Source organism: Quercus robur, chromosome 12 (genome assembly GCF_932294415.1).
Source record: "Quercus robur chromosome 12, dhQueRobu3.1, whole genome shotgun sequence".
NCBI classification, from domain to species: Eukaryota; Viridiplantae; Streptophyta; class Magnoliopsida; order Fagales; family Fagaceae; genus Quercus; species Quercus robur.
Window position 1 is genome coordinate 16093736 of NC_065545.1, and position 71742 is coordinate 16165477.

A 71742-nucleotide genomic window follows, 5' to 3' on the forward strand; every position below is an offset into this window, starting at 1 on the left:
AGAGATATAAAAACCACGAAGAACACATTGATCTCACCACAAGTCTCTCTCTTGAAAAGTTTCTGAGTTTTGGGTGTTTTGATTCGCGTTATGTTATGTTTTGGTGTTAAGAGGTGTTTTTGTAACGGCTGGGCTTGAGGTGGGTTACGGAGATTGACGGAAACATACCACAGGTGGGTTAAGTGATACTTTTCAAACCACGGGTAGGTAAAGTGATTTTCGCCCTAACCACAGGTGGGTTATGTGTAATTATCCCTAAAATAATTTAAATCCTTCCCATCCCCTTAGCTTTTACTAGTCCCACTAAATAATTTCTCTTAATCTTCCCGCCTGTAATGCAGGGATGTTGCCAATGTTCTTCCCTGACTCATAGCAGTTAAAGTGAAAAACTAAAATTTGCTGTAGCTTATATTAGCCACCATCTATTCTCAATTATCTAATCAAAAGCACTAAAACTACAGCAAAATGCATCCAAAATACAAAAAAAAAAGGGTAGGCAATAGAGAATCAATACAAGAATATATATATATATATATATATATATAAATCAATGGATAAAAGCATTGTGAGACTTCCATGGCATAGGGTAAAATAATTGAGCATAGGAACAACTTGGAAGGAAGATTTACAAAAGTACAATGTCATACATACCATAAATTTTTATACTTACAATACAAAAATTGGTACATGAAGTTGTACCATTATAATACAAATGATCTCCAATTTTCAAAATACAAGTCTAGCTTATTACACACATAACCAACTCATCCAGGCAAATACATTTGCCTGCTTCTAACATCCCCAAACCTAGTAGACAAAATAAGCAGTACTCCAAACATCACCCATGATATTACTAGAGCTATTTTGAACTTCTTCGCTTTCTCTTCGAAAATCTTGTGTGCAACCATGGCTCTTTCAGCCTTTCGTTTTACAGCTTCTCCCATTGCACGTGCTTGCTTCAACTCTTCATTAGCAAGTTCCACCTCGTGCTCCAATTGTCGGAATTTTGCCAACACAATAGGAGCTGTTGTTGCGCCACGCGTGCAAGTGTTGGTGTCCAACCATTTGAAGAACTTACATCCACGGTCATCACCCTGTACAGTCAAATAAACCAATTAAATAACGTTTCAACAAATTGGTGACTTAATGCACATAATCAATGTTTTACTAATTCTAGATGTGGTACTTACTGGTGACTAGTAGCGACAGTCATAAAACCTCCTACCAAAAGTATGAAGTTTCAAGGACGTCCTAAGGGTGCATTGGTCTAGGTCACACAGATGCCCACTGGTACTGGAGTAATAATTACTTGTTTCCGACATTGGTAAGAACCTGCCTCTATATCAATCACCAATACAAGAATACTTGAAACATTCTATACAAATATTCTATACAATCAGTCTATAAAATCAATGACCAATACAATCTATACAAACATTCTATACAAGCATGAGTAAAGCAATCCAAATCCACAATAATAGGTTCTCTAAGTAGTTTATGTAAATCAAAAGAGAATGGGAGTTTGGGCTTAAGGAGGATAAAATATGTTAATAAAGTAGTGTTAGCAAAATTAGGCCGGGCAATACCATCAAGACAAGATAAAATTTGGGTTCATTTGTTGAAATCAAAATACTTGAGAGGGAAAAAGTATTCAAAAGCTAATAGGAGGAATCAATCATCCTGGTTTATGGAAGGAATTTAGAAAGTAGGGCTCTAGTGACTAAAAGTGCTTGTTATGATGTTAAGTATGGAGGTCAATATTTGGGAGGATTGTTGGATCTTGTCATTACCAAACTTTATCCTTACCCTTTCTGCCCAAAAAAAAAAAAAAAAGATTAAAAAAAAGCAATATCCCTGTCCCTCTAGGAACAGTCCCAAATGAAACTTGTTGAGTTTTTTCAATTAAAATCCTAACTTGATTCAACCTAAGATACTCTCCACTCTTTTTCTTATGAATCCAAAAGACAATGTATATCCAAAATCACCACTCCATCCTCCTCCTCACCTCTCAAAATTCCTTTGGACAAAAAAACAAGCTTGGGAACTTTACTGTCAAGTCTTCTTTCCATTTAGATCAATCCCTTAGATTCCAATACCTAGGACCTCGAATCAAAATGGAATATATGGAAGCTTCTTTGAAAACTCAAAATAAATAGATGGAATATATGGAAGCTTCTCATACAATTATTGTCACATGGCCACTTAGTCCCAATTGAAAAGGGATGAAACCATCCACTTTAAAAGATGCCACAGCTAACAACAGAGATGTTAAAGTGTATACAATCTAGAAGAACAAAATAAATGTAATCCTTGAAAACCCAAATTGCAATTTAAACCTCCAATCCAAACCTCCCAGTACCCTCAACCATGCCATTGTCAAACCCAATCACATTTGACCTACTAGTACACAAAATCCCATAACTAATCCAAGCAAATAATTTTGATAAAAACAAGATACAACAAACAAAAACTCAAAATGTAGCTTCAGTAACCAATTAGGAGATTTGGACACAAAACAAAAAATGGAGATTTTGACATATGAGGTCTGGATCGTTTGCCTATGGGCTACACCTAGTGGATTTATGCATGTAAGAGATGAGATCCTTTGGATTACAAGTTCACCAAGTGAAAAAACCAAAAACAATCTTTCAAAAATTGACAAAAGCAAGAGACGAAAAAACAGATCGAGACAGAGCGAGGGAGACAGAGAGACGGAGCGAAGAGTGTTAGAGAAAATACCTGCTTTGTTGTCGGTGTGCGTCGATGTGGGAGGCGAGAGGCGAGAGGCAGAACACGGTAACTCTTTCAGTCTGGAGAAGTAAAGAAGAAGAAGTGGGAGAAGTAAAGCAGAACTGAGAAAAAGTGGAAGAAGTGGGTTTTTCATTAATGAGACACGGGTAGCAACAGACGCAACACTGGGTAGTGACAGTGGTGGGGTCCATGGTTTTGGGGAAAAGTTGTAGAGATATGTAACTGAGAATTGAGTCCAAACATGTGTTTTGCAATTTTTGAGTGAAGGTGAGGTTTGAGAATTGAGTTATGAGTTTTGGGTTTAAGTTATGGGTTTTGAAAACTGAGATATGAAAATTGAGTTAGCTCTAAACCAAACGGGCCCTTAGTTGTTTTCTATATGAATTCTGTGAACCAATTTTCATCAAAGAAACCTCCTTGTCCCATGACTACTGGCTTGACGTCAAAACTAGCATAAATATTTTGCATAGTGTCTTGGAGAGTGTTTATGTCAGATGCATATTAATCTGCCGAAACTCTTGCTCCAATTCTATTCCCACTCAGTTCATTTCCTGACAAGTAACAAGAATTTTACGTAGAGATTATGGAAACCTTTGACAATAAATATAGAAGGAAAACAAAATTGCGCTATGATGTTTATTAAAACTTCTGATATTCTTTAGAAAACTAAAAAAATGATTACCTTAGTCAATGGATGAAAAAGTACTATTTAGTAAGTTAATCTTTTCTTGAACTAATCCTGGACTTGGATATACTTTTATGAGGCTTTTACGATTTTTTTCACTATTAGTTTAGGGTTTAGTCTACTATATATACACATGTTATGGTTCATTGTAACACAAGATTTATATTACACTCTAATATATTATTGATGTAACCCTTTAGGGTTTTCTCCATGGATGTAGGCTATTGGCTGAACCACGTAACCCTCGTGTGTTATTGTGTTCTATAATTTATGCTTTCGCTTCCGCATCCATACTAGCATATTCAACATGGTGTATCAATGCTAATATTTAACTAGTATGAGGTAAGAAAGCAACCTCAAGAAAGAATGCTTAATAGCAAAACATGTCTGCTTGAGTTGCTTTATGTTATATGAAGTTACTGTTGGATAATTGGGAAAGCGATATTAATGAGGAGTGAAGGCTGAGGTTGCAAGTAAAATATTTCAATTTAATCAGAATGTATCTTAAAATGCCTACATTGTCACATTAAGTATCCAGTTCATAACTTGGTTTTCTTGTCGGTGTTAAGTATTCAGCTCATATTAGTTGGAGTTATGCAAAGCATAACTCTTTTACACTTCCACCATTATGATTTATTAAAAAAAAAAAAAAAAAAAAGACCATCAAGAGCTAAAGCAAACTGTTTCCAAACTAGATGTACCTTTCAAATTTATGCACAAGATTTCTTACCAAGCTCCCAACCATGAACTTGAAGCTATAATTATATATTTTTCATTTTTCATTTCGTAATAGGTCTATTTAATTAGGAAAATTAGTTTGGCGATGCATTCCATCATCACTAAAGTGATGTTGAATTTTGTAAATTACAAATTTTGTTCCAAATCTCATTACTTATATTGTATTGTTTTTTTTTTAATTATATATATTGAATCTGACAAATTGTTTGATATATTGTATGTGTCTTTTGATTGTAATCAGTTTCCTTGCAATAGTTAGTGAATTAAGTTTGTGAGTTTGATGTGTTTTTTAGTGGGATTGACTTTAGTACTTCAAATTAACTGTTTCATTCTATATTATGATATTAGTTTGGCATAACTACTGTATGTATTCGGCTAGTAATCACTTAATGGGCCATTAATCACCTTTAATTTATGCCAGATATGGACCCACATCTAGCAGGACCCTCTGTGAGTACTGTCTTGGCGAGGCAGGTTAAGCATCGTTCAAGTTTGCTTTGGGATGGTCCTTCGAAAGGCAAGGTATGCACTTGTCCAAAATTGTACTTAGGGATGGCAATTTTGCCTCACCCCACTTAACTTGCCCCTCCCCGCTTTGCCCCTCCCCGCTTTGCCCCACGCGGGTTTTCCCCGCCTCGCAAAGGTGGTGGGGTGGGGATGGGGCAAGATTTTAGCCCCGCACCACAGGGCGGGGCGGAGATGGGTTTAGACTTTTTAGACCTACCCCTGTCCTCGCCCTGCCCTGCGTTGCTAAGGGTTATAATTATAAATTTTGCATACCCTAAAACCCTACTATTTAAACAAACATATCAATATTAGCTTATTTTATTCTACCTAATGTGGTTCTCTGCCTTTATTTTGTTATGTGTTATACTATGAGATTTTATTATTATTTTTTATTTGTGATTGTCTTGTTAAACGCTTGGATATATTATTCAATGTTTTCTAAAAATTAATTTGATTTGATGGGATAAATTTAGTTGTAATTTCAAGTATATTTTTATCAATGAAATATGTTTCATTAAAAAAATTGTACCTAGTTGTAAGACAAATTAACAAAAAGTAGAGTTTTATGGGGTGGGGCTTCGCGGGACCCCAAGGGGTGGGGATGGGGTGAGAAATTTTTCCCCGTCATGCGGAGCAGGGCGGGGATGGGGCAAGATAAAACCATGCGGGGCGGAGACAAATACCCCATCCTTTGGCCCCACCCCACCCTATTGCCATCCCTTTCGTACTCAATAGATGTACTACAATTTTTTTTTTTTTTTAATATGAACTTGACCCTAGCATTAGCATTTAAATTTCAAGTGTAATTATTATGTGCTTATTGAATGCTATATTAATACAATGCTGCTTCGTTTGTAAGAATTGCCAGGTGTACTAACTTGTCGTCATCAATTTAGTGGTGTGCCTGAAGGTGGGTGTTGAGGTCTAAAAAGTCACAATGTTGCACTAAGGCCCAAAATGACACAGAGAATTGAACTCCATAAAAAATAAAATACTTGAGCCTGCAATAAAGAAAAAAGATGGTAGGTCCAAATCCATTAAGGGTCTTAAGGAGGAACCCAAACCCACAAGTGGGTAAGCCTTAAAACTCATGAAATGAAGGGAAGAAGAAAGCCCAGCCCGCCAAGGTCAGAAAATCGCTGGGGAGCCTAGTGGTAAGAGTTGGGCCGGGATACCTGGGGACTGCTAGGAGCCTGGGATCCTTGGGACGTGCAGCAAAGCCAGGGTTGGATTAAGACACTTCAAGGGGGGTGCCAAGAAACACAAGGAACGAAAACAGATAAGTCCTTATCAGCCACCTAATGATGCAGAAAAAGAATCAGAAAGCTTGGGAACCAACAATTCATGTACAAGGGGCTGGTACCTCGGGGAACCCAGAAAGAAGAACCATGAAGGAAGGTGGCTAGGAAACTTTCAACCTAGCAAGAAGGAATCAGCTCATTTGGAAAAATGACAAAGGGAAAAACAACCAGAAGTTGAGTCTAAAAATGTGGGATCTAGAAGCCTTGAAAGAAGAAGAACCAAAGGATAGCTCTTTAAGGACACCCTAGAACGGAAAGTCAGCAAGAGGCTTTTGAGGAAGAAACCCCAAAAGAAGAAAATAATGAGGAATGAGGAATGGACCAACCACCAATGTTGCTGGCATAACATTGGTTCTGGTACCTAGGGGAGCAAATGGGGGGAATCAGTGGTACTCTAGGAACCTTAGGATGACACTATAAAAGGGGAAGCAGCTAACAATGAAAGGCATTCAGCAACAATGAATTAGAGTAAAATCATTGAGAAAACTCTATCAGAATTCAAAAAAAAAAAAAAAGAGGGAAATACTGCTTGGTATCCTCAAATAGCCATTAGAGAACACACTCGGATTCAAAGAGATTCAAACTTTGCAAGTCTTAGAGGCCTGAGGAGCCATCTAAGTTTGTGATTTTTGAACTTATTTGAACCTTGTAACACGTCTTAGTGAGCATAGTGTATTACACAATTAAGAAAGTAATGGAATATTTTATAAATATTTTACATTGTTTTAAGGATCCTTAACGCTTTATTTTTGTTTCTTTCTTTACCATTTCGTTCCTTTGCTGTTTCTTGTTGTTCAATGCATATATTTCTTGTTTGTTAGCATATTTGTGTTGTAGGATTTGTGCCCTGTGCACCATCTGGTTCGAAATCAGCCAATTTAGCTACGGTGAACTAAGCACAATCCCTTAAAACAAGAAGTAAAGGGACCAGGATCATTGTTTTTACTCAAGCCTGGGTACTATCCAAAAAAGGACCCACACAGTGGGTTAGATCCACGAGTTGCCACTTATATTACAGATGTGGGGTTAGGTGGGCTACTTCGGGTCCGAGATATAGAGCTCGACCATGCGCTAATCATAGCGTTGGTGGAGAGATGGCAGTCAGAGATGCACTCATTCCACTTGCCCCACGGTGAGATGACCATCATTAAGAGTCCATTTCACAATTAAGATTTGATTTCTTGTATGATGTGGCACTAACTACACTTTTAGATTTATAATATTTAATCCAAACTATGAAACTGATCAATTTGAAAAGAATAAGATTTTTTTCCCTATGTGAGTGTGTTGGATATATGGACATCACATGGACATTGGTATTTTCTCAGGCATTTGATATGAATTATATGAGAATTGAGAAAACATTATGTTATGGCAACATTACTGTATTTAGTAGATTTTGCAGTTAATGAAACTGGCATAAACAGAACATTAGATTGTAGTAGATATATTTAGTTGGGACATGGGATTAAAGGTCAGCAGGAGTCTAGATTCCGTGTGATAGTTTGTAGGCCAGTAGTTTGGAATAATAAAATCTTAAATTTTCTACTTCTGTAGAAAAAATTGAAATCAGATGGTGGAAGGTACAAGTAAGACATAAATGATTCCCGTTCGTGTTTTTATTTATTTATTTAAGGAAGCAATGTATCTTGCCATCTGTTCCAAATTTGGTTTATGAGCATGTATACTATTTCAAACCAAATATAACGGAGGGTTTATAAAGAGTTTTATGCTTAACTAAATTATGTTTTTTTGGATGTCCTCAGGGAAATTGCAAAATATCTCTCTCCCACCCAGTAAAGCTGCACTGCAGCATGCTTGCTGAGAATGCCATCAAGGCTGTTGTTAAAGATTATGAAGCTAAACGTGCCAAATCAAATGGTAGTGCAACAACAGCACTTGCAGCGAAGGCCGCTGAGGTTTGAAGATGTTTGTGGATAAGGCCTCCGGTGCATGGGATTCTTGTTTATGTACATTAATGGCAAAAATTTCCGACAGTGGATTTCTACAAAATGATTATCTAGTAGTAATGTAATAATGGAATGTAAGAATAGCTCCAGAACACACGTCTTGGATTTTAAGTTGTACCCTTTGAGTAAATTGGATATTAAAAAGTGTGTTCCTTCCAATCCACCCACCCCCCTTCTTTTTGTTGGGGATGTGAAGGAGGTTTAATTTTGTTATATTGTGTGACCACATATGGATGCTTGCTAACTCATATCAAATGTTTTTGATCTATTTTATAGTATGAGATTAAGGGTCCGTTTGGATACAGCTGAAAACTGAAAACTGAAACTGAAAACTGAAAAATACTGTAGTAAAATAATTTTTAAATACAGTTCTCCTCGTCCCTGCTCTCAGAGGAGTTTGCCCTCTTACTCCTCTGTCCCTTTGTAGCCTTTTGCTGCTTAGTAGGTCGGGTAACCAGCTCACCCTTCTCAGGGATGTCAGCCTGCCTCTTCTTTTTCAGGTCGGGGATAGCCTTGAGGCCAGGATCAGTAGGGACCTGAGGGGCGATTTGAGGTGGGTCCTGGGTTTGCGCTTTGGCAGGCGCCTTCGAGGACTGACCCTTGCCTCGGCTGGACATCAACTCTCGTAGAGACTTTCCCATATCACCTCCTTCTCCGTCCGAGGAGTCGTCCGAGCAGGTTATTATGATTGGACCACCAGCCACGGAGTTGCGGTCCTGCTCTCCTTCAGGATCAGAAAGCTCAACCACGGGGTCTTGCTGAACTTCCTCCTCAAAATAAAACTCGTCTATTTCTTCCTCAAGGGAAAGACGAGATGATTCGGTTTGCCCTTCAACTGGAACAGCAACACCAGGCTCTTCTGGCGGAGGTAGTTGCTCTGCTATATAGGGATGCCGAACGCCGGGTAGTACGACTGGTGGAAGATCACGTTGAGCTAGGAACCCGGTCTTGGACACGTCAATCCTAGCCAACCTCGGACTGCCAGCCCTTATGGCGTGACCAATAGCTTGGAAAGAGCGGCTTAGAGGTTGATAGCCCAGAACCAGATAAGCCGCGCGTAGCTGTCCGACCTCAGCAACGTAAATTTCCGACCTCAGAAGATAGTTCAGCGCCGGCACATTCACGAAGTTTAGCCGAGGAGCGACGTGAACTTTATCTGCAAACATCCGAGAAAAGTGGGATTAGTACATGAAATTCTCCAAGTGTAAGGAAAGCAAGAAAAATAACCCCCCAATGCTAAACCCTTTCCCCAAAAGGATTGGCCCTAAAGACGCCACACTTGGGATTCCTGCCCGGGTCGGACAATGAATACCATCAAACCACTCCCCCGAAGCAATAAGAAAATCATTCTTCACGGTCTTATTGGATATTGGAAGACAAGAGATCAATCTAACAACCTCGGATCGGGATTTAAGATAATACCCTCCACTCTCGAGGCGGTGACACTCATACAGATAAGCCACGTCGTGCCAAGTAAGGCCTAGATTCATCCACTCGTCTAAGACATCTACACAGCCTAGTATCTTGAACATATTTGGGGCACACTGATGCGGCGTCAACCTATGGTTGAACAGGTACTCCCCTGTAATCCTACGCATGGGAAGTGTCATCCCTCCCTCTATGAAAGCAATCATGGGGATAACAACCTCTCCCTCGCCTCTATCTGTCAATACTCCTTCAAGAGGACAGTACTGCAGCCCCACCCCCGGGGGAATGTGGTATTTTGCCCTAAAGGCCTCCATAGTGGCCGGAGTATTTACTAATTTTTCGAATCTACCCATCTGAGCTGTACTGGAAGAATGAAAATAAAGACCGAGAGGAAAAACAAAGTCCGAGGAGGAAATCGAAGCGACAAAGCGAACGGAACTTACAGGCGTCTTCTCAAATGACCGATGAGGTGATCGGAAAGCTCTTCTATGGAGGGTGCTTCGCAGGAATGACTATGAAGATCTGAAGAAAGGATGTGCTCAAGGATTTCTGGGCGCTGGAGTTCTCTAGAGGTCTCTATTCTGATGTGCGGATAAAAAAAGAAAAAGGGAGCCTGCGTGACGTCTTTTATAGCCGAGAGGAAAGAGAAAAGATCGACCTCGCCTAAAAAGTCAAGAAATAATGATGGCCGTTTGATCCACGTCTCACCGTTGGATGAAGCCGACAAGAAACCTCCGAAAGTAAATGGCCGCGCCTCGTAAATTGTATCGCGTCCAAAAGTAACTGCCCGCACGCGCGCCCCAAGCCTTCCTTACTTCCATCCTCTCACTGACATCAAAACCCCGCTTTTCTCCTCGGAAAGAGATAAAAACCGGAGTTTTTAGGGGCTATTGTGGGGCCCGGTCCAAAATAATGGGCTAGTTAAATACAGGCCCATCCGAGAAGTATCGTGTCCGAGGAGAAGTCATAGCCAAAACATTATTCAAGCCCAACTGCGGTAAAAGAAACCTGTCCGAAACCTGTCCGAGGAGTAACACCTCCTCGGACACCACGAAGTCCAGACCAAAAGCTCGCCCCGACCACTGCAGCTCATCCTCCAAGCATATAAAAAAGAATAAAACCCAAAATATCTCATGGAAAGCTGCTACCACCACATTAAATGTGTCACAACCACCCTCTTGGCCGCATTAATGAGGAAAAGACCCCTGAACAGTACTACCTTAGCCACTGCAACTCACAAAGGAGTAATAAAGGTGCTTGATAGGACAGTTGCTCAAGTGGGGGCTTAGATGATCAACAAGTGTAAGGTTCAGATAAGAATGGGAGAGCTATATAATGTAATAGAGTCCTTCAAAGAAAGGGGACGGAAAAACTATATTCAGCACTCAGGAAATAAAATCTTCTGTGGAGTATCCATTCTGGTGTTTTTATACCTGCAACAACATTCTCCATACCTCAGGCCGACTAGGTTCACTGAGGCTAAGTTCTTTGACCCATCCTCTACAAGTATTTATTGTGTGTTGCGCCTTGGGCCAAGGCCTGATCAAAAGGGTTTGGGCCAGGAAAATCGTGCAACTACATTATTTATTTAACATAAACTTTAGGCACATTAAACACTTGAAATTCCTTAATAATTATTCATTAGATTTTTCTTGTCTAAAATCTATTAAATCATAAAACTAGTTTCACAAAACTAATCCTATTATTGTTATTACTAAATAATTTGACTAAGATCATCCTTAGTGTGAATTTTAGTTGATTTATAAAATATAATTGTTATAACTCTTATTAGATGTGTTGTGTGTGAATCCCTTAATTGTCATGCCCTAAACTTCAGTGGCGGCGCCACATTGAAGGCAGGGGTTCAAATGAATTCCCTAACTTGAAGAAAATGAAAAAATTAAATATAATATTTAAAAATATTCTTTTGAACCCTCTAAAATAAAAATTTGACCGCTCTAACACAAAAAACTGATAAAAAAGGATGGAAAGATCCAACAATAAATTAAAAGATGCATAGCTACATGATAAGAGGAGAAAAACAAGAAGAGGAGGTAAAAGATAACAAAAATTCACAAGTGGGGTAGAGGAAGCTTGAGTCTGAAATTTTATTCTTCAGCGTCTACACCTAAAACTTTGAGAAGGGAAACTGAAAAGTGAGATAGCTTATAAGATTTGGAAATAAAAAATAGTAGTAATAAATGTGATATTCCATGAGTAGGTGGTAGGAGTGGAGTTTAAGGGGTTTTTTTTTTCTTAATAAGGAGTGGAGTTTAAGGTTTAAAGGAAGCTTTCTTGAAGTTTCATAACTTACAAATATCCCTACATGTTTTTTTATTTAAAGAAAATACCAGATTTGATATTTTTTTTTTTGGAATAACCAATTTAATCCTTTTATATTATTATGAATTTTATTTAAAAAATTAAGTGAAGTTCACTAATTTTATTTAAAAATAATAGCTTAATAATAAAGATATAAGTAGTAATATTTATATTTTGAGAAAGGAAAACAAATTTTTTCTTTTTTTTGATACAAGGCAAATGATAATGGGGTATGATATGGTAAAGAACAAATACATGTTATTTTTGATTGAATTGTTGAGTTGAATCCTTAATAGTCTAATGCCATAGACCCCCCCAAAAAAATTCTTTTTAATAGTTAATGCTATATTAAAAAACTTCAATAATTAGAAAAATTACAAAAACCAATAAGTTGTTAAAATTGACCCCCCCTAAAATAATTTTTTGGAGCTGCCACTGCTAAACCTAGTTAGACTTGAGAACATGAGGCAACAAACTATCTCACCTATCTTCTTAAACCAAAGAAAATCGATGAAAATTAATTCAACAAAATATTTCACATATTAGAAAGGGCACTGCTTAGGAATAAATTCAATATTTTCATTCTTATGGGAGATTTCTTGATTTTTTTGGATGATAACCCATATTTTTCCCAAAAATCCATTTTACTTAGAATAATTGAGAAACTCCTTCAAACCCCCAGACTTACTCGGCTCACGAGACTTTGCAATCTTAGCCCAAGAAACAAAGCCCTTTTTGGATTATTTGGATCATATCCCTATCATGTAAAAGCACATGAACAACCACCACGATTGGTACTCGATCCTCTAGCTCAATTGTCAACCCAATGGCTAGGAACCCATCAAGAAACAATGTTGTCAACTGAGTTTGATATCTAGGGATTGTGAACTAGATTGAAGGACTTACTTAGAGCATCTACAACAGTGGAGCTAAATTTTTAGCTTTTTAGCTATACAAAAAGTCACTTTATCTATTTTACTTTCTCACATCCTACAGTGAAACCATTTTAGCTTTTAACACGATAAAATAATATAAACACTACAATAAAATAATATTTCATTCAACCACTAACACACAACCACAACCACCATCAAACCCATAAAAATCACTACACAACCACAATCCCGCTATGCCCATCAAAACTAGTGAAGAAGAACAAAAAAAGAAGGGTCTGTGGAAGAGAATCGTATAAATTTAGTGCACAATTACATTAAGGCACAATTACATCCCATAAAATCCTCTACAAAATTAAAGCTAAATTCACACTAAAAAAAAAAATTCTAGTTCAAAATTTTAAAAATGAAATCTGGAAGAAAATCTGAAGTAGTAAATTCTGAAATAATTTGGGTTGTGCTCCCTCCATCATCTGGATTTGGTGGACACGCAACATTTGAATTGATGCTCCTTGGAATGACTTGGTAGAGTTTGCCTTGTGATGTGCTCCGATGGGTCTAAGATACTGACATGTATTGATAATCTGGTGATAAAATGATTTGTAATTTTGGGGTTGTGGAGGAAGAAAGAATGTGTGGGGGTGAAAGGCCCAGGAGTACATATCTACATATGTATTGGGTCAGGGGCCCAATCCGAGGACGTTAAGTAGTCTGAGGATGAGCAAGCACTATCATAAGAATCTGTGTTAGCAGGTAAAAGGTAAGATCTGGTCATGTTTGCCTAGGAAGGGGTCTGAGGAGGAAAGTCACCTCGGCTGAGCACATCTAAGGTCGGAAGATGTAGTCTGCCATCAAAGCCAACATTCTGAATCGTTCCATAGATAAGGATAAGAATCAAGAAGGAACAGAATAGAGGAAAGCTACAAATATCTAAAGAAAAGCTGCTACCATCGCATTGAATGTTCTGCAGCTAACTCTCCGGCCGCATTAATGAGGAAGTGATACCTGAATAGTAATTTTCGGCCTTCCAGCTACTACCCAAGGACTTCAAGAAGGTGCTGATGGGACAGGAACCAACACCAACAATCTGATCTGCACGTGGAGGGTAGGGATGAAAGGGGAAGATAATATAAAATAGAAGAGAAACCTTAAGTAAAAGAGATCGGAGAATTGAGAGAGAAAGCACTGTAACAATCAAAATTGTATCTATAGCCATTTTCAATTGATATATACAAGAATTGATATTCTCGGATTGTGCCGAGGACGAATTACTTAGATAAATCCAGTCTGCTTTTGCTTGATTGTCTTCTAAATCCATTCTAACTGTTATCCAACTCATTAGAACCTAGTTTTCCAACCCACACTCTACAAATTCATTGTATTGGGCTTATTGGGCCAAGATCCATTTACACTTTGGGCTTGGGTTCCAAATCATGTCCTTACAGAAGGGTCTGTGGAGGAAGAAAGAAGAGATGGAGAGGCAGTGAGGAGAGAGACACGGAGAAAGGAGAATGAAAGCAAGAAAGAATAAAAAATAAAAAAGTAGTGTGAACGCAAAATAAAAAATTATTACTTTTTTAGCTTTCAGCTACTGTAGCAATGAAGGTAAAAATTTTACCTTTAACTCCACTGCTGTAGTGTGGATTTTTGTATTTTAGTATAGCTAAAATAGTTATATAACTATTTAGTTACACTGCTATAAGTGCACTTACACGTTCATTTGATTTCTTCATGTCATCGGGGGGTAAAGACATTTTTTTTGGAAAGAAAAGAAAAGAAAAGAAAATTTTAAATTTAGAAAATTTTATTTCATTGCATGCGTGCAATCTATTGAAATTACTTAAAAATTAGAGGCTGTAATAGGGTATAATTTACAATTCAACCAAAAAAAAAAATGTTTTTGAAAAATGTTTTGGGCCAAAGCAACCAAGAATAATGTAAAAGAAAAAGTAATGAGAATCTGTCCCCGAACGCACGTGAGAGCCATGTGCGAAAAAAACAAAAAAGTTGACCACAAATGGGCCCTCAATCCAGAAAGCCATCAAGATCCATCAAACGAGAAGTGGACGCCCAAACAATACAATACAATACAATACAAAGCCACTACCCATGCACAGAGAAGAGAACCACGATCCCTGACGAAGCGCGAATCACAGAAACCAATGAAAAACTCCATTCCCTCCATCCCTGTCAAGATTCTCCTATTTTGAAGCTTTATCTATAAATCTATACAAGTCTCATCAGATTTTGTGAAAGACTGTTTTGTTGCAGATATTACACATAGAAAGAAGCGGCAAATACATATTGCGGCGGCGAAAGGTGAAAACCATTGATTTGGGGTTTGTGAATGGTGAGCTTGGAAGTTGCACAAGTGATGGAGAATCGAACCAAGAAAAGAACTCGCTCCGCGTGGGACATCACACCAGCTCAACCACAGGTCGGTCGGTCCGTTTGTTTTCTTTCTTTTTTAATTTTTTTTTTCCGATCTTGAATCCAAATTAGGGTTAGGGTTATGGTTTTGATAATCTGACAGTAGGTGGTGGTTTTGAATTTGATTTTAGGCGAAACGGGGAGAGGTGGTGAGTAGTAATGAAGTGATAAGTAGAAGAAGACAAGCGTCGCCGCCGAGAAGGGACGACGATCGTGAAGGCCATTACGTCTTCAATCTCGGCGAGAATCTCACTCCTAGATGTCAGTTTTCCTTTTTTTTTTTTTTCTTTTTTTCTTTTTTTATAATTTATAATTTGTTTTTGTTGGATTGCATGTGAATTTGGGAGTAATTTATAAAGTAATGATCTTTTTAAACAAGATTTGGAATTGGGAGATTTTTTGATATGTTCAAGTAATTGATCTGAACTAATTTACATTTTAAATGGGTGTCAATGATAATATTAGCTATTGGTTTGAGCATGCTGTGTTGGCATATTCAAATTTTTGTTCTCATTGGGCTCAATGCTTGTAACAACTTATTTATCTTTGTTGTTGTTGTTGCCACTTCTTAATTGTTCATGTTGATGTGGCATGAAGTGTGGCTTGAATTTTGCAACAAGCCCAATCCTGGGGTGCTATTTGCACAACAGATCATATTGTAGTTCTCGTTTTTATGTGCTATGATAGCTTCTCCTGGTCATGAGCATAAACCCCTCTGCCCATCAGGGGTGAATGCCTTTGGATTACTTGGCAACTGGGTTTTGGTAGGTGGGTTCATTTGCGCATAGGTTTTAATGGCTAAAGGTTAGTCAAAAGGGCTCTTCTTTAGAAAGATTCCCTACGTTATCCAAATAAAAAATAAAAAAGAGAGACATTGTCCAGCATTTGTTTCATGGTGGGTTTTAATGGATAAAGGCGAGTCAAAAGGGCTCTTCTTGAGAAAAAAGGTTCCCTACATTATTTATTTATTTATTTTTAAAAAGTCACTGTCCAGTATTTGTTTCATAATGGATGCTACTTATATGTATTTGAGATTTTCTAAAACTGATTTTCATCAATGGCTTGCATATTATGCCCTGTATTCCCCTAATTTTGTTCTTTAAGCAAGATTTTCCCCTTGCACCTTTGTTTGAAATTTGTTGTAAATTTACTTTTTAGCGAATTCGGTGTGTGTTTTCTTTTAGTAATTGATTTATGTAGCATAATTAACTTGGAATTTTTTTTCTTCGGCAGATAAGATACTCAGCAAGATGGGTGAAGGTTAGCTGTCAAGTGCCCTGATGTCTACAAGATTTTGTATTTTTTGTCATTCTGCTTGCGTCATTCAGCATCTTGCTAGTGCTGTAGGCACATTTGGTCGAGTTTTGGAATGTTGGGACCGTCAAACACGAGAGTATGTGGCAATCAAGGTAGTTCGAAGCATACGCAAATACCGCAATGCAGCGATGATTGAGGTTGATGTACTTCAACATCTTGCCAAGAATGATAAAGGCGACTCCCAGTATGTACCTTCTAACTTTCAGCTTATAGAATTACTAGTTCATTTTGTGACATAATCTAACTTTATGCATCTTAATCTTTTTGCAGTTGCGTTCAAATTCGGAGCTGGTTTGATTACCGCAACCACATATGTATTGTAAGTATTCCTATTACTGTTTTTATTGGCTCATATTCTATCGTATCCTTGTTCTTTTACTGTATACTGTGATAGTTATTTGTCCTGGATTGGATTTTGTAATGAGGTCACTTTTATATGGATTTGTGATGGATCGACTTCTTGCTCACTATGAGACTAACTCTCCTATTTTTCTTGGATCAATGATTCTTTATTTTTATTTATTAAAAATGTAGTCTTGCTGTTGTTGCTTTGTTAATATGCATCTTTGACTTGTCTTTAGCCTGTTGTGTTTCCATTCTCATGGTTTACATGGATGATTTATATTTTTATTACAAATGAATAGACTATTTTTGATCAATCGCAATACTGCTGTATCAATTTTTCCATTTGGACTTTATCCATGCAACTGGGAACTAAACCGGAACCTTCCTTTGAATGCATTTTAATGGTGTTATCAGGTGTTTGAGAAGCTTGGACCAAGCTTATTTGATTTTCTAAAGAGAAATAAATACTGCCCATTCCCTGTGGATCTTGTTCGGGAATTTGGACGACAGCTTTTGGAATCTGTAGCATGTGTGTGGATAGTTCATAGCCTTTGGCTTATCTCTCTCATTCTCTTTTTCTTATCATTCCTAACCAATCACTCAAATCTGTATCTTGGCCTGTTTTTTTGTCCAGGGGTGAACAGTTTGTTATGATTGTGTCCTTTTTCTTTAACTTGTTTATTTGCTTTATCATATCCGGCAGATATGCATGATTTACGCTTAATTCACACTGACCTGAAGCCAGAAAATATACTTCTTGTGTCTTCTGACTATGTAAGGCTCCCTGGTTATAAGGTATTTGGCCTTTTATGATTCAAAAATCATACCATTTCATATACGGGTATAGACTCAGTAATGATATATTTTAAAAAAAAAATGTTTGGAATGATACAGAAGGTTTCTTCAGATGAAATGCTATCCAGGTGCTTGCCCAAGTCTAGTGCCATTAAGCTGATTGATTTTGGTAGTGCTGCTTTTGATAATCAGAATCATAGCTCCATTGTTTCAACAAGGCATTACAGAGCCCCTGAGGTTATTTTAGGTAAATAGTTATGGTGTTGGCAAGTGAAAATTTGTTCCTTTCGGTTTACATGTATTATGTTCCAACTCCAACCATAAAACAATTTGTTAGTTGAGAAGAGTTTTAAAATCATTTTTAACTGAAGCAACTCACTCTTACATAAAGATTATACATTTGAAAGGAGAATTTCTAGTAAGAATGTTAAAGATAACAAAGTAATGGCATATGCCGCAAGAGTGAAGTTTAGTCGTGAAAATAGAATTTTGGGTTCTATGGAATCAGAGTTTGTGTTTCAAAATGTTCAATTAGAACCCTGCAAATTAACAACCCGCACTGATGTTTTACGTAATGGAATATGCAACAATTCCTTTCAGTTTATGGGCATGAAACCGCTATATATTGTAATTCCATAACTTAATAGTCTGTAAGATGGTTGACTTCACCCACAGAATGAAGTTTGTTTTATTGTTGGGGGGGTTGGGGAGGGGGGTGGTGTTTGTTTCATAGAGATGAAAGTTATTGTTATTGTCTGATTTCTCTCATTTAGGTCTGCATGTTTTGTCGTTGGGATTGCTTTCTTCTTTTGTAATGAATTTATTTACTTGTCAACAACAAAAAAAGGTCTGCATGTTTTGTGTGTAGTTTGCTCCTATCCTTTCTTTTCTGTAATAACATAGTTGCTCTTGATGACAAAAAATAACAATTTCTCTTCTTTTTCTGTCTCTCTGATGGCATTGTATACGCATTTTTTCAGGTTTAGGATGGAGTTATCCATGTGATTTGTGGAGCGTTGGCTGTATACTTGTTGAACTCTGCTCGGTGAGTTTTATTTTATTTTATTTAGTTCTATGAAAGCTTGATTTGGGTATGTAACCAGTGGTAAAAGATTCTTAAGATGTGAACTTTTGTCAGGGTGAAGCATTATTTCAGACCCATGAGAATTTAGAGCATTTGGCAATGATGGAGAGGGTGTTCGGACCTCTGCCAGAGCATATGATTCGAAGGGCTGAGTAAGTAGTCAAATTTTATATCACTTGTCTCCTTGATGAATGTTGCATGTACAATTTGACATGTTTTGTACCTACAAGCACTTTTTGATGATTTATTAATGCATATCCACGAAGGTCCCCTGCACTGATTGAGAAATAGTTATGTATCAATGCTATTTTGTATCTACAAGCCCTATTTGATGATTTATAAATGCATTCCCACTAAGGTCCCTTTCACTGACTGAGAAATAGTTTGTATCAGTGCGTTGAAGAATGTAATTTAGATTTTTATATCATGTATTTACATGTTTTGCTTGCTTTATGATCATATGTAGCAAAGGTGCTGAAAAATATTTCAGGCGAGGATTGCGCCTAAATTGGCCAGAAGGAGCTGTTTCAAGGGAGAGTATTAGAGCTGTCAACAAGCTCCATCGTCTACAGGTTACTTTTCCTCTTTTTTTTTCTTTTTTTTTTTTTTTGGTGTGTTGTGGGATATCAAGCAAATTTTTATGGGGTGACGAGTAATGCTGCTTCATGCAGGATCTGGTATCTCAACATGTAGAGTCCTCAAGATTCTCTCTCACCGATTTGTTGAATGGTTTACTAATGTATGAGCCATCCGAACGACTCACGGCTCGACAGGCTTTGAATCATCCCTTCTTTAATAATTTAACTTGAGAAAACAGCATCATAAAAGATAATTTGTAGTGTACAATGCTAGTATAGATACGTGGCTAGATCCCCATCTTGCCCCAAAAAGAGAGGACGATTAATAGCTGATCTGGCCCCGGAAGTCTTTGCTTGTATTTGTACAATTTTGTTTGATTGAATGTGGATTAGGTTTTGTAAATGATTTTCTTTTTCCTAGTTAGAATCAATCTTGGTGATATTAAATAACTATTGAAGGCAAATGGCTTGGAGACATTTACGTGCCCAACTGGTCATAGATCGTAGGCAAATCCTATCCATACCTTTATTAGGGATGCCTATCTATCTAATCTTTTGTTTTTATTAGTTATTGATTAGTGCTTCACTATGAGTCTAATAATAATATTGTTAAGAGTTCATTCTAAATCCCCCAATCTTTTGGGGAAGAGGTTAGTTAAAGATGTGGCATATCAAGGAGTCTCAATTCGGGAAAGAGGTTAGTTACAAAAGTTGCATATCAAAGAGTGTATGATCCACGTTCGTTCAATATTTCTTAGGCAACAAGAAAAGTAATTCATTTGTTTTGTTTGCGTAATTTATTACATTTAGATATATTATACTTTTTTTTTATTAGTATTTAGACATATTATACTTAGAAACACTTATCCTATCTTTGGCTTTTATAATAGAAGAGGGGACTTGACTATGGCATTAACCTACAAGGCTCTTAACCAATTTATCTATATTTGACTGCATTTCAATCATCTATATTTTTATTTATTTTCATTATATTATTTCAATAAATCTTATAATGGTTTAAAAATTGAAACCGTGGTTGTAAAGCCTAGTTTTCATATATATATATATATATATATATATATATATATTTTAAGTAAATCCTGGTAAGCCAAATAGCACCCATTTTGAAATATTAGCACGTTTTAGAAATACTAAAATTGAGTTCTAATATAATCCGGTTGAGATCACGGTGTTATCATTAATTGCATTCTACCTTCCAAGTTTTAACCAAAAAAAATTGAACTAATGTTTGGGAGTAGTGCCTTACAAAGGGTAGAATAAAATAGTCTTGAAAAGATTGAGACTCCACTTTATCATATAAATATTTTTTAAAAATAAATAAAACTTTACAAGGAGTAGGGTAAAATGGTCATATAAATATTGAGACTCCACTTTATCTTATAATCATATAAATGTTGGGATAAAATTTAGTTTCAAAATTGGTCAAGTTTAGTTATAAAATTGGTCGTAGTTTTATACTATGACCTTACTTAATATATTTTTATTGGAGGTAAATTTTGATAAATTTATCATTGGATTACATCTTCTTCTTATATCCCCATGTTTGCAAAATTTCTAAAAAATTAAAGATTAATAGCTGTATTATCAATAAATTGTTTAAATTGTAAGTTTTTGTAATTTAAAATTATTCATAAAATATAAACTTATAGATCATGTAGTAAATAATATCTGATTGACACAAAATTTAACATGAATATTAAGAGTGTAGAAAACATGCAATTCAACGGTTAGATTTTTAAAATATGTAGTAGTGTTTATTTTATTAAGTAAGGTTATAACTTTAAGTTACAACTAATTTTGTAATTAAAATTTGTCCTAAATGTTTTTTTTTAAATAAATAAAACTTACTTATAGTAAGTAAATTAAGAGTCTATTTGGCATAAGCTTTTAGTTTTTAGTTTTTAGTTTTTATGTACAACTTTTTAAAACTTTACTTTTTCCCGCATTTTCTCACATTTTCAAATATATTTTAGTGCATTTTCAATAAAAAGCTAAATAAGTTGTTCCTAAATAAATTTCCCGTTTGAATTGATTCTAAAAAAAAAAAAAAAAAATTGTTTCTCAATTAAATTCAAACACTTTGTTGAGTAACTTGATGTAAAACACTATATTTTTTCCCCTTATTTAAGAAAAGGACTATATCTTAGCTTTACCCAAAAAATAAAAAATAAATTTGAAGCCACATTTGCTTTAATTACAAGTTTGCCACCGATTGAATTGAATTACACAGTAGTATAGAAGAACAACGTTGGTATGTTTATGTGGCTTTGCTTTTTCACGTGGGAAGTGACATGGGTGATTGGCAAAAAAGTTGAAATTACTTGCGGTAAAATCTGACATTATCAGTCCTCCAAAAATAAAAAATGCAGCCCACAAATCTGACATTTTCTGTTCTTATAGAACCAAAAATGCAGTGATTGTGCAATTACTATATAGTATATAGATCTCTTCTTCTGGTAACACCACAAAAGATACTAGTATCCCACCTGGTAAGATAGTAATTAGCAAATGACTATCTCAGCACCACTGTTAATGTATAAACATAAGCAGAAAAATATTAACCATAACTAATTTGGCTCACTACCTAGATTCTCTAATAAAATGACCATCTTTATTAACAAATAGATCATACTCAACGCACAAAAGTCAAAACTCTCAATTTTGCAGGGTCTGGAGAAGTCATTGTAAGAACAAGAGAACTAGACTACGATAAAATACAATTCAAGGTGAGTAAACTGTGTCATGTGGGAGCACAAACCATCCTCAAACTTGTGAAAACTATTTGCATCTCTCTCAATGAATACCACCTTCAAAACTTTGTCAAACTTTAAATGAATGTATGACAATCCCCACAAACTCTCAAGTTCTTGAAAATCCTAATCACCCTCCTCACTTCATTTCCCAACCCACCACAAACCAATGCCAACTTCTCACCATGAACTCTCAAGCTCTCCTCCTTTGATTCTTCTTCCACATCATACGGTGCAAACCACACCCCATGAACACAACCCACCTCTTCTTTAATCTTCTTCTCCATTTCCTTCAAGACTTCATGTATTTTCTCTGTAAGTGGGTGTGTGTCCTCTCCATTGTAGAAAAAGTGAACCTCCTTGTCAATCTCTACCAACTGAGTGCTGCCTCTTTCTTTAACCCCTTTATCCTCACTGTTTCCCTTATTTTCTCACACTCTTTCCAATAGCCTGCATCAGCAAAAATATTTGAGACCATCACATAATTGACTGGATTGTTGCCATCCATTCTCAGAAGTATGTCTCCTACTTCCCTCCCCATATCCAGGTCTCCATGCACTCTACAAGCACTAATAAGTGTCTGCCATATACCTACATTTGGTTTTAGTGGCATGCTCTCAATAAGATTCTTAGCTTCTTTTAAGCGTCCAGCTCGGCCAAGGAGATCAACCATACAAGCATAGTGCTCTACTCTTGGTTTAATCCGCCGGTCACTACACAATCTTGAGAAGTATTCTTGACATTCATCAATGAGTCCAGAATGGCTGCAGGCTGAGAGCACAGCCAAATAAGTCACATCATCAGGCTCAATATTATCCAACTGCATTTTGTTGAAAAGACGAATTGCTTCTTTTCCCAGACCATGCTTTCCATAGCCAGTGATCATAACTGTCCAAGAAATCACGTTTCTCACCGGCATTTCACTGAAAAGTCTTTCTGCCTCTTCTGTTAGCCCACATTTGAGATACATGTCCACCATTGAATTGGCCACTAATATGTCTAAACCAGATGGGACTTTGATGTTGTAAGCATGCATTTGCTTGCCTTGCTCTACAAGGGCAAAATCAGCAAAAACACCCATCAGGCCCGAGAGAATAAATCCATCTACATGATATTGGTTTTCCCTGAGCTGCCTAAACAAGTCCATTGCCTCTGGTAAATTGCCTTGTTGAGCATAACCAAGAATTAGTGCACTCCAAGATATCACATTCTTCAGTTCAATTTGATCAAATACTCTGTGAGCTTTGAACAAGTTCCTACACTTGGCATACATATCAACGAGAGCACCTGCAATAGTTGTTTGAATTGAGCAGGGGAATCCTCTTGTGATCAATGAAGCATGCATTTGGCTCCCTTCCCTCATGGCTCCAAGACCACTGCAAGCCTTTAACGTGCTGGTATACGTGAATTCATCGGGGACTTCCCCCTGTTCTTGCATTTTCCGAAACAAAAGTAGAGCTCTGTCACCAGTTCCTTCAAGTGCGTATCCAGCTATCATCGCATTCCAACTGATAAGATCCCTAACTGGCATAATGTTAAACAATCGTGCCGCCTCACTGATTCTTCCGCATTTTGAATACATGTCAATAATAGAATTGGCCACCGCTGGCACCCATTCAAACCCAGTTTTAGCACAAACACCATGAATCTGCATTCCATTCTTAATAATGCCCAAAATCCCAGATGCTTTAAGATTAGTCGAAAGTGTGAACTCATTTGGCTTAATTTCAGAAGATCCCATTTTGCGGAAAAGCAATAATGACTTGATGGCGTTACCACTTTGTAAGTAGCCACACATTAGAGATGTCCAAGAAACCACGTTTCTTTCAAGCATTCCATCAAACACAGCACAAGCAAGGTCCATTCTACCACATTTTCCATACATATCTATAAGATCATTGTTTAACATCAAATCAAGCTCAAATCCCATTTTCACTACACACCCATGAGTTTGCAATCCTTGACCAAATAACAAATTCTTCGAACACTTCCTCAGTACCCCTGCAATTCTCTGTCGCTCACACATTATTTTTCCAACTGAGTTGCTTACTCAAATATCTTTAACAAAATTAGTTCATGGCAAAGAGAACCAGCGTCTTTGCTATTAGAGAAATGGAAGATCTATTCGTGCCCAGGTTGCGAAACTGCGTAAACATGGCGGAATTGAAGAAAATCCATGCCCACATTTTGAAGTTCGCACTTTTACAGAGCAATTTCTTGGTGACAAAAATGGTGGATGTCTGCGACAACAGTGCGGATATAGAGTATGCGAGTTTGCTCTTCAAGCAAGTGCTTGAGCCAAATGGGTTTTTGTACAATGCAATGATCAGAGCTTATACGCATAATAATAGATATACTATAGCAATCACCCAGTACAAGCAAATGCTAACAAACCCACAAGCTGAAAATCCCATTTTGCCTGATAGATTCACATTCCCATTTGTGATTAAGTGCTGTGCGGGGCTTTCCTGTCATTTTCTGGGTCAGCAGATTCATGCCCAGGTGTGTAAGTTTGGGCCAAAGTCACTTTTAATCATAGAGAATGCACTAATAGATATGTATACCAAGTGTGATAATTTTATAGATGCACATAAAGTGTTTGACGAAATGACTGAAAGAGATGCAATTTCTTGGAATAGTCTGCTCTCTGGGCATGTCAGGTTGGGGCAGATGAGAAGGGCTAGAGCAATGTTTGAGGATATGCCAAACAAGACTATTGTCTCTTGGACGACAATGATTGCAGGGTATGCACGAATCGGGTGCTATGTGGATGCATTGGATGTTTTTCGCCGAATGCAACTGGTTGGTATTGAACCTGATGAGATTAGTATTGTGTCTGTTTTGCCAGCATGTGCGCAGCTTGGAGCCCTTGAGGTTGGGAAATGGATTCACATTTATGCAGATAAAAAAAGGTTGTCACGTAAGACTAATATCTGTAATGCATTGATTGAAATGTATGCCAAATGTGGTTGCATTGACCAAGCATGGCAATTGTTTAGTAAAATGGTTGAGAGGGATGTGATATCTTGGAGTACCATGATTGGAGGTCTAGCAAATCATGGGAAAGCTCGTGAAGCAATTGAACTCTTTCAAGATATGCAGAGAGCAAAGGTTCAACCAAATGGTATTACTTTTCTTGGTATTTTATCGGCCTGCACCCATGCTGGTTTGTGGGATGAGGGATTAAAATATTTTGATTCCATGAGAAAATTCTATCATATAGAGCCAGAAATTGAGCATTATGGTTGTTTAGTTGATCTTCTTGGACGCTCTGGGCGCCTTGATCAGGCTCTTGACACAATAAAGAAGATGCAAATGAAGCCAGATTCAAAGATATGGGGCTCTTTGTTAAGTTCCTGCAGGACTCATTGCAATATTGAGATTGCTATTATTGCTATGGAGCACCTTCTGGAGTTTGAACCAGATGACACAGGGAACTATGTGTTGCTTTCCAATATTTATGCAGATCTTGGGAAGTGGGATGGTGTGTCAAGCATGAGGAAACTCATAAGAAGCAAGAGCATGAAGAAAACACCAGGATGCAGCTTGATTGAAGTTAACAATGCGGTTCAAGAATTTGCATCAGGTGACGATTCAAAACCATTTTCGAAAGGTATCTTTTGTATGCTAGAGCTGCTGGCTTTGCATCATGACGGTACTGATGATATGATAGAAGTTGCATATGAGGATATTAGTTAAGTGTTAAGATCAAGATGGGGTACTAGTCAGAAATTGTAGCACAATTTGCACTTTTACTAATCATTTTAACTTCTCTCTTATGCAAGAACTTATTTGCATTACATCAGAGCTGGTTTTTTTAAGTGAAATATGCAGAGAAGAGAAAGGTCAGACTTGCTTGAAAATTATTTCCACCCCAAAACTGGAAGAGTTGCACATTTTTGAATGCCTCAACCTCTACTTAACCCATGCTCTCATTCTACCCATAATTGAAAAAACAAGAACTTGAAAGGATTTTTGCCAGAGGCTCCAAAACAACTTTTTAATAAACAAATAAAGACATATCCTGTTTAATGGATATTTAGGATTCAATGCTGGTGAGTTATTTGTTGTGTTTTATACTTATTTGATTTGCATGTCATGGATTCATTTTTAACTCCTCTTTCACTAATGGTGTAATTCATGTGTTGTGCCTTCACCAAGATGTCTACAGTTTTTGTTTGTCAATGAGGAGGTGGATTCATCTTCAATATATGAGGGGGATAATTGCATGCAACTATAATACAAAATAATAAATAGCGGCTGGAGCGCCATATACAGAATAATATGAGCTTTTAATTTCATGGGCTTATCATAGTTATGTATAACCAGTCCAATTTTATCAAATTGATCACCTGGTAAACTAGCCAGTTAACTGCAACCATGGAAGTTCAAGGGATTGTTGAATGAAACCAAAAAATCACATTCACTTGGTGAACCAGCCACTTAACTGCAACCAAGTATAGTTAACTAACAGGGTGGTTTAAGGGATTGTTGTCTGTTGAATGAAACCAAGTCACAGTTCAATTGACAGAACCAAATGCAGTTGGTTATTAAAATTCTGGGAAATACAGAAGCCTACACAGTTTCTTTGCCTTGGCCCCTTTTAGGATGAAGTTTGGTTGTGACCATTTTAAACATAAGCGAAACCTAATGCACCATATGTAATGACTATAGTAAGCACGACTTTTCAAATACCAACCAGATGAAAATTATATGAGAGTCTATATGATGTAACAAAATAGTCATTTCACTAAATTTGATGGTTGATCTTACTATCAGCTTACGTAATCCAAGGGCTAGGTTGCTATTCTCTCACCCATTGGCAAGTATGTTCTGCAAAGCATCTTCACACTAGTTACAATAAAATTGTGCTGATCATGAACCCAGGTCATGGAAAAACTGTAAGCAACATTACCAAGAACAAATTTAATAAGGATATTGTAATTTTATGCGTGTAAAATTAAGTTGTTAGAAAAACAAAGTGATTTCGTTAATATATTGTTACTAATGCCCTTAATGAAAAGCAGAACCTGCATGCAGAAAACCCTTTTTCAGTCTGGCATGGGTTCCATTAACCCAACTTCAAATTTACCATGTTTGCTCTATTGTCCTGAAAATATTACGCTTAATGCAGACCAATTCCTTCATTCTGAAAATGTGTATTCAATTCACTACACACCATGAATAAAAAAAGCAAGTACATGTGAAACTCGTGCACTAAAGAGAAATTGTTCAAGAAAAAGTTGGCCAATTTCATTGAGGATCTATTCGTAAAATGACATGAATTGGTATAAATGAAAACAGACAAACAAAAATATACCAGCTGATTAGCTAAACAGAGACGCGAGGGAGAGTCCACAAATGACAATTATTGCATAGACACTGCAATCCATGAAAATGGCATCGAGAGCCTTCTGCATCACCAGACCTGTCTCTAAAGTATTACCTACTTGTTCAGCCCAACCATATCCATTAAGTGAGGTGGTTTCGTTTTCATCTCTGGCTGCCCTTTCAAAACCTGTTTGTTTATCAACAAGAAGTCGTGCAAGCACAATCGTCACATTGGTTAGCAAAAGTAGGTAAAGTGGCCTAAAGCTTAACATGCTCTTTATGACGTAGCTGCCTAGTAAAGGAAACCCTAGATAGGATAACACAACTAAAAGGGCTACAGTTACAGAACACAAGAAGCGGGTACGCTCTGATGATGCAATGGCAGAACTTATTTGATTTGGAGTGAAAAATCTATGCTGTGGTCTTTGCTGCTCTAAATGCTGTTCTGAGTTCAAAGTAGAAGCAGATGAGTTTTGATCTATTGATGAGACCAGAGGTGACTGTGCTTTGCCATTGAATTCTGAAGCACGGGCTCCTAAAGCTTCATCGCTTATCTCACATTTGCGTAAGGGAGGTGCTAGATTGCTTTCACCAATATCAGCATCAGTCTGACAGGCATCGGTGATGGGATCATGTTTTACCATGAATGAACCAGATCCTTCATCCTCACCATGAGGAGAAACTGCAGAATATCAAGACTCGTGAGCATTAAGTGATACTATGAATTTTTAAATTCCATTTGCATAGAATAAAAGAACTTCACAATAATAAACAAGTCATAGCAAGGAGTCCATTGTCTCCTTCCCCCACAAATCCCCCCAAAGGGGTCACATGGCTCTTTTTCCTATCAAGTTAGACAAAGCTGAGACAATAGAGTTTACTCTTCAGGTTTCCGAAAGGGAACATTGAGATAATTTACTAAGGGAAACTAAAAAATTTAAAGGGAAGCAACACCACGACATTTAAATTCATTTTGTTTATTATTTTAATTTAGGCCAGATCTAAACTCGGGTGCTATTACAGTATTACCCTTCTTTCCATGAACTCAATCACTCGTAACTAGAGACCATGTCCAAAAGAATATGTACATTACTACTACTTCTAGCCACCAAAACTTTAGTCTGTTTCAATCTCCAGACAACCTTAAAGACTAATGCACCGTATTTGCATACTTTGATCCTTGTTTCCAAGGGCTCATTCACTTGGGTATGAATTCATAAAACCTAACCCAAAATAGTATATGCATAGAACCACCCCTAAACACCATAACTAAAGAATCCTTCAGAAGCAGCCCACACAAACATCACATGTAGACCTCCAATTTCACATGAATCATTAAATTTCCATTTTTGACATGCCAACATCAAACAAAAAAAAAAAAAAAAGGCCTGAAACCATATCAAGCACCCATACAGACCACATAGTGGGGGAGGGCGAGGTGGGTTCGAATAGAGACATGGGACATGACAAAGAATGCCATTATCGCTGGACTATAACTCGAACCCCCCAAAACAGATCACATAATACTAATAATCACATTATGTCATGACTGCTTCAGCATTCTACTTTCCCCCCCAAAAAAAAAAAAAAAAAAAAAAAAATCACACTTGAAAAAAGAGAAATTGATGAAGATAATAATGTGAGAGAATTTATTTTTAATATAGCTACCTAAAACTTGTCATATCGAGCTACAATTTGCGCAGTTAAAATTCCAACATTACAATTACAATTCCAATTAGTAGCATTACAATTTCAATGTATATACGAAATAATAACATTCCATGATTGATTCCATTATAGAATAAAATCAACGAAAAAGCAACTATAGTACCCAGAACAATAAATCCCATTAATTAAAAAAAAAAGAATCTTTACACGTGACATATATTGTGCAATGAAATTTTATCATAAAGCTCAAGTTCATGTTTCTGAATCTAAAACATTCATGCAAAGTAAAATAATCCCAGCGGTTCAAATTGAGAGAGAGAGAGAGTGAGAGTACCGGCGGCGGTGTGGGAAATCAACGGCTGGGATGAAGGGTTGTCTGAGTCGGTTGTAATTTCTTCGTGAGAAAAAGAAGAAGGAAGGGATTGGATCTGACCCGTAATGAGTGCTAAACGGTCGGATCCTCTTTCCATAATCTTCCTTCTTCGGGCTTCTCTAACGTTGCTCGCCATATCTGTAATTTTTGTTTTTTTTTTTTTTTTTTTTTTGTGAGATTCTTCAGCTCCTGTAGTGTGTATAGAAGATCGCGTTCGCGTTATTTTTAGCCTATTTGTTTGAGTCGGGTCGGTTATTTTTGTGGGTTTCATTCTTTGGGCCTCACAAGTCACAACTTCTAACAAAAAGTTCAGAGTTAGTTTATTTAATGCAAAAACACAATTTTGATCTTAACATTTTGGTGTAACAGTTAATTTGGTTCTTACATTTTGATAGCGGTCAATTTAGTTCCTATTAATTTACTAATGAAAAATGCATACGTGACAAACGTTTTGCATTGTTGATGCACATGTGACTAAAATAATAATATAAAATCAAATAATTAAATATTTAAAAAATCCACGTATGCATTTTAATAAAAAAGAAAATTCCACGTCAAACAAGAAATTCTGAAAAAATTAATTGAAAGAAACAAATAAAGAAAATGATTTTTTTTAAATCCACAATTTCTTTTATTTTCTTTTTCTATTCTTCTTACACTTTCTTACCTCCCAAATGCAAAGCAATTTGAAAATCCCAACATTATGAAACCCTTTACCAAATTAAACACACAAATAGAACCTAGCAAACACCAATCACGAACAAACACTGAAAAGATCTCAACTTGCCCAAACCATATCAATCCTTTCACCACTCTAACGATTCCACTTCGCGAGTATGTACATGATATTATTATCCTTACCTATGGCTATGGTGGCTAGCAAGTGAATGAAAACAAAAGAAACACAAAAAATAAGCAATGGATGAGTGTGGATTTGATTAAGGAAATCATGAACTCTATGGACAAATTTGGGATAATTTTCTGACAATTTTATTTAAGAGTGCTCTACTAGTTTTTTACTAGAATTTACAACATAATCTTCAGAAGAACAAGGGCTCAAATAAAAAATAAAGGACTCACAACAACTACTACTACTACTTAGCAAAAGACACTAAACTGCCTGATAATGTTAACATTGAAAAAACAATTGGAATTGAACTCAAACTCTAAACTAATTGAAGATGATATGATGATATCCCCCAAGAACCACTTCAGGGTCCTAATCCTTTGCCATTTTGACACCCACCAGTGTTGCTCAATTGATCTGAGCAGACCCACCACCATCAAGCCCAACACCACTGCCTTGACCCATCAAGATTGATATTCCCCATCAAGCCCAAGCTCCACCATGACCACTCCGATCTAAGAGAGGAAGAGAGAGAAAGAGAAAGAGAGCTAGTCTGTGAGAGAAGGGTCTGAGTCTATTTGCTGGGAAATATAAGAAAAGAGAAAGAATAGAAAAGAACATTTGAGTGTTGATAATTGTGTGATTAGTGTTTGGCTTCAGATTGTTGTGTTTGCTGGGTATTGTGTTTGGTAACTGAGAAAATGCAAGAATACAAAAGTAAATAAAAGAAATTGAAGAGTTTTTTTCAATTCACTTACTTTATTTGTTTCTTTCAATTAATTTTTTCAAAGTTTTTTGTTTGACGAGGAATTTTCTTTTTTACTAAAATGCATACGTGGATTTTTTAAATATTTAATTATCTGATTTTATATTATTATTTTAGCCATATGTGTCCCAACAATGCAAAATGTTTGCCATGTATGTATTTTCTGTTAATGATTTAACAGCAAAGATCAAATTGATTGCAAGTTAAAAATAACAGGGACCAAATTGACCGTTACCAAAATGTAGGGACCAAATTGACTGTTACACCAAAATGTAGAAACCAAAATGGTGTTTTCGCCTATATTTAATTTGGAGTTTCAACTTAGGTGCATTTGAATCAAATGATTTGATTCCTTAATCAACTATTTAAGGAAAGTTTTGGCATTTGTATTTTTTATTTTTTATTTTAAGAAAAAGTTTTGGAATTTGTTAATAGACCATATAAGAAAAATTTTAATATCACTTTTCATGAAAAATGTAAAAAAGGGTAAAAAAAAGTTAGTTACCTTTTTTTTTCTAATAAAAAAGTTTCTAAAAATTATTCCTAAAATAAAACATTCATTAACTTTTCACATCAGTACTTTGGTTACATGCAGCTTAAGTTTAGCTTAATTTATCAGTAATGCTATAGTATAAACTATTTTACAATATTTTTAGAGAGTGTTAATGTGAAAAATTCTTACTGGTTCTCATTTAGGCCCACTACTAACACAATCTTTTTAGTTATCAATAACCACCTACTACATCAACAATTTATAAATTTGTTTGTTTCATTAGCAATTTCCTTAATTTTTTATGAAACAAGTTCAAGTTTGTTTAAAAATTACTTGATTAATTAATTTATTTCCACCATATATAGTAAAACCACAACTAAAAATTTTCGCAGTTTTACAAATCTATTCTAATAATTTTTAACTAAATTATAAATAAAGTTATATTATTTGAATTAACAACTTACATAAATTTGATTCCAACTTTGTGTTGTTAAAATTTATGTATATGAAAATTACATCTTAATCCTTCTAATTAGGGGTATAACAAATTAAATCCTATAATTTCAGAGTAATAAATGAAATTAACTTGCAAAAAAGTAACTAATTAAAGTTTATAGTTTTATCATCGCACACCTTTGACGCGATGATCACTCCACAAGTACAAAGTTCTTGTGAGGTGGGGGGCAAAAGTCAAGGTTCAAGTTTTCATGAAGAAACTTCACACACATATACATTTAAATTAAAATACAGTAGAATTTCTATTGTGGAGGGCAAAAAGTAAAAATTGAGAAATTAAGTAGGTTATAATTGTATTACTATTTGCTCACACAATTCATTTTTAGAGGTGGAATGCAAGGTCAACCTTTCAGTGCCCATTCTATGACAAAAATTGATAATTAGACCAATCTTAGGTGTGTAGTAAAAATATTCAACTAGAAAAAGCCTTGAAATGGCTAAGTGTCCGTCCTTGGGTTTGGTTCGAGGAAGAGGTTACAATTGGATAATCTCTCTCTTTTTTCTCTCTCTTTCCAAAAGAACTCTATGATCCAGATGTTTCTTAGCTTTATATACTTTAGCCAAAATGCATCTAGACTTTACATTTGGAGGTTTAGGATCAAACTTTCTTAGTACTTGTCCCATCAAGATCTTGTTAGAAGGTTTTACACCAAGGTGTGAGCTATGGGAGCACTATTCATGGTCATTTTCCCATTAATGCGGCCAGCTAAGTGGTTACAGTGCACTTAATTTGGAGGGGATGATTGCTTTTTTCTTCCTTCTTCTTCTCTTCCTTGTTTAGTGCCAAGTCACCCTTTTTCTTCCTTGAGTTGCGTTATGCTTCCTTCACCCCTGACTCTTGACTTTCTGAGGTTAGGTAGAGTTCTTGGTGCCCTTGTCAATTGTAGTAGTTCAACCTCTTCACAGGTTAGGTGAGTACTTTCCAAGGGCATACTGCCAATATTCCACGAAGTTTATCTCCTCAGAAATGCCCCTACCTTTCCTATAAGTTGTTTTGGATTCTCGTCCCCCTATATCTATCTTCTATAAAATAAATAAATAAATAAAGTCAATGGTTTTAAAAGTAACCAATTAAACCATGAGATTTCAAAAAATAACAAATTAAATTCTTAGTTCATATTAAATTTCAGGCACCATATAATTCCACTTAAACGAGTGAGATTTAATTTATTACTTTTAAAATTATAAGACTTAATAATGTTACATCCCATAAAATTATATGTTTTAAAATGTAATTTACCCCAAAGAATATAATTTTTACTATGAAATTAATTAATTATATTATCAATTAACTGTAAATAATAATTTTATATCTTATAAACTTATTTACAGACCTATACATTGCTAATCAAGATTTTGCAACTAATTTTATGAACTTATTTACAAAATTACACACGGCTAATCAAGATTTTGGATCTAATTTTTTGTACTGATCTTTCAGACTTTTGAAGCATCCTTATTTACCACAAAAAAAAAAAAAAAAACCCCAAATATTCTAGTTTTTCTTCAACGCATTGGTCTTTACTCCATTGTCCAACGATTTAACGTCATAACTCATACGTTACAACAATTAGAACGAGTCAGTTAAATGACTGTTTGGAGTATTTTCAAGAACACAAAAATGGAAAACCACATCTTTCAAAAACCAAATGATAACAACTATAACAACAACTTACCAAACCTTAGTCCAAATGGAACCTCAACAAATTAATCAAAATCAACTAAAATTTTTTTTTCTTCTGCTATTCTAATCTATTCAAAATTATAGTCAATCCTCATGACGACTAAAAAAGCTCAACAATATATGAATCTGCTACACTACCAAGCCAATCATCCGCTAAATCAACTAAGTTGAGCAGCCTATGTATCATGTGGCTGGTATAATGCGTCTGTAAACTGCTTGGAAAGTCTGTCCACCATTCCTGGCAACCTTCTGACCTTCCTCTGTTTCAGAACTCAAGAGCTTTACAACTGGATCTGCTTCAAGCTCTTCCTCTGTGAGGGCTTCAAACATGGGGTGACTCACTAAACAAGCCTTCATCCAGTCTCCAAGTTCTTCCACATCTGTAATTGTATATATAATCCCACCAACCCCAAGAGCATAAGCGTACTCGTCTAGCAAGTGTGTACTGATCACCCGACGACGATGATTTTTCTCTTTGAAGTGAGGATCTGGAAACAGGAAGAACATCTTTGAAAGCTGTCCTTTCTCAAAGTAATTTGGAATGTATTTCATGGAATTTGTCCTAACCACTGAAATATTTTGGTATTGACCTGGATTTGCCACCCTTAATGCTAAAATTCGCTCCTTGACATACTCTGTCACCTTATCCCTAAGTTCCATTCCAATCATTAGGGTATCGGGGAAAAGAGTTGAGAGACTAATTAGCAGTCCTCCAAAACCGCAACCAATATCTGCAAACTGTATCTTTTTGGAACTATCAATCTGATCAGATGAGGAACAAAACTGAGGGTAATGAAATGATAAGTCGACATGACAAGGGGAGGTTGGTACTGGGAAGTGAGAATCACTTAATGGGTTGCTGTGCGCTCTTGCTCTGTAGAAACGCTTCCGAGGCAAGCCAGTTGACTTGCTGAGAGTTGGGTTTGCCTCATTTTCCAACATGGCTTTTTTCTGCAAGCTGCATAATAGTAGCAGCAAATTAGCAATTAAGATTTTCAACACCCATGCTCATACAAGGGAGATTAAAATGCAATATAAATTAAGTCTTCTTCATAAAATGTATGTTAAGCACAAAAGGAAGTCGCCATTACAAAATTAGGAAAAAGTGAGTGAGTTTAGGCAAATGTAGGGTGCACCACATATAGATGTTATATAATTTCAAATTTTAAAGCAGGTTTTCTTGCCAGCAATCAGGGACCAAATGAGTAACAGCTTGAATGAAGAGACATAAATTACAAGCAAATAAAGATAGAATGAATAGAATATTTAGTGTCAACCATGCTTTTGCCAAAAGAAGCCTTCAACGTTTGATGTGGAGGGATTCGGCTCTGCTGGAGCCAGGGGCTAATATGACATTGTGTATTTAGCCAAATATTGAATGTTAGTTTGAAATAGATGGTTGAAAATATGACACATAAGCAAAACAAAAACAACTTCTGTGGCCACCAGTGTGTTGCCATCTGCGAAGATCCCAAACTCTTCTCCAAAATAAGATGCATAACTAGTCTTCAAGAGTTCCCCCTGCTCACTCTCTGAAGCTATAGACCATACTGACAAAGACAATAGCTTCGTCATGATGATGAGGAAATGGCACTAAATGCCCATTAGCTTGACAGATGGTAGTGTTTTGATGGCCACATAAGTAATTGTAGCATTTTGCTTATATGTCACATTTTCAACTGTCTATTTTAAATGAATTATCAAGGTTTGGCTAAATCCACAATGTGGAGTTAGCCCCAATTTCTAACAGAGCTGAAACCACCTTGGAGAATGCCAATACTAGGGGGGAAAATGTTGCTTAAGAAAAAGAACTATATCTTCAACTACGGTTAAAACATTGAAACATTGACCTGAAGTTGAAGTTAGACACATTGTGTCTTGAACAATTGAAATCACGTACGCATAAATTTGTCTATTGTTGAAGAAAAACATAATGAGTCACTTGCAAATAGGCCCTAAGGCAAAGCAATTATGCAAAATGCTTGTCCATCTTTTTCAAGGATGCATCTTATCACAGTTGTAAAGCTAAGTTTGCCCCAATGTTGGGGGTGGCAATGAAATCCTACAATTTCCTTCAAACCCATAGAAAACTATGCTTCAGATAGTCAAAAGCTTGAAATTTCTTATGCTCTTCTGTTCACATCAAATTCATTTGCACCTTTGCCTCATAATATTCACCAAGCATTGACACTTTAAACCTTTAGAATCTACACAACAGCCTCCCAAGTCCTATCATGTTTCCCCCTCCTGTGTAAAGATAAAACTTCTTACCTTTATAAGTAGCCGACCACATTCTGACAATGTGATCTAGCATGAGCCTATTCCCAAGGGCCATGCTAGGACAAGTACTGGAATACATTCACTTTTCTAACTTACAAAGAAGAAAGCAGGGCACACACACTGGTTCAATAACCATCTTATCAATCCAAAACTTTTATCTGGTAGGTAGCATTATCGTCTAGCAATCCACACTTAGAGAGCATAAGCATACTTGTCTAGCAAGCGCTAACAGCAATTATAATACTGGTTTAAAAGCCATCTTATCAATCCAAATTTTTTCAGGTTTCTGCAGGTTGCAGCAGAGGAATTTGACTATTCTTAGTTCTTATGTACTCATCTATTGACCCTAAAACATTAGTGAAGTCAACTTAAAATGAGGACATGCGAAACAAAGTAATTTTAGAAACACACAATTCAAGGATCACAAGAAATTTGGTTTTTCTTTGACTCCTATCCAGCATTATTGACCATCATCACCTTGTGAATAATGATCTTTATGGACTCAGCAATACTAAAAACCACTTATTGAACTTTGATGGGACAAATATAAGGTACGAGGGAATACTTCCTGTCGGAGAACCAAACTACTTATTTAACCTCGATGGCATAGATATAAGGTACAACCACAGAGGTAATACCTCCTCTCGGAGAACAAAACAAATTTTTTTTTTTTTGGGGAATAATTCTAAAGTTGGGGGAGGGAGGATTTGAACCCTAGATGTCTTTGTAGGCAACACTAGGAAGTGTCACTTAAGCTACAAGGTTCTTGGTAGAACCAAACTACTTATTTAACCTTGATGACACAGATATAAGGTACAACTATTAGGTAATAATTGGGAATAAGTACCCAACAAGGCAAAAGACAAGCAACTAATTTTCAAAATTGTTAGGAGTAGGGTAGGCCAGGTTTTGCTAATGTGGTTCAATTAATGAAGAAGTATTTTGGATAGAACCTAATGGCCAATTTGGATTAAGGGGGAAGGAGGGCAAGTAGAGGAAAAGTAGAGTAAAGTTGGCTAGAAATTGCACCAATTTTTGGCCAACTCTACTCAATCCAAACAGGCCCTAAGTGTCTGTCAATGAAAGTGATCTACCAATTCCAATGGAGATGCCTTTAGATAGAAAACCTTGATATATAGAAAATGTCGTGAGGTAAATATCCTTTTACAAGTATGCATTGGGAAGCTAAAAACCCCATTTAAAGTGTGAGACACTCAAATGAAAACACTGGAGGATGGGGTAGCACATGAAACCTTTCAAGCTCCCGAATGCAAAAAAGCAATCTAAGAATAACATGGCCATCAGTTTTTTCTTCTAGCTTTTTAGCTTATAGGTGCAACTATACTTTAACAAACTTTCAGCAAATAAGCAATTAGCAAAAAGCTACATCCAAACGCACGTAAGAAACCCAAACAATTTATAAATATATATATTGTAATTACATATGCACCTAGTAGGTCTGGAACCCATGAACTAACCCTCCACCTTGCTTTGACAAGGGTACAAAGAGCCATTTGAGCTTATTGGCCAAGAAACCCAAACAATATTAATCCTACAATAATGGACAGGCTAAATAAATGTGCATGGTTTCAATTAACAACAAAAAAAATTCCTTAACATCACATTAACATGGATTTTCTGTGTTTGCCCCTATGTGAGTCAGCTAAGAGTCTTAGCTGGGCCGGCCCTTCCCTTAGGCGAGTTAGGCAATTGCCTAAGGCCCCCAAAATTTTAGAAAAGAACCAACCGGGTAGTAGAGGAAAAAAAAAAATAGTTTCAAATGAATTACAAAAATAATCTGGCACATCCTTTTAACCAAAAAAACAAAAAATTTGGTAAATCCTATTAAACATTGGTTCTAAACAAAATCATTGACCAGATAAACTACAAATCCGGTCTAAGAGATTAACCACAAAACAATCACAAATCAAAACCCTAAAAATTTTACCTTTCTCTCTAGTCTCTGCTCTCCGCCTCTCTCTAGTCTCCAGTCTCCACTGTTCAGTCTGGTCTCATCTGCCTCAGCCTCTCTCTGATTCTCTGCTCTCCGCCTCTCTCAAGTCTCGAATGCTCACCTCACCGTATCAGGTTCTGAGGCTCAGGAATCAGGTATAAAATTATAAATATTTGGGCTTTTATTTGTTAAGAACTTAAGATAACTTTGTTTATTTGGGCCCTCCCTGGCTGGTTTGTAACTTTGTTTATCATTTATCACTTCATCATTATGGCTGCCTGGGCCCTCCCTGGACTGGGCGTTATGTTTGGGCCTTCAAGTTTTTTTTTTTTTTTTTTTTTTTTTTTTTTTTTTAAAAGCCTGCATTTTTTTTTTTTTTTTTTGTGGGTGGGTCTTATTAATAAGTTTTGTGTCAGTGTTATGGCTGTGCTTAACTTTTTGTTATGTTTGTGCTTAATTTTTTTTTTTTAAATTTATGCAGGTTGAGATTGCTAAAAACTTGTTATTATTCAGTGAAACTACAACAATATTTTTTATATAAATCAGGTTCTATTTCTCATTTACTCTACACTTGAAAGTTATTTTTTATTTTAGTATTTATAAATATATTGTTTGATTAGAAATGTCTACTAGAAAATATGCATCTGAATATGAAAAACTTAAAAAAAGAAAAAATGAAGAAAAATTAATTGAGTCTAAAAAAGGATCAATGGATAAATTTGTTATTAGTAATAAACAAAATATAACACAAAATTTAGATGAAAATATCACAAATGAGCAAGAAATTCACCAAAATAATTTAGAAGAAAATGATGTTCAATTTTGCAATACAACAAATCTTAATAATGAACTTCAAAATAATTTAGAAGAAAATGAAAATAATGATGAAAAATATAATATAAAAATATTAAATAAACATTAATTTAATTAATATATAAGTATAAAAAATGCTTCATTTTTAGTTCTCGCCTTAGGTCTCAAAATGTCTAGGGCCGCCCCTGTTTCCCTCTAATCCTTGTTGAGGGCCATTTGTAGAAGCCCAGGCAAACAGAAAAGCCCAATAGTGAGGGCTACAAAGAATTGACAAGATAAATAGCAAAAAAACCATTAGGCCCAAGTAGCAGGAATAATGGATCACAGACCCAACAAATAAATAAATGGGTCTTGAAGAGGCAAGCGGGCTCAAAGAAGCTAGGAAGGAAAGAAAGAAATAGCATCCCATGGGCAGAGTATGAGGTAGAAAAGTGAGAAAGGGCCACCGCAGGCCCAAAGGTAATGCAAACTAAGAAAGTAAGGGGTTTATGGTAGGCTCATAAACCCCAAAGATAAGAATAAGGTTATTGGGCCGGGGAAGCCTAATGAAGTTAGTAAAGAGCCCATGGGAGTGTGGAATTAGCAAACGGGCTGAGGAAGCCCAAAGAAAAGCAATCGAGCCATGGATGCCCAAAGAAAAACCCAAAGGGACATAAGAGCCCATGAGTAAAGGCAAAACAGTGCCCATAACAGGCCACTGAAAAAAGGGATGAATGGTTGGCCCAAAAAAGGTACAGCAGGATTAAGTTATTACGGCAGGAATAACAGTTCAACGCTGCAAGAAATAAAGAAAATCAAGAATGGGCCAAAGAAATATAAGGCCCATCATCATACAAAGCCCAGCTCCTGAATGGAGCGGGAAACCAAAGAAAAGCCCACATGAAAGGTCAAAAAACACAGACGGAGAGTCTCCAGATCACGGCAGATGCATGAGCAGCAGACAAACTCTTGGACATATCTGAAAGGGAAGTACGCGCAAGACCCAGGCACCACCAGCCCGTACCCAGCCAATATAGAACATGGTGGAGCCATGGGCCAGAGGTAAGAGACAAGGGGGGTATGGTTTGGTGGTGGGAAGAGGGGAAAATATCTATTTGCGGCTCCTGCCCAAGCCCTTTTGGGAGGTACGTCCTGCTGGGATGACAGACCAACCAAAAGAGGTAAGTTTGAGGGGGAACCGTTGGGTGCATGCCTTGAGAGTAGAAAGAGAAAGCATTTATACCGTAGCAGGAAAGAAGTGTTACAGTAGACAGAGGAACGAAACAAACCTGACTCTATCTGGCAAGGGTGAATGTCGCACAGACTTGGTGATCAGCAAGTACGCCCAAACCAAACAGAGGCGGTTAAGGGACAAAATGGTAAAAGATTGGTCACGGCAGGCACTATAAAAGAGCCCTTGCCATGTCCTGAAAAGGGAATCGAAAAAACAGAGCATTTTATACGAAGTGAAAAGAAAAACAGAGTAAGAAGAAAAGAAAAAAGATAAGAAAGAAAAACAGAGAGGAAAAGAAAGGAAACTAGGGAAAAAGGAGAGTTAGTTCAATGGGCATGCACCAATAGATCGGTTTCCCTCTCTCCCCCTTCAAATCTTACTTTCTTTCCAAAAACGTAAACAAGAACTCTTTCCTTTTGGGCAATAACCATTTAGGTCCGACTCCCTCAAAGCCATTAATCCCCACGGCAGGATCTCTTTCCAGGGAGATTATTTGCATTGAGAAGAGGCGTTCTCCCCTTTTTGGCTTTGTTCCGGCAGACTAAGCCTAAAACTTGATTTATGCCCATTTGTGTAGCTCGTATTATTTTCTTCACTTCCTCTATGATTGACATTATCATGTTTTATAAATAGGGATTATATAGCCATTTGTTTAAATAGACAAGAATATTCTGTTATTATTATTATTATTATAATCTGCCTGGCGTAACTCGTCTGCAACAGTTCTGCTTGCCGTAAGTTTACTCCTGGCAGACAAGCCATAAGTTTGTGCACAAACGGCCCAAGTTGAGTTACAATTGGACCGGCCCCAACTCCCTTACTCAGAAATATTCGGGCCCATCACCGCAGGAGGCAGCCCAGCCCATTACCGCAGGAGGCAGCCCAAGCCCAATACACCATACACAGAAAAGGCCCCTACAATCCTCTCTTTGCCTCAACCCACGTCACACCGTGCTCCATGGCTGACCACCAAGCTCTCCTTCTAAACCTCCATGATCGGAGCTTTTCAAACTCATCACCTCCAACCACGCACCACTGTCGAAACCCAGCCAAAATCAAATCACGACTACCACCACGACCAAAACTCAGCCAAAATCAAATCACAACGAAAACCCAGAAGCCCACCAAATCACAAATCAAATCACACCTACCAAAATCAAAGCACAAAACCCACAAAATAACCAAAATCACAAAATGAAAACACTGAAAGTGAACCCACCGTTAAAAAAACATATATTGGTTTTGTTATTATATTTTAGAAGAAGAATCATCTTGTTGAACTAATTTTAGATCCAAATTAATCGAACACATACCACAAGCAAGAATGATAGATTGAAAGCAAAGCAAAAAAAATGGTATTTCCCAGAAAAGTGTTTTCAGAAAATAGAAAGGGTAAGCAAAATATAAAAACTATTTGCTTCATAATTTCAAATAAATAAATAAATAACCAAAAATCGCACACCATAATCCGATGAAGCCTCGTGAGCCACAATTTCACCTAAGAAAATCGTCTGAGTTAAGAGGAAGAGATTTTCATAATCTTTGGCTCGGCAGCACAATCTTCGATTTCCTTTCTTGATGTTAGGGGTGTGCATGGGTCGGGTTGAAGGGATTTTTTGACCCAACCCACCATGGTGGGTCAAAAAAATTCTACCCAACCCATCACATAAGTCCAACCCAACCCAACCCAACCCACATGGGTCGGGTTGGGTTGGGTTGAACCCATGGGTTTGACAAATTTTTATTATTATTATTAAATTGAGTAAAAAAAAATATTAATATTAATATATTAAAAAAACTTAGAGATTAGTATCAATGTATCTCCTTAAAGGCTCAACACTAATGACTAAACAACAATAGTAATTTATTAAGATTTGTGTGAATTAATTGGCTTTTATATAGGATAGGAAGAATTGGTTATTTAAAAAAATTTATTAATTATATAATATATTTTTTATATATATTAAATTAGTATTAGTAAGAGGAATTAAGGAAATGTTGCTCTACAACTGTTTTTTTTTTTAAATTATTAAATATATTATATATATATATATATATACATATATATATAAGTGCCCTACAATTGATTTTTTTAAAAAAAACTATTAAATGTAAAATATATTTTAAATATATATTAAATATGGTGGGTCGGGTTGGGTTTGGCGGGCTTGTAATTTTATGACCCAAACCCAACCCGACCCGCTATAAATTTTTTTTTATAACCCAACCCAACCCACCAAGCCTTAAAAACCGACCCAACCCGGTGGGTCGGATTTGGCGGGTCGGTGGGTTTTCTGCACACCCCTACTTGATGTGGCTTTCGCTCGCTCGCTCTTCTCCTGTCAGCCTAGGTGATGTATAAAGAGAAATAAAAGGAAGAAGAACAAAGTACCGCGTAAAAAAGAAGAAAAAAAATGGTGAGAGAAGAAAGACGAATTGAGATCAAATGCACTGTCGTAGGTATTTTTTTTACATTTTTTACATTTTTTTTTAAAACTTTTTAACTCTCCTTGAATATATTTTATTTAATAGTTGAGATTGAAAGTTATTTTTTCAACTTTTAATCTCAGCCATTAATTATAATTGCATCAGGGTATTGCACCTGAATCTGAAAAAGACAAAGAGACCTACACATACACATACACATACACATACATAAGCACGTATAAACACATACACATACACATAAACATATATACATACACATACACATAAACATATATACATACACATACATAAACACACATACACATACACATACATATACATACACACATACACACACATACACATACACACATACACATACACATAGAAATACACAAACATACATACACATACACATACACATACACATACAAATACACATAAACATATATACACATACATATAAACACGTATAAACTCACATAAATGTAAACATACATACACATAAACTTAAATATAAACATAAACACACATAAAAACTCAATTTAGCATACCAAAGTAACCAACGAAATTGTTTGAGGATTGATGTTAGTTTGCAATTTTTTCCAGTATATATGAGGGTTTAATTTTTCTCAGTTTGTATGTGTGTTTACGTCTATGTATGTTTATGTTTATGTGTGTGTGTTTATGTTTGTTTGTTTGTGTTTGTGTTCTTGTATATTTATGTGTATGTGTTTATGTTTTTATTTATGTTTATAAATATAAACATACATAAACATACACACATACATAAACATGTATAAACATAAATAAATATAAACATAAACACACATGCACATGCACATACACATAAACATAAATATACACATACACATACATAAACATACACATACACATACACACTCATACACATATACATACATAAACATACACACATACATAAACATATATAAACATAAATGAATATAAACATAAACACATTTGCACATACACATAAATATAAACATATACATACACATACAAACATACACATACGCATACATATACACATACACACTCATACACATACACATACATAAACACACATACACATCCACATACATTTTTAGTTCTCGCCTTAGGCTCCAAAATGTTTAGAGCCGCCCCAGCTAAGAGGAATTATGTCGAACACTTGGTGAGCATTCTAATTTGCATGAAATTAAACAAAGCAAAACAATGACTAACGGATAATATATACATCAAATCCATTCCTATCTAGCAAAAGAAAAAAGAACAGAACTATATTGTATACACAAATACAGGACAGGACAAATCAGGGAGCAAAGCAAACAAGGACTTTGAATTTATCATAATAATAATAATAATAATTACAATAACCCAAAAGAAAGGTTTAGAAAAAAGAGAAGGGTATGTAGTGAACACCTGATGATGGAGACGGAGATGGACGGCACAAGATTCAAGCGCTTTGAGATATGGAGGCAGAAATTTGTTGTGAGTATGGGACTCGAAGGATAAAAAAGTAAAGCGAGAGGACTGGTATTGGGCTCATTTTTATTTGAGCCCAGCTTCTAGATGCCAAACTTCAGCCCATTTATAGTTGATCAGCGGGATCAAATGTTTTATTTTTTGAGAAAGAGTGCGGCCCAAATGTTTAATCCAAGTTTTAGACACTTATTACGTTTTTTAAATTCTATTTTCTTATTTCCATGCAAACTATAATTTGCTTTGCAAATATGTGATTTCTTTTTTTAATTTTATGGTTTTAATTTATTTTATTGTTTTGTTTCTTTTATTTTCATTGGTATGTAATCTATTTATATTGGCAAGTACACATTAATGGTTTAGTAGGGGCGTCCATAGATTGGGCCAATTTGATTTTGGGTTCTATCCAAATCCAAGGCAATTCCATTGGGTGGTAGAAAGGAGGACATGATGTTGACCAAAGGGCACTAACGAATCAAACTGAGTTGAATTCTCACGGGTCAAGTTAGTTTCAATTAAAATTGGAAAAGGTGGAGGCAATCAAGATTCTGGTGGATCTTTGTTGAAGATCGCAAGATCTCCACCAATTTAGCCGAAGATCTGAATATAGATGGCAGAGATATGAACAAAGGTGGTAGGGGTCGGTCGAATTGGTTCGAGTTGGTTCTTGGAGGGTGAGACTTGCCACTCAACCCACTGAAAATGAGTTTGGGTTCAACACATACGCTTGTCTTCGACTACCGCACTCATTGGATTAAGTAGGTTTCAGATCGGGTCGCTAGGGGTCAAATGTATTTCACGTATGTTTAGGCCAGTTCAATTTTGGACACCCTTAGGTTTTAGGATCAAGTGAGGTGAGTATATAACATCTTCTCACCTTAGAGCATTACCATCAAGTGTGTCAAATGCCAAATATTTGGCATTTGACACACCAAACACCAAAAAACATTTGGCATTTGACACACCAAACACCAAAAAACCACTCTCATCAGGCGTTGTAAATGCCAAAATATTTGGCATGAGTGAATAGTACACGGATAAAAATGGTATAAGTGTTTAATATTTTTTTATTCTCTTTTCTCTCTCCTCTCTCATCACTTTATTCTTTTCTCTTCTCTCTTATTCTTCCTCAGACATCAAACCTCTCCTCTTTTCTTCTTTCACTCTTTTTTCTTCTCACTTTCTTTGCTATTCTCTCTTCCTCTCAGCCTCGCCGCGCCACATCCTCGACTTGATGTCGATCTCTGTTGCTTTTTTTTTTTTTTTTTTTTTTCAGTGATTTGATACCCGGTTTTGGCAGTGGGTGGGTTGAGATGGTGGTGTGAAGGTCGGTTTGCGGATGGGTTCCAAAGGATGGGTCAGTAGTGGGTGGGTTGGTTTCAGCAATGGGTGGGTGGGTGTGTGGGATGCAATGGGTCAGTGGGTCAGTGGTGGGTTGTGTTTTTTGTTTTGTTTTTCTGTTTTGGTGTTTGTGAGTTGATTTTCATGGGTTGTGGGTTGATTTTGGTGGGTTTTTTTTTTATTTTTTTATTTTTTTTATATATAAAATTATATATATATATATATATATATATTTATAATGTGGTGTTGATGGATGTGAGTTTGTGTCGATGGTGCTTGTCAGTGTTGTTGCGGCAGTGGCTGTTGCGGCATTGGCAGTTGTGCCGTTGTTGTTGTTGATGATGATGATGATAGGGAGCAATTTAAGATATTATTTTAATGTGTTATAAATATTATTTTAATGTATAGAATTGAGGAATAAAACATCTAATGAATGGAATATTGTAAAATGATGTGGTAAAATAGTAAAGTAGACTTTTGGTGTGTCAAAATGACATTTTTTATAGAAGAGCTGATAGTAATGCTCAACTTAAACTTTAAACTCAAATTAGGAAAGTAGATTAAGCCTATGTTTGGATACCACTAAAAATGAAAATTATTTCACCATTCAGCTTATTTTTGCTACTATTCATAGGCTCTACTATACTTTTTGGTACTATTCATGGGCCCCATTATACTATTTCAATTAACTTTTATTTTTATTTACAATACTTTCAGTAATAAGTTTTTATTTTCAGCAAAATAAGCGGTATCCAAACAGACCTCTTAATATTATACTTTTCCTTTTGGATTTTTCATTGTAATTTCAATAACCTTGATTTTATTTAGGGCCAAAGTATTGAATTTTTTTTCCTTCCTAGATTGTATCTAAGATTGAAGTCATTTACTTTCTATTCATGTTGAGTTTGTATTAATTTGATGCAATAAAATTTAGGGCTATTTTTTTAGTGTAAAAAAATTAAATGATGATTCGATGTGAATTCCCCAATTTAGAGGGATGATCATTTGTAATAAATTTTGAATAATGTTAGAAATATAAACTATTTTACAAATTTTTTTACAAACTCCTGATGTGATGAGTGATTATTGGTAAATGAAAAAGTAATATTAATGGTGGGTCTAGATGAAAACCAATAAAAGGTTGACTACATCAACATTTTGTAAAAATGTTATAAAATAGTTTGTGGCAGTAGCATTACTCATAAATTTTCCATCCTAACTCCTAAGAGTCGCAAGCTACTATAATTCTTTCTCTATCTATCAAGCAGAAAATTTGGAATAACATATCACGCAATTACGCAGAAAATTTGGAATAACATATCACGCAATTACGGATAACGTGAATGAGATGTCCTAAAAGATCATGAGATAAATTATACAGAGTTCAAATGCAAAGAATTAAAGTGGTTGTAACATGTAATGGTGTGGCAATGATGTATAGTAAATATGGTGATGAATGGTTTTTTAGACATTAAATAAGTGATAGTTCTGGTGATGAATGATTTTCTAGTCTCATTACTCAATTGAATCTTCAAAGTCTAGGGAAAATAAGGCAAAACGTGTCCCATGAGTTTTTGTTTGCTTCATGATAGCTGTGAATGATAGTGCCGAGTCTATATAGAGTGTGGCACTTCAAACCTAACATGTCTGAGCAATCTAAACACGAAATGCTAGAAACAACACAACTGTATACTAACTTTACGTAGATGGAAGTCAATACATACGTATAGTAGTCATAGCCATCTATTTATTAATCCAGGAAAAAAATGGTAGCTATTATAAGTTTAGAACACGTAAATCTTAAGCCAACTTCGTCTTTCTTTTTCATATGCAACTACTCTTTTGATTTTTTGTGTCCCCTTTGGAACAAAATTCATCTCACCACTAATAATACTCATCTCCATCCTTTTCTTGCATCCTTTGCTATTCCAACTACTTGAATTTTTATCTCACAAATTAAAGTTGTTTAATCATTTTGTTATGATGATGAAGCACACCGGGAAAGACTCAACAACATGCACTAAAACAAACATCAGTCCGGCATTCATTTTGAAGTGTCTGACAAGTAGTAGCCAAGTATGAATTTGTGATTGGTTTAGGGTTCCTCATCGCTTTAGCGTCTTCGTGACTATATAATACCTATCAACCACTCGAAATGAGAGTTGACGAAATTTTCGTAAAATATAGCTTTAATTTTCAAAAGAGAATATTCTCCTCAGAAAAGGTGATAAAACTCGTATCTTATGATCGTCACTACAAAGCAATTTGATTATAATAAAATCTTATTATATGGTGTCTAGAAAAATGAATACGTAACCTTACTTTATTATTTTGGTTATATAACAAGATTTCAACCGTGTCATGTTTCAGGACAAAATCCATGTCAACAAGATTTTAGAAAAGGTGCACCCTTCCACCCAAAAAGTGCAACAATTTAAGTTATTTGTGGAGTTAACCATGATTATTAGCATCATGTAGTTCTCAAAAACCCTAATTGTATACACAAAGGTACCGTAGAGTAAATTTCAAGTTTTATAAGCTTGAATATGTTTCTCAATCAGTGGTCAGTTTAAGTTTTAACCAGATAGATACCCTCCAAAGAGATTCAAGACATAAATTTTTACTCTAAGAGAGTTTTTTATGGTTTAAATTGGAAGACAAGTAATTAAGCTGGTCTTCTTGGCCAAATTGTTCTTGTCTTCCTTGAAGTCTTCACAGTCACAGTCTGTACTTTCAAACAAAAATCTACCTCTGCTCCATGAGTGATTATTTCTTACACCGATTATAATAAGAAAACGTAAGAAATACTCTTTGATAGGAGATGTTGAACATAATTCACCAGTAAGATGAAGACAAAATCACGTATGCGCGTAATTAGGCAGACAATATTTACTTAGTCCAATACACGATATATTTGTTTTTATTTGATCTTTTTTATACATCTTAAATAGGGTAGGGGATTTGAACCTTGATACATTTTCAAAAAGTATTAGTTGATCTAAGAGTTATTGACATTTTTATTTGTAAATCTTTACTTATAGCTTAGTTATATATATATATATATATATATATATTGCGCTCTATCAGTATACCTACTTAACCTACACTAAAACAATTTCTTCTATGAAATTTTTTGTTAAATTTATTTTCAGTGTCTTCATAAGTACTACTCAATGCATTTTTTTTTATTTTTTTTTTTATTTTATGGAATTTACCTTGTAATTGATTAGTTCTTCCAAATCCTAATTAATTGTAGCCCAATGATTCTGGATTCCGTACACTCTGAGATCCTTCAAGCAGTAGATATTAGGTGGATAATAGTTATCACTGGGCACAAATGCAGAACTTTGTAACTTCTATAGTTCTATTACAGGTTTTTTACATGGACATAATCTATGTACTCTTTGCATACATATAAGCAAGGTTAGACTTTGAGTTGATGAGTCGACAGCCCAAATCAGTCCCAGTATGTATCTGTGTCACCTCCTTGTTCTATTTCCAAAAATGTGTACAGTAAGCATGTAAGCCTGATCAAGACCCTTTTGCTCTACACTACACAGCATCAATCAAGTTGCCAGTAAAGATTAGGGGGTCCTCTGCGAAAAATAAGCGTGAATATGACCCTTTTGAAATATGATATTTGAAGTGTTCAAGAAGTAAACAAAAGATTGTGATCGATTGCTACTGATGCAGTTGTTTATATTTTTTGCAGACCCATTGTTCAATAATTCACTTCTAAACCTCCCAATCTTTCCAAAATCATAACTAACCTACCTCAGAAAAAATCAACGAAATCCAAATGACTAAATTATAGCCCAATTCTCCGACAAATAATGCACTAAAAGAATACGTAAAAGTGAGATATACACTTTAGAGATAGGGTTAGTTATCAAACATACATATATATGTTAATCCAAGAAAAAACTATTCTTAGTAAAATTTTGTTAACCTGATTTAGTGATCAACTATAATCTAATTATTAAACCTCACACTGTCATACATATGTATATGTTGACTCTTTTCTTCTGATTGATGAAAGCTGCAAAAAAAATATTTGACAGAATGCATAAAATTGTCATGCTGACGAGAAGAAAACACTGAATCATTATTGCCTGGCGGAAATTAAAAGCAAGTGATGAGGTAAGGGTGTTTCTAGATGCACCATCAAGAAATAATGACTGATTGAAGGGCGTTGTCATAGTTTTTATGAAGTAGTTAATGAAAGTATCTTTTGGAAAAAGATGAATCTGAATATGAAGAAAAATTTTATACACAAACATAAACATATACATATACATATAGGGAAGGCTTGTCCCCAATCACAGCGACACTTGTTTGATAAATTTGCCATAGTATGCCTAACTAATGCTATGTGATATGTCCCAGAGTCGGATTTTTGAACAGCTTTCAAAACAAACCCAAACATATATATAAAGATATATGACTAACATGAGGCTGGTTTAATTTCCAAAATCCTTTCGTTTATATATATAGGGAAGGCTTGTCCCCAATCACATCGACACTTTTTTGATAAATTTGCCACAGTATGCCTAACTAATACTATGTGATATGTCCCAGAGTCGGATTTTTGAACAGCTTTCAAAACAAACACAAACATATATATAAAGATATATGACTAAAATGAGGCTGGTTTAATTTCCAAAATCCTTTCGTTTCATTGCCCAAGGAAACAGACTCAATCATCCATTGATTTCCTAGAAAAGGATTATAACTAATCCATAATATATTTAATAACGACATTATTATCATTTTTTAGATAAGTAGCTACTTAGGCGGAAAGAAATGGAAGTTGGATTCAAACTCTATACATAGAACATCATGGCATTGGGCTATCACTTGAACTACATAACAACATTATTTGACTATAAAAAGGTTTCTCCATTGAATTCATGTAAAACATTTTCTTTCCATTTGCATGACTGACATTTTGTTAGCAGAATTAATAATGGACTTGGTCTACCTTTTTTTTTTTTTTTTTTTTTTGAGTTCAGAATTAATAAGAGGAGCCAAGCTAGCCCTACGAAATTGTGTGTATTTGTATCATTACTTTCGAGCATCATCTATAGCTTTACATACTTCCTGTGAATAAATAAGGGATAGGAACGCCCCTGGCTTCACACCTTCACCACCATATCACTGGAAAATTAGCCTACCAAGAATCTAAAGGGCATGCAATATTGGATTCTCAAGCATTACGTATGTACTGTTACCAAGTCTTTTTGTGAGGAGACTAATAGACGGACAGTTTTAGATTGCTTGTAACTTCCTTTTTGGTAGCAAGCGTATGAAATATAATTTCTTTGGTTATAGTCAAACAAGAAAGCATACCACGTGATGAAAAAAAATATCAAGTACGAAATCTTTGCTGGAAGAGGAAGAAAAAAGGTAATGGAAAAAAAACTCAAAAAAGAAAAAAAAAAAAAAAGTAGAAACAATGGGTCTAGTTATTGGGTTATTTTACTTTGTACTTTCATGACTAAAGCAATCGGGGAAAATTTAAATAATATAAAAAAATAAATAAAAAAGAGTAGAAAGAATGGGTCTAGTAATATGGGCTATTTTACTTGGTACTTTCATAACTTATTATGCGACTAAGCAACAATTTATTATTGTGTATAGCATGTGTTATATACAATATCCTCACACATGAAGGTGAAGCACACGCAAATGTGACACTTAGCCTTAAGGAATTTTTGTTATCTCTTTTGTATATTAGGCATTAGTCTATGTAATACATATTAATGATGTCAAAAATTATCAGTTGGGTCACTCGTCCAATCCATAGCTTTTGATGACCTTTGAAGATCTACAAGAAAAATAAAACTAATAGAAGATAACACTGGAGTGAGCCTTAATGGGATAGCCTCCAATACTTAAGTTAGTATCAATTCATATATTTTATATGTAAATAGTATTTTGTAGTACTTTTCTCATACCTTAGTAAGTGGGATAGATTGTCCATTTTATACGTGATTGAGGTAGTTGTTGTACATAATTAGAAGTGATTATTACCGTAAGTGTAACGGTCATCATATTTATGGTAGTCTAAGGTTGATGAGTAACCATCATCATTTAATATGTTGAATGTACTTGAACAGTTATATCTTTTTCTTTGATGGCTTGCTGATAACACAAGGTCATCAGACAACCTCAGTGATTTTTTTTTTTTTTGTGATTAAAAGTTAAAAATTGATGAATAGATGATTATTTGTATTACATTTTTATAACAAAATACAAAGCTAAATATTGTTAAATTATCAATTGTTCCAAAAGGTCAAATTATTGAGATAGGTGAATTTAATCATTTAACCATATACTTCTAACATTCTCCCTCACATGTGAGCCGAAACTACCTTTTAATAGGTAAAGCCTAACATGTGAGAATTTAAATAAGAGGTAGAGTGGAGAAGATAGGAATCAAACTCAGGACCTCTCACTTTGATTCCATATTAAATTACCGATTATTTCAAAAGTTTAAACTATTATAAATATGGTGAATTTAATCATTTAATTACTAACTTCTAACAAATATAAATCTTTAGGTTATTTGTATCACTTCTAAAAATAGAAGAAGGTTAGTTTAAAGTGGTCTCCATTCTCATTCTGCCATACTTTTTCTGCGGCTGCTTGTTTTTAAAGTGGTTTGGCCAAGGCAATTAATATTGACCAAGTATACTAAAGATTATTGACTTCCTCTTAGAAAAATGCTATGATTTTTATTGAAGGCACCAATGAGAACATTAATAAAAAGCCGTCACCACAGTTGGTCAAGATATGAGAAAATACATGATGTTATAGATTTGGTTAGAAGTTGTAACGCATTACATCATTACATAGGATAAGTGCTCATATTCATGGCCCCTTGCACGTGTGCTGTTTCTAGGTGTGTGTGTGTTTGTAAGGGACAATGTCACTCGCAAATTTGGTCTCTACTTTACTTTCGAATTTGGACATGCATGCAAACAAGCTAATAGAGTATTATATAGTCCCATGGTGTATATAATGACAAGGCATAGGTAAGAAAAGAATAATAAGATGATAAACTAAATCTTGGTATACATATATACGATATACCCATAAATAAATTAAAAAAAAAGCTTATAAATTAAAAGAAAAATTGTTAATTTATTTTTTTAAGCATGCAAATGTGATTGTTTTAAGAATGAAAGCTTCATAAAGAATATACATATACACGAATTAAAGGAGCCAAAACAAAAAGAACATAGGGGAAGGGAATCCAGGAGAATGGTCTAGGGGAAAATGAAGTGCCCTCCCGTTAAATAATCACTATAATATTTCTGTGGTTTGGACTCTAGGGAACCCATCCCCAACCCTCTCCTATTTTTCATTCTTGTCCGTGCATGTGATTCTCCCTAATAATTCTTGGAAAACTTTAGTGAGGCCTAATCCATATTAACAACACGCTTAAGTGTCAATTTTGTAATTGATTTATCTAAATCCACTTTCCACCTAATACTTGTGATAATCTCATGCATAAATGTTATAATCTAATCACAAGTTGATACTTGAACCAATAGTGGCTCCATGAATTTTGTTTAAGGGGATCACTAAAAAACTTAAATGAAAAAAATTTTAATAAAAAGAGAACTTGGATATATCGACTTATCGACCCAAAAAAAAAAAAAAAAAAAAAAAGAAAGAAGAAGTTTACAATTTCCTTTTACAAGTTTTCAAATTTTGAATTGTTATATGATAGTTCATTATGAGTATTTATTGCCATTGTGGTTAGCTATGACTATTTTATTTTGTTAAGTTTATCTAACATTTTTATTTTATGCAGTTGTTATTATCTATTTGTCTTTGTTTTTATAAAAATATTTTAAACTAAATGAATAAACTCAACTCATTGGCTTTGTATTAATTATTGATGCACATAACTACACTCATTCATACATAAATAATACACTATGTGTCTACTTAACCAATCAAATACTTGAATAATCACTAATTTTACAATTTTTTTCTTGAATTTTTCTGATTTTATAACAAAAATTTATTATAACATGATAACAATATACACACATGCAACAAACTCTTCCTATTTTCGAATTACTAAATTATATAAAGTTATATTATATTTAGGGTCATGTTAACGGATGTTCTTAGGGTAATTGTTATATTTCCAATGAAAGTGGTGTCAAAACATTTCCCTTATATTTATACTGTACACACAAACTTTTACACACATCATTATTTACACAAATTACATTAAAACAAAAAGTAATGCACACAATCAATATTCAACATACTCACACACATATAATATAAATTTATAATAAAGAATGACACTTTCAATTCACAAACACTTACTCTTACTTTTAGAGTTAGAAATACTTGTAATAAAGGTGTATAAAATTTAAGTTAGGGTGTGCAAAAATAATATTTTTAAGAATAAATTAAAGTATTAAACTAACAAAAAAAATATTATATATAAAATAAAATAAAATTTTAAATTTTTTTTTGAAATTAGGCAATTCATTTGAACCGCCTGAACAAAGTGTAGCGCCGCTCCTTACTCGAGTATGTTGTGAAATTGAGTGTGCAGCTCAATATTTTTCATGAGACTTGATATATGGCAGGCATCCATTGGTAAGAAGACCCACGTGGCATGTTGGCAGCTGGCATAGTGTATGGGACTTTTGTCTTTTTTGCATGCAAGCCCAAATAGTACTTCCAAATGTTTTTTTATTATTACAATCATAGAATATTAGAATTAAAAGCATTGTTTGACGAAGCCAAAGTGGCTTGTATGAGAAGACCCATAGTAGGTGAGAGCTTCACATACACATCCTCATTTCACATATCCTTAGCTTAAATTCCCATATTTCTTGTGCATGGTGATCAGTGAGCTCCCTAGACTCTTGCACCATCATTATCTAGTATCCCTCAAGTCACCTATAATACTTTTTTGTCAATAAACGATATGACATACATCAAAACCTAATCGAAGATTTATCCGTCTTCTCTCCATGCAAGTAAGTAACTTTTTAGCTTCTGAAAAGTTTTTAACTATCGAGTGCCATCATTAAGCAAGAAATATGTTGCCCTATAGGGCATCATATCAAGAAAAAGAGATCCATCTTCAACTTTCCATGGTTTCTTGGGGCTCTAGACTTTTAACTAAACAATTCATTTCATGTCACTTTTTCTTTGGTACAGAAGGTACAGAGCAGTCAGAAAGGGAAAGAACAAAGCAAGGAGATGGCAGATCAAGATCATGCTAAGGAGGAAACTCTTCCACCCGGCTTTCGATTCCATCCCACTGATGAAGAACTAATCACATACTATCTCATGAACAAATTATCAGATGCCAGTTTCACAGGAAAGGCAATTGGTGATGTTGATCTTAACAAATGCGAGCCATGGGAACTTCCAGGTATATACGTAGTTGTAACCTAAAACCGTGTCTCAGCATCAATCAAAATTATAGGACTAGTTCTAAGGATAGTTTTGATCATGTAGTTTTACACCTACAAATAAAACCAATCTTAAACAACTTTCATCATGATTTCCTTTATTTTATTAAATGAGTAATTTGGTTCAAGGATTTTGACCATGCTTCCCTGAAAATATGCAAACTTTGATCTAGGATTTTTTTTTAACAGTAGTTCATATTTAAATATATTCATTAATCAAGGACAATTTAGGGTTTCCCACATGCTTGCTCGATCTCTTCCAAGAAGGCTAGCAAATGATGAATATATTTTTAATTCTTATTAAATTTAATATACTAGATAGCAATAGCATGCAAAAAACTAGCAATTTATAATATAAGAAAAATTTTGTCTTCATTTCTTGTGATGTGGAGAACAGATTTCTTGACTCTTTTTCTTTTTTTTTTTCTTCAACAAACTTGAACAAAATTCTTATCTAATTTTGACCGAATTCCTCTCTTATCTGTTTTTTCAACTGGTTATGCCTATTAGGGAAGGCAAAAATGGGAGAAAAAGAATGGTATTTCTTCAGCCTTCGGGATCGGAAATATCCAACTGGTGTGAGAACAAACCGAGCCACAAACACTGGTTACTGGAAGACCACAGGGAAAGACAAAGAGATCTTCAACGGCCAAACATCAGAGTTAGTTGGAATGAAGAAAACATTGGTTTTCTATAGAGGGAGAGCTCCTAGAGGAGAAAAAACCAACTGGGTCATGCATGAATACCGCATCCACTCAAGAGCTGCCTTTAGAAATTCCAAGGTAACATATGTGATCATTATTCCCCCACCATTTTTTCGGTTAATCAAAGATTAGGGTATGTGTTAGAATTTAATCTGTATCAATACCCTCCCAATAATTCGAACCCAACGAAAATCCTATATTACCACAGGCTTCTTGACTTTTTGTGTGTTACAAACCATTACAAAATCCTCCCAAAGATTCAAATCCTATTTGTTGAGAAAAGAAAAATGATCATCCTTACTTCACTACGACGCAACTGGAAGAGACAAGCTTAATTGCTTTGACCTTTACAAGTGCACAAAAATTGGTTGAATAAATTCATAATGATATGTTTAAATAAATTCTACATGTGTTCACTGGACGTACTTGGAAGAACCTTAAGAAAAAAGTAGTAAAAGATCACTTAAAATGAAATCTATATGCTTCATCTGAGCCTCTTTTTTTTGCTGAAGCTGAAGGTAAATTGATTGCTCAGGCATGATATTGCAACAGAATTCTTCTATTTCAACTTATTTTCCTCTTGATATCTTCACGGTCAATTAATTAGCAAAATGATGGATCATATACGGTAATTTTTTTTTTTTTTTTTTGTCATAATCATAGGTTTTAGGCCAAAGAAAATATCTTCAGTGTCCGGGCCTTTTTCTATTTTTGGATATTTAAATATTTATAAGTATTGATATATATATATATATTGGGGTTTTGTATTTGCGTTTCATTAATATCTCTTTTAATAATGATAATAGCTTCTTTTCTTTTCTTTTTTTGAGAATTTATAATGATAATAGCTAACCCACGTAAAATTATAATATGACAAGAATAAAATAAATATTTTGAAGTATATAATAATGAAATCTAATTTATTAAAAAAAAGATTTCAACTTCACTTAATATTATTATAATTATTGTCTTTCTAAAAAAATAATAATAATAATTATTATTATTATTGTGCAGGATACTGATTTATAAAAACTAAAACCTCAAGTTGTTGGGAAAATTAGTTTTCAATGATTATTAGACACATTTATAACAATTTTTTTAGTGAAACTGTTTAAGATTTCAATTACGTTGGATTTATACTGACTTAATATTTTATAAGAGCCTTCTTGGAGGTAGGGGAAATAATTCAAAATTTCATCTTTCAAATGTTAGTATTGTTATCATCCAGCCACCCATGACACTTTCATTTACTTATGTCATCATTATGGTCACTGGTGCAACCATCATCCAACCATAGTAGCGTCTCCAACCACCGTCAATTGTCGATCATCACCTTTTGCTACCACCAACATATGTTTCACAAATTACATTCTACATTGAGTATGGTCTTTTGTACATCCAATCTATTCCAACTTGGTCATATTTCCTAATAATCTTACATTCCAAATTCAAGGTGACATCAAACTTCTGTCTTGAGTTTGAGGGTAATGTTTAAAATATCAAAATCCAATCCAAGTCAAGGTCATGTCCATAATCCTAGTTTAATTTCTTTATAATATAACTATATTTTATGGTGCTAATAAAATAATATTATTTTCACTTGTAGTAACTTTACTAATACTACAAGTAAAGTAACCCTAGAGGTAGTCTAGGTCAACGGGTCATTGTAACAAAAGGTTTATTACAGTAAAGATGTACCTATTCAATACTTTCTACCATGTACCTATTCAATGGTTTTTCTCTATGTTCTAAAAATTCTAACACACCTCTAAAAACATGTGCACCTTGTTCCCATAGGGTTATAGCATGTATGTAGTCCATGGACTACTATGATTACGCCCAAGTACGTCCCTGTAACTGCCATACTACCCTTTTTTCTTCCTATCCAATAAAATAATAATAAATAACCTTTAATAATTTCCAAAAATTATATTATATTATATACTAACACATCAAATTAATCTAATTAGCAGATGCTATTTAGTGAAACATTTTTTTTTTAAATACTGGTGAAAGCTGATTAAAAAACTAGGTACAAATAACTGCATGGAAAAAAAAAAAGGTTGTATTTCATTAATTAGAAGCAAAAAATGAATATGTAAGTATCAAATGAAAAAAATAATATCATACTTATTTTGAATTTATATTCAGAACACCACGTATTGTATATGGATTCTGTAGCAGATGAAATTTATAACGTGAGCTTGTTGTTGTGTACAGCAGGATGAATGGGTGGTTTGCCGTGTGTTCCAGAAAAGTGCTGGAGCAAAAAAATTTCCCTCAACCCAATCAAGAGCAGTGAATCCCTACAACTTGGAAATAGGTCCTAGTGTTGTACCACAACCAATGATGCAGCTGGGAGATCCTGGTCAGTTCCCTTACGGAAAGAGTTACATGAGCAATGCAGAACTAGCAGAACTCACGAGGGTTTTTAGAGGCAGCGGCACCGGATCACCTAGTGTCAACCTGCAGCAAATGCAACCCCAGATGAACTATCCACTACCACTAGGAGGAGGGTGCTTCACAATATCAGGCTTAAATTTGAACCTTGGAGGTGGAGGGACACAACAAGTCTTGAGGCCCATGGCACCAGCACAACCTCCTCTAGGAATGCATCAACAAGATGTAGCTAATTCCTCCATGATGACTAGTAGTTCTCTTGCTGCAGAAACTGCAGTCTATGGTGGGGATCAAATGAATCACTCAAACGCACCTGGCAATAGGTATATCGGCATGGACCATTGCATGGATCTAGATAACTACTGGCCTTCCTACTAAGTGTGGGAGAGAATTCGGGATAGAGGATATTAGTCCAGTCTATGATAACTGTAGAATAGATAAGGGCCGGGGTTGCAATCATAGAAATACTTCTGTTTTTCTGTTTAAGTACACATTTGGTTGATCCTTGACAATCACATTGTGGATTGGTAATAGCCAGCATTGGAAGTCAAAAGTTTCTCGATTAGGGATTTATTAAATTTAGTGATACAATAACCATGCTTAAAAAGATCATCAAGTAACCTAGCTATCCAAGCATTGTAACACTACTATGCATTTGCAGGTGAATGGTTTATGCAATGGAAGTTTACTATATCAACTACTAGTAGTAAGTATGGACTTAGGGACTAGTGGAAAATTTGACATTATGAGTAGGATGTCATACGTTCAATTCCTATCATATCTATATAATTTTTTTTTTTTTTAAAGTGCCTTTTTTGGGACTAATCTCATGGGATTTTTCTGAGGTAGGTATCTAAAAGAATAAATATTAAACAATATAAATACATATAAAAATTCAACCTGTATGCGACTCTTACTTCTTAGTAATAAGGAAAAGTTTAGTTATTGTCTTTCTTCTCTTTCTCTCACTCTTTTATGGTTTTGTACTTTTGTTTCTTTTCTATGAATTCCATTTGATAGTTATGGTAATTAATAAATATTTATTAGGATTTTATTTGCATGTAAAACTATTTATTTTACCATTTTGAAAATCTAATATGATAAGATTTATTGAAGGGTGTACAGTAACACAAGGGGTTTTATAGGAAGGAAATCTTTATAGAATATAGACTCGTCCAACATAACTCTAAGATTTCTATGTATAAAAAACATATATAGGTAGGTATTACTTTTATAGTTTGTTTGGATGGAGGGAGAGTAAGTTAAATTATCTTATTTGGATGTTTTTTAAGTGAGGAGGGGGAAGGATTTGGATGGGTTTGGAGGGGTTCTAATTACTTCTAACCTCTCATTTTTAATTCCCCCAAATTGGAGAAATTTGAAGGGAGAGCAGAGCGTAGAAATACTTGATCAAATAAATTACCAAATTTACTCTTACCATATTAACAAAATTACAAACATGAAAATGCTAATTATTCTCCCCTCCATACTTAATTTTAAAAACATCCAAACAAAGTAGAGGATAACCATTCCTCTCTACTCTCCTCTCCACTACTCTTCTCCCCTCTACTCTTCTCTCCCTCCAAACATAGCATTAATTAATATTATGCCTTCCAATAACTTCTTATTCAATAAATATTATGAAACTCGTTGTTTGGATTATATATTTTATACTCACAAATTTACAATGCTCAACCAATCTCAAGCTAATTAGATATTATTAAGAATGTATCTAAAATATATAAATATATATATATATATATATATTTCTTTAAAAAATTATATGATTAACATTTTAAAATTTATTATAAATGATAAAATACGTTGACAAGACCCAATAGGTAGCAAACTCCATGCCATTGATATAAAGTTTTAGTAAGAAAAATATCATTTGCGCACCACATTTCCTACATTTTAAATTTAAATTGAAGTTAACAAAAATGATAATGCAGACTAGATTTATCCATAAAAAACGTGTTATGTAAATAAAATTGATACAGAGAATATCATCATACATCTGGAAAAATATTTTAGAAATAAATTAAAAATCTTACAAATTTCAGGTAAGAACAACCTAATTTGTCATTTCAAATAAAAAATAACCTATGAAAACACGACCTCAACATTCTAAACGAGAACCAAACAAGCATCCTAGTTCCGAACTGGTATTGTGGCCCATTACAAGTCCATATTTTAACTCTTTTCTTCTCTTTTTTTTTTTTTAATTTTATTTTTCTATCCTAGAGGCTGACGTGGCTCTGGTCTGGTGGGTCATCTTGAGCTTGCTAGTTAAAAATTCTGTCAGTGTGTACTCACATCTTCAGCATAGACCATGTGTGAGAGGATTTTCCCAATTCTTATTTCTGTTCTAATTAACAGCCACAACTCACAAGCCCACAAGGCACACGCATTATTGAGTAGTTGTCAATTACATTCCATATCGACGTAAACAGCTGAATATAATCCCCATTATTGCTGAATATATTGTTTGGCTGTGTCCTCTATATAGATTGTATCCTATTTTCCTTATACAAAACATGTTTGGAAATCAGCTGAAAAGATGTTTTCAAGAAAAAAAAAAAAAAAAAATTAATGGTATAGTGGTAAATAAATTAAAAGCAGTAGACCCCACAAATTTTTCTAAACTCATTTATCTCTTAAATTAAGAAACTTATCTTTATTACAAAAAAATTCTCATATTTCAAATTTAAAACTTTTAATTATAAATTTTTTTTTTTTAAAAAAAAAAATTCATAAACTCGATTCTCTTATCATTATCCACACATATACATACATACATACATACATAAATATATAGAAAGTCTCCCAAATCCCAACTATTTATTTTTTGTTTTAAGTATTTTGTAAATTATTTTTAAAAGTAAGAGCCAAACACATATAATGTAAAAATCATTATTTGAAAACAAAAATCGTCCTCCCAAACAAGCCCTTAAACACTCATGAAGGTCCTAATTCACGAAGATATGCAATATCATTATATTGTCCCTTCGGGCTGACTAAATAAAGTGTACATATTAATAGATATATTATGATGGGTAATTGTCGTGGCTAATTAGGCACAAAATAATTTAATGTAACAAACAAAATATATTATGGAAGAAAATGACAGATCTTTGAACTTGGAAGAATTTAAATTATGATAATAATAAAATACTAACAAGGTTACACTGCTATCAACATAAATAACACACTGCCCGTGGTACGTGAACTTATATAATTCTTAAAAATCTAACTATCAATTGTGACAAAAGTTCTAAAAATTTCTTCACAAAAAAAAAATAAAATAAAATAAAATTAAAATAGATTAAAAGGGTGATCTTCAAAATTATCGGAGTCCACTGTCGGATAGGATCTTCAAAAACAACATCTAAGTTCAGAGGAGAGGAGAGAGTTAGCCCCAGAGAGCCCATGCAATGAGAGCATCTCTAGCCTACAGTAAAAGAAACTTTTGTGTTAAGTTATATCAAACATAGGCCTTTGACAGCAAAACAAAAGCAAATCCATATATACAGCCATGCAACATGAACAAAACTAAACATGAAAATGCTTGATGTATACATATACCCAACCAGTAAGTATCATAATAATTCAGGGAAGTTCAATCATAAACCAACTCTTCAATAGATCAAAGTTTCCAAGCCTATGTAGTGGGCGAAAAAAAAAAAAAAAAAAAAAAAAAAAACCCTACAAGCCTAAATGTCTCCCACCATGTTCTAATTTTTGTGCCAGTTAACTTTATGCACTACGTCTCCACTTCAGAGTTAGCTCTCTTGACAGCATTTGATCCTTTTTAATATTTCTTTATTGAGAAAAAAAAAATAGCTTCTAAATCTCAAACTGCCATAATAAATAAAGCTTCTCCTTTCTTATAAAGCTGATAAACAGAGATGCAGTATGCATACAGCTAAGTATTTCATTACCAGGCATATGGAGTTCAGAAACACAAAAATATGGAGTTCTCTTATCAAATGATTATGATGAGGCATACCTTAGATAGTCCCCTCCCCCCACCAGAAACAAATACAGAAAAGGACCATTGGATGACTTTGCGTAGTCTACTTGTCTGGATGGCCACGTTTAGCCTTACGACGCGCATGGTTGGTATGACCATTTCGAGTAGGTTTCTTTGCCTTTTTGCTGCAGAAAGCAGGCAAAAAAAATTCATAATGTTTACTAAATTTCGACCAATTAAATAAAAAAAAAAAATTGTTTGAACCCATTGAGACAGAGACACAGAAATTCTGAACTAAAGAGAACTAATTAAGGAACTGACCAGAAAATGGCAGAGCCAATTCTGAACAGTATGATGATGGGCAGGGCCAACAGAGCAGAGGCCTGAAACATTTGGATCACTTGTAAGTCATGTTCAGTGTCGAGAAACCCAGAATGAATAATTAGATTTCGGGGGCAAAATACACAAAAGAAAAGGCTATACACAACCATTACATACCACAAACCACTCCAACTCTCTAGTAGCAAGAGGTCTTGTTAGCTCATGCCTTTTCAACGTCTCTTGTACGGTGGCTTGAATCTTAACAAAGCATAAGAAAATAGCATAATATATTACTAACTCAGAGTAACGAGTAATTGAAGCAATATACGTGATATCCAGAATTCCATATATAGAGTCCTGAATCCTTAATCAACCAACAAATTTGGGGGGACATATTAATCAAATTCTAGAATTTGATGCTTCTATGCCATGAGATACCATACAGAAAAACTTTTTTTCCTAAAAATTAGCACTCTATTTAAATATATCACATATTCTCATGCACGTTTAATACATTTTTTCCTAACAACTAGCACACACTAAACCCAGCAGTTTACTCCATTTTAAATCCTAAATTTTAGTTTCTTAAAAATTCTTTCATGTGTAACCTCGCTAACAATAGATAAATTCAAATTGAAAAATTACATTAAACTCAAAAATAATAAAAAGAGCCTCAAGGCATATGCGGAGTGCATGTGATGAGGCTAGTTTAATATATGCAGTTTAATGGTATATTGTAAACACCATATATATTAGTACCTATTAATCCAAACTTATGCATTGCTCATAGCTATCATGGTCAAACCAAGAAAAAATGCATCACATTCTAGTACTGAGTTAAAATCAATCATATTTAGCAATTACTATAATGAAGCAGCCAATCTAATTAATCTATTACTCCCTCTGTCCCAATTTGTTTGTCCTGTTTGAAAAGTCAAACTTTTTATGGGAACATCATTTACTGTCTTGTCTGCCTTATAAAAATATATAAGTTTACAAAATTACCCTTAAATAAATTTATCAACCTTTTAAAAAAATTATATATATTCTTAATGAGGCAACTAAAAAAGTGCCCCAATTAGATTGATTTTTTAAATATTTGTTAGTTTTCTTTTCAAATAGTTTTGAAAATAAAGTATGGGTATAATAGGAACATTAGTAAACTAATAACTTTTATTTTTAGAAATAGGACAATATTTTGGAACATCTCAAAATGGAATAGAGGGCAAACAAACTGGGACGGAAGGAATAATAAAATTGAAATTATAATTAATTTTGCATAACACCAGTAGAAATCAACATATTGTAATTTTAATTTCATAAGGAGGGCGGATAAAATACTGATCCATGCAAACTCCCTCCAACTTCTTTTTTGATAGGTACAAACTCCCTCCAACTTTACAACCAAAAAAAAAAAGCATCCATTTGACCAAGCACAACATTTTACAATCATCTAACAAATGAATCCAGAACACTCCCATTCACTGCATGCATCCCTTTACGTGTGTGGCTGTGTGATAAGAGAGAACAATGTGAGGGGGAGAATTTGGGGGGTATGGGGAATAACATGGATCCCACAAAATTCAGCAGCCTGCAGCAACAAACCAGCTGACCAAGAACTTGAAGGAAGTCCCAGCTCAAGGAGACATGATCCCAAAAAAATTAGCATGCTTTGGGATTCCAGACATCCAAACCAGAGAGAGGAGGAGAAGAAAAAAATTACCATCATAAATACTTGGCATTTTTTTATTGCTAGGTTACATATACCCATTCAGGTCTCGCACCAAAGACTTTACCCTCCATCTCATTCTTTTGGAGGAAGAAGTGTTAATTGAGCTAGAGCTCATTGACATTTATTTAAATAATCTCTTCCTATCATTCCAACACAACATACACGCATCCATCTGAAGTAGTCTCACACAACATAATTGGCAAGGGAGGGTGTTATTGTCTTATTGAGTAACTTTAAAATAAATTATCAGCAAAAAAATGCTAGAATTGGGATTAGTTTGAAAAAATTGAGTACTTAAGCAATTCTAGCCAGCAGCTATTTTTAGCCAGCTTTACCAACTTTAGCTATAATACCAAAATAGAAGAAAGAAAACCTAATTTCATAGAATACTTCTTCATCTTAAGCACTTTTCTATAGCAATTATGTTTTAGCAGTTTCCCAAAAAAGCAGTCTCCAACAAAACCAAAAAAGAAAAAGTAAGGATTTCAAAATGCTTTGAAGTCTACATTCAACAATCCTATTAAGAGATAAAACACGTAATTGATGCAACCTACCACCAGGCCCCAAAAGGAAAAAAATAATATTAATGGCTGAATTCCACCAGAAAGATGACCAGCACTTTAGAGGAGTGTGGATTACTTAAAATAAGTGAAATAGGTCAAATTAGTGGTAAAGGAACAGCAGTAACTGATACCTGATGATGGTAAGTAGTTGCAGATTTCAAAAACTTCCCATAAGCATGAACCACTTTTTTTGTATAGGGCTTTATAGCAACTCGTACTGTATCAACATGAGGTTTTGTCACCGTTGCAATCTGATCAATATATGGTTTGCTGAACTTTTTAGCTTCCTGTTACACGTAAGAATTCTTTCAGATTCATGTTAGTAGAAAAGATGAAGAAAGATGCACAGAGCATACATACCTGAAAGTAAGGATCAATAAATTCAAGCACTCTGACAACATGTGGAGTTACTGCACTCTTTGATGCCTCAAAAACTTCAATAGTTTTCTTGCTTAGTGACTGCACATGTGGTTCAGCATTCGTTTTTGCCACTACCCACTGCTCCTTTAAAGTTGGGATCCATTTCTTCGAGCGACAGGACAAAGAATGAAAACAATACATGCCCAGTTTAGTCAAGTATTAACGACAGGACAAATAATGAAAAGAATACATGCCCAGTTTAGTTATGTATTACCAAAGAAAAAGACCCCCCCCCCCCAAACATAAAATAATAATAATAATAGAAGTAAAAAATAAAAAACCAAACAAAATCCCCACCAGGGGAAGCAGATCATGTAACAAAAATTAACTACCATTACCACAAATTCACTTTACCATCTGAAGTGAAAAACCAAATGGCAACAAAAATCAGATACTGGAATTCCCAAAACACACAAAGCACAAAAGTGGCACTTATAAAAAAAGAGCTTACAGTTTTAACTGTTTCCACGTGAGGTTCAGCCCACTTTTCAGCTTGGACCTTTTTCTCCAGGACCTAGAACATATTTGAAGCATAAGGCAAATTTGTTGACAAACCATGAGTAAGACTGGGCGACAGTCATTCAATATAAAATTAAACAAGTCAAACTAATTCTAAAACAAATAATGGCACCATTACATAGTCAGAAAACTGTGCGATATTTAACATGGATGAGCAGTAAAAAAAATATATACCTTCTGGAACACAATATCCATGGCCGGTTTGCCATGCTCATTCCAATGAGTCTCCATGGAGGACTGCCAAAAAAAATAACATTTTTAGCATTCATGTGAAGAAACCCATTTTTTTATAAGTATGTGACGAAACCCAATTGTACAAAACACAACTGCACTATACCTGACAACGGATTAAATGTACAGCAAGCCAATGTGGGAACCATGCACCATGAACCTGACACAAATCACATTAGCTTTGCAATCAAATTCCAACACCTTTTTTGTAGCAAACAAACTATCAGAGAAGAAAACAACAGTAACCATACAAGATATTATGCATTGATTGGCTTCTTCCGATGTCAGCTAGAATTACAGTATGTGTCTAACAGAGCATTGCCTGAATGCATAAACCTATCACTAAAAACCAAACAGCCCAACCCATCTGACTGGCCCAACAAGGACCAGTTGTTTTTACACAGCGGCAGTTCAGATACAGGTTTAGACATTGTAAGAAAAACTCACCCACAGACCCAACCTGACCAACAACAATCCACTTAACATTTCTCCTTTACACATGGGCGCCTCCCATTGGCCATCACAGTTTGCCTTCTCTGTATACACACCCTTTCTCTCTCATTTTCATTTTTTAGACACCTCCAAATCTCTCTCTCCACCTAATCCAATGGGTGAGCTGAACCACAGGAACCTGCAAGGGAGGTGACTCAGAGGAGGTGGCAGAGGTCAAAGGCAGTGAGTGAACAGTCTAACGGTGGTGAGAAGGGTATGACAATCAAGGGATCTATACCAAAAACTCAAAAGCTCATGATCACCTCCTAAGGGATCTACCACAAGGCAGTATTCATGTGATCAGTGCCCAACCCCTCCACCACAACCTTCGGTTACAATGAGGATAGACCATTATTATTGTTGAAAACCCAAAAGTTAAAAATATCATCAATAACTTAACCCTGATATAAGCAAGTACAACCTAAAACTTTCTTAGAAAAAATTCAGTGTGGCGTGAAATTAAGGATTCTTTTATCATTTCTTTGGTAATGCATTTTTGATAGGCATCCCTCTAAACCACAAAGAGCATATAGAAAAATTAGTATTTCATGGAACAGAGTTAGGAACAAAGTGACAAGCACAACCTAAAACTTTCCAAGCCAAGAATACAAATAGCCTATTTGCAAGTTCAAAACAGCAGAGAAAATCAATCAATTTTATCCCAAACTTCTAAAATCACAAACAACCATACATGAATATAAGTGATGGCACAACCATAGCATGGTAGAGGAAAAACATGCAAAGCCCAAGAATAAGCGTCCATGGTAGTTAATTAGATTCTTAGTATTTTATTTCATTTTTTATTTGCTTGGCAACTACAGCCCTTTTGATCATTTCTTTGCATGTGCCTGGAGTACCATTCAAGTAATGCCCTTTGATTTCACCTGATTCAGACTGCGCTTTATAAATTGATTCAACACAAAATAGGAAATGGTCTTTCCAATGCATAAATGCTTGGGAATTCACATTCTCATCATCTTACTCTAGAGATAAGGATATTTTCGTAATTCTGTAATTGCCGGTTGTGGGTCATTGTTGTGGGCCTTGAATTTTATATTATTAATAAGTTTCATCTAGCTATGGGTCTTCGTGTGTGAGATTTGGATTAATTCAATTAGAATTTGGTTCAATTCAATTAGGGTTTAGTTTACAAAAAAAAGGTAGGAGTGTTAACTCTCTTTATTTTTTTGATAAGGAGTACTCCTAACTCTTTACATTTTTGTGTCTTAATAACTCTTTACAACCTTAAATCAACTCTTGTCTCTTCTCTTCTCCTATAAAAAAAAAAAAAAAAAAAAAAATTGTCTGTTCTCTACAAAACCCTAGTCATTCTTGAACCCTAACCACTCTTTCTAAAGGCTCTAAGCATAAATCCACAAATCCTCCAAACCCAAGCCTACCACAAGTGCACAAACAATTTCCGCAATTTGTTCTACACCAATATCAATAAGCAATAAAGAAATGGAGAGCATGACAAACTAAGTTAGTTTAACTTCTTACCTCCGATAATTCTTTAGATTTTGAAGTGGCCTCAAACTTTGCCTTAATCATTTCCTCCTTTAAAATTAAAAAAATTAAAAAAAAAAAAGAAAAAAAAAAAAAAAAAAGAAGAGGAACACATAAGAACCATCACCTAGAATCTGACATAAAATGAGGTTTTTTATAAGCACTAACTGAAGTACCTCAGCAATTTTTAAAGCACGTTCAAATTTCCGAATCTTGCTCTTCTGTTCATCATTAGTCTTTTGGAGCTGTAAAAAGAAGACATTGTTTGACATCATAAACCATCCCCACATGATAATATCAAGCAAATTTCAAATTGTGTGATTTATAAAAAGGTAAAGTGGAATACAAAAGGAATATGTAAATTTTACATAATAAATGGTCAATTACATGGAAAAAAAAAATTATTATGCAATAACCTGATCTCAAGCACTTGGAATCTCTTTTAGCCAAAAAAAGGCACAGGAACTTCACAAATTCTCTTAACTTCAATTACAACTAACAAAAAGAAAGCGAAAGAACGAGCATGTATAGTGAATGACTACTCAAAATTTGGTTTATTGAGCACTGTACTTTAATTTTCAAATGGAGATTAATCATTTTTGCACTTGGAAGTTTTAGTGATCTACATCCAACTCACTTAATAGCAATTTTTGTTACAACTGATATATTCATGCCATAGAAGATACATAAGCCATGTCCAAATTCAGCCAAAGAAATAAATAGTAAAACAGATGAGAGAGAGAGTTCTGCAACAGAATTTTAGGCCTATCTAGTGCCATGTTACTTCACTCATGTAAATAACTATACAACAAACCCCACGGGGTTGGCTAAGTGATTCCTAAAGCCTCATGATATCCATGAGATCCTGAGTTCAAAACCTCTTGTTAACAACATAGGGTCACCCCTCCCTATTATAACCTAGTGTGTGTAGCAACGTGTGTGCAACCCCGCGGGGGGTGTGGATGGCTGCATACACTTGAGGAAATAATTAGATACTTAAAAAGATTTGGATACCCTCGTTTGTCAAAAAAATAACTATACAAAAAGGCTTCTAAAAATAAAAATAAATAACTGAGGAAGGGAACAAAAGTAAACTCTAAAATCATTTTGAAGAAAAGCTAAAGGCATGTTTTCCAAATACCAAATCAAAGAGGAAGAGGAAAACTAATTTTGCTAAAGTATCAAGTTTATAAAGAAAGAATAAATTCAATAAAATTAGTAGAATATTTTCCTCAAGTAGGTGTGAAAGGTTTTTTTTTTTTTTTTCATTTATCAAGAGTGTATAAAAGAAAGTAATTTTCCTCAAGTACATGCAACCAAAGTTGCTACTTGATCTGACAAATGATAGTGTCTCGTACAGATCACCATTCAAGTTCAGATTTAGACTTGCTTCCATGAACACAATTCTGTGATGTTAAAGCACAACAATCCTTTAATACTATAAAAAAAGATGCACAACTTCAACAAGCACAAGTTAAAAAGGAGATTAAATTTTGTAACATTGTATGCTACTAGCAACCATATTTCAAGAAGGCAAAAATTGGGGAAAGGCTGAGAAACATAGCCATAACAAGTTAGTCCTTCATATATAATTTGGCCAAATAAATACTCACATTCTCTAGTTTCGAACTCAATTCTTTAACTTTCTTCTCAGCTTCATTTACCCGTGCTTCGAAGTCCTCCTTCTTCTCATTTCGCGTTTCTAGCTCCTTTTTAAGTTTGTCAACCTGTATAAAATATGAGAGATCATATAGCAACAATGGTTTTCAACAGAGTAAATAGTTTGCTTGCCAACATCTTACCTGCTTCTCTAATTCACCTGCCCGTGCATGAGCCTTTCCAACCCGCTCCTCGACATCTATCGTTCCTTTTTTCTGAAAATAAAAATATATATACAATAAGTAATAACATAGAAATCTTGTTAACACAGATTTAAGTTATTGGTTTAGGGAAATCCAATGTTAATGCCTCACCTGGAGGGAAGCAACCTCACTCTGCAACAACGCGATGCTATCTAACTTTTCTTGAATGACTTTTTCCTTCGCCACAATAATCTCTTCCTTTGATTTCAATTCTTTGGATTTCTCATCAACATGGGACTCTACAATAACAGATATGGAGAAAGGTTGTCAGCCAATACAACCAAACATAGAATCCATTTCAATTTGTTATAGTTCCTCTCAACCACTCAACTAAACCTTAATCCCAACTAATTAAACGACAACATTTTTTAAACAGAAGAAACAACATAAATTTTTATCAGTGACTTAGGTTAATATCTGATTAACATTGTTTGTACTATATGATATTACTATATTAGTCATATAGTACCAAACACAGAAGACTGAGGAAACCTAGAACTGTAAAAATAAACCTAGATTAATTTCTACAGAACCAAACACAGCACCGTTTATTTTGTTCCATCATAGTTACACCATCACAGAAATTAAACAAACCAATCGTTCCTAAAATCAATCTCAGAATCTTCGTAAACTGGAGAAAAATTTCTTCTAAGTAACCAGTCAACAATAAACCGAAGCAATATTTCCTCAAAATTCATAAGTCTTACTGTGTAAAATTCAACGCATAGATAAAATTTAAACACGAACAAAAATGGCTAAGTTTTCTCAGCAACCAAACAGAACAATAAGAAAATTTATTTTATTAAAAAAAAATTGGAAATAAAAGCTGTGAAGTTCGAAAGTAAGGAGGAAACTAACGAAGAGCTTGGATCTTGGACTTGAGTTGGTCCAATTCGATCTTCAAAGCAGAGGAATCAGGGCCATCCGATCTGATGACTTTAGCGTTCTCTTCTTCACTGTCCGATAGTTCTCCTTCGATTGAAACATCAGCCCTAATGTGAGTGAAAATTAGGGCTATAAAGATTGAGAAAATCACGAGCTTTGAGGCCGCCATGAGAGATGAAAATCACACACACACATTCACAGCCTCCACAAAACCCAGAGAGAGAGAGAGAGAGAGAGAGAGAAGGTTTTTGAAGCGTTTTTGATGTTTCACTTCTCGCAACTACTTTTAAAATATGAAATAAATATCAGTACTATGGACCAGATTTGCTTCCTTTTTTTTTTTTTTTGTGGGTTCGGGCGGTTGATCTTTAAGGAGAGGACTGGCACGTGTCGGTTAAGATTGAGATCGGATGGTGGAGACAGGTGTAAAATGTAGCAATTGCATTGAACTTGACGGAGATTTCAATCTGGTTTGGTTGGGTTGGTGGAGGTTGCGGGTTGGAAATAAAAATGGCAAAAGTACACACAACGCAGACCTTTTATTAGGCTTTTTAACTTTTCAATTTTGGAGTGTGACTTTTATTTTCTTCCTTTCCTACAAAGTAGTTACTTTTTTTAAGCTTTGGGAGAATTTGTGGGTTTTAGTTGGTTTTTCTAGCAAAGATTTTTGTTGTTAAGCGAAATATTTGGGTTCAAATTTCGTATGACACCGAAATTTATTGGTGTCTTGACCTTATAATCAACAACATTGCAATATACAGATAAATTTAATAAATTATAATCTTATCTAAAAATTAATGATTCATTTCTCTTTTATTTGTATATAAACATGAAACTTAATGATTATGATAATTATTAATAGGGATTAATATTGATTGTATTCATTCATGAAATATTAAATATGAAATTTGATAATTATAGTAGATTATTACTAGTCAATAATTCGTGCAATGTAATAAAAATTTTAACAAAATACGATTTTTTTCCTTTTTTTAAATATTATATTTAATGATTTTAGTAATTACTAATAAGAATTTATTATGATTGTACTTGTATACGAAACAATATTTTTGTTAGTAATAAAGAAAAATACTTATGAAATCATAATAGTCATTGTATCAAATTACCCTCAAGGTATGTGTTACATATTGTGTAATGGTTTTGCTACTTGTTTCGTGAATTATTAAAATAATTTAATTTATCAAATTACTCTCAAGGTATGATGATTTTGTTCATGTTTGGGGTGCTTCTATTGGGCTTATTTTCTTGTAAAACCCTATAGACGTGATTTGATCATGGACAACCACCATGAACAAACTAAACTTAATTTAAATCCTATCAGTTTATAAGTATTTTGATTGTTTATTATAATTTTATATTTTAATTAAAAAAAATCGTGTTCTATATATTATGTATGTACAAAATGATTCAACATATGTTACATGCTATAAAAATAAATGTTTTTTTTTTTGTCCCGTGATTTATTTAATTATTAAGACAATTTCATCCAAAAAAATTATTAAGACAATTTTATTAACTTTAATTTATAAAATATTTTTTGATTAGTTCGTAC

The 71742-nt window shown here is 34.8% G+C and overlaps 6 protein-coding genes and 1 pseudogene across 12 annotated transcripts; 3 read left to right on the forward strand and 4 right to left on the reverse strand.

Annotated features, from left to right (window-relative positions):
• The first annotated feature begins 14665 nt into the window (after positions 1-14665).
• Positions 14666-19621, forward strand: LOC126710478 (serine/threonine-protein kinase AFC3). 4 transcript variants are annotated; one of them, XM_050410951.1, is made up of 12 exons: positions 14666-15032; positions 15157-15286; positions 16259-16285; positions 16373-16526; positions 16613-16661; positions 17102-17216; positions 17391-17482; positions 17585-17729; positions 18463-18527; positions 18621-18718; positions 19033-19138; positions 19238-19621. In XM_050410951.1, the coding sequence occupies exons 1-12, from the start codon at positions 14943-14945 to the stop codon at positions 19373-19375; spliced, it is 1209 nt and encodes a 402-aa protein (XP_050266908.1). In that variant the 5' UTR covers positions 14666-14942; the 3' UTR covers positions 19376-19621. The 4 variants fall into 4 exon arrangements, with proteins under 4 accessions (XP_050266908.1, XP_050266909.1, XP_050266906.1 ...); XM_050410952.1 differs by having other exon boundaries at positions 17391-17461; positions 17582-17729; XM_050410949.1 differs by having other exon boundaries at positions 14667-15032; positions 17582-17729.
• Positions 19622-21754: 2133 nt separating this feature from the next.
• On the reverse strand, positions 21755-23941 carry LOC126710476 (putative pentatricopeptide repeat-containing protein At3g15130; annotated as a pseudogene).
• Positions 23942-23991: 50 nt separating this feature from the next.
• Positions 23992-25982, forward strand: LOC126710477 (pentatricopeptide repeat-containing protein At2g20540-like). Its single transcript, XM_050410948.1, has one exon. The coding sequence runs from the start codon at positions 23992-23994 to the stop codon at positions 25612-25614; it is 1623 nt and encodes a 540-aa protein (XP_050266905.1). The 3' UTR covers positions 25615-25982.
• A 1052-nt stretch (positions 25983-27034) lies between these two features.
• Positions 27035-29480, reverse strand: LOC126710479 (uncharacterized). The gene is made up of 2 exons (XM_050410954.1): positions 29249-29480; positions 27035-27928 (listed from the first exon to the last, which is right to left on the reverse strand). The coding sequence occupies exons 1-2, from the start codon at positions 29421-29423 to the stop codon at positions 27243-27245; spliced, it is 861 nt and encodes a 286-aa protein (XP_050266911.1). The 5' UTR covers positions 29424-29480; the 3' UTR covers positions 27035-27242.
• A 4041-nt stretch (positions 29481-33521) lies between these two features.
• Positions 33522-37999, reverse strand: LOC126709369 (tRNA (guanine-N(7)-)-methyltransferase). The gene is made up of 2 exons (XM_050409580.1): positions 37822-37999; positions 33522-34551 (listed from the first exon to the last, which is right to left on the reverse strand). Exon 2 carries the CDS (start codon positions 34533-34535, stop codon positions 33777-33779), a length of 759 nt encoding a protein of 252 aa, XP_050265537.1. The 5' UTR covers positions 34536-34551; positions 37822-37999; the 3' UTR covers positions 33522-33776.
• Positions 38000-53933: 15934 nt separating this feature from the next.
• LOC126709599 (NAC domain-containing protein 92) lies at positions 53934-58230 on the forward strand. 3 transcript variants are annotated; one of them, XM_050409898.1, is made up of 4 exons: positions 53934-54120; positions 54308-54521; positions 55072-55343; positions 57486-58230. In XM_050409898.1, the coding sequence occupies exons 1-4, from the start codon at positions 54115-54117 to the stop codon at positions 58041-58043; spliced, it is 1050 nt and encodes a 349-aa protein (XP_050265855.1). In that variant the 5' UTR covers positions 53934-54114; the 3' UTR covers positions 58044-58230. The 3 variants fall into 3 exon arrangements, with proteins under 3 accessions (XP_050265855.1, XP_050265853.1, XP_050265854.1); XM_050409896.1 differs by having other exon boundaries at positions 53937-54120; positions 54305-54521; XM_050409897.1 differs by having other exon boundaries at positions 53937-54120; positions 54305-54521; positions 57489-58230.
• A 2564-nt stretch (positions 58231-60794) lies between these two features.
• Positions 60795-70666, reverse strand: LOC126707933 (uncharacterized). Of its 2 annotated transcripts, XM_050407677.1 has the most exons (15): positions 70143-70665; positions 69396-69523; positions 69225-69296; positions 69036-69149; positions 67599-67667; positions 67417-67473; positions 65531-65584; positions 65368-65430; positions 65126-65188; positions 64615-64779; positions 64386-64541; positions 62137-62217; positions 61960-62021; positions 61675-61823; positions 60795-61116 (listed from the first exon to the last, which is right to left on the reverse strand). In XM_050407677.1, exons 1-14 carry the CDS (start codon positions 70336-70338, stop codon positions 61742-61744), a joined length of 1362 nt encoding a protein of 453 aa, XP_050263634.1. In that variant the 5' UTR covers positions 70339-70665; the 3' UTR covers positions 60795-61116; positions 61675-61741. The 2 variants fall into 2 exon arrangements, with proteins under 2 accessions (XP_050263634.1, XP_050263635.1); XM_050407678.1 differs by lacking the exon at positions 67417-67473 and having other exon boundaries at positions 70143-70666.
• Between the last annotated feature and the right edge of the window lie 1076 nt (positions 70667-71742).

Coding starts and splice junctions, on each gene's coding strand:
- LOC126710478 (XM_050410949.1), top strand. CDS start 14,943: ATGGTGAGCTTGGAAGTTGCACAAGTGATGGAGAATCGAACCAAGAAA. Junction 15,033..15,156: donor TCACACCAGCTCAACCACAG/GTCGGTCGGTCC, acceptor ATTTGATTTTAG/GCGAAACGGGGAGAGGTGGT. Junction 16,662..17,101: donor ACCGCAACCACATATGTATT/GTAAGTATTCCT, acceptor TGGTGTTATCAG/GTGTTTGAGAAGCTTGGACC.
- LOC126710477 (XM_050410948.1), top strand. CDS start 23,992: ATGGCAAAGAGAACCAGCGTCTTTGCTATTAGAGAAATGGAAGATCTA.
- LOC126710479 (XM_050410954.1), bottom strand. CDS start 29,423: ATGGCGAGCAACGTTAGAGAAGCCCGAAGAAGGAAGATTATGGAAAGA. Junction 27,929..29,248: donor GATTTCCCACACCGCCGCCG/GTACTCTCACTC, acceptor GATATTCTGCAG/TTTCTCCTCATGGTGAGGAT.
- LOC126709369 (XM_050409580.1), bottom strand. CDS start 34,535: ATGTTGGAAAATGAGGCAAACCCAACTCTCAGCAAGTCAACTGGCTTG.
- LOC126709599 (XM_050409896.1), top strand. Junction 54,522..55,071: donor CGAGCCATGGGAACTTCCAG/GTATATACGTAG, acceptor TATGCCTATTAG/GGAAGGCAAAAATGGGAGAA. Junction 55,344..57,485: donor CTGCCTTTAGAAATTCCAAG/GTAACATATGTG, acceptor TGTTGTGTACAG/CAGGATGAATGGGTGGTTTG.
- LOC126707933 (XM_050407677.1), bottom strand. CDS start 70,338: ATGGCGGCCTCAAAGCTCGTGATTTTCTCAATCTTTATAGCCCTAATT. Junction 69,524..70,142: donor GTCCAAGATCCAAGCTCTTC/GTTAGTTTCCTC, acceptor CTGTTATTGTAG/AGTCCCATGTTGATGAGAAA. Junction 62,218..64,385: donor CAACTACTTACCATCATCAG/GTATCAGTTACT, acceptor TGCTTTGTTAAG/ATTCAAGCCACCGTACAAGA.